The 71,233-nt window shown below is 49.8% G+C and overlaps 1 long non-coding RNA gene across 5 annotated transcripts; it reads left to right on the forward strand.

Moving 5' to 3' along the window:
• Positions 1-17,648: 17,648 nt before the first annotated feature.
• On the forward strand, positions 17,649-52,909 carry LOC146396298 (uncharacterized). 5 transcript variants are annotated; one of them, XR_014826479.1, is made up of 4 exons: positions 17,649-17,806; positions 20,833-20,953; positions 48,205-48,327; positions 49,821-52,909. It is a non-coding gene; the product is annotated as an uncharacterized LOC146396298 (long non-coding RNA). The 5 variants fall into 5 exon arrangements; XR_014826478.1 differs by lacking the exons at positions 17,649-17,806; positions 20,833-20,953 and adding an exon at positions 47,069-47,142; XR_014826477.1 differs by lacking the exons at positions 17,649-17,806; positions 20,833-20,953 and adding an exon at positions 47,341-47,385.
• The last annotated feature ends 18,324 nt before the right edge of the window (positions 52,910-71,233 follow it).

The raw sequence follows: 71,233 nt of genomic DNA on the forward strand, positions 1-71,233 counted from the left end.
TGGTCATTGATAGATGTCTCTTGATTGCCATTTGAAGCCTTGTTTTCCCGTTGAGTCTATGTTTCTCTTTTCTTCTTTCTTTTCCTTTGAGTGAATGGGTTCCGTTGATTCTCTGCTGGAGTCCTTTCCTTTTCCGATTTTTGAATGTAGTGTTGGCTTTTGGGTTGGGGTTGCCCTGTTTTGTTGTTATGTTAACCCCTTCTTTTGTCTGCTCACTTTAGCCTGACCGTTACATAAGACGAAACGCGTCATTGAAACAAGACAAAGGATCTACATTTTCTTCCATTCCTCGCCCTCATTGTATGATTTGATGTAGTTTATTTCATTTTATGTTTTTGACATCTTCATGGTTAGATCTGTATGCTGGCTTCTCTAAGTCACTGCTTTCCAATGGTTTTTTTCTTTTTTCTTTTTTTGAATTGGAGAAGCCTTAGAGTATTTCTTTCAGAATGGGTTTTGTATTGCAGTACTCTTTCAGTGTTGGTTTGTTGGAGAAATTCTTGATTTCCCCTTCGATTTGAAATGATAGTCTTGCTGGATAGGGTATTTGGAAGAGGCAGATTATTTGTTCTTTCTTTCAGTGCTTTCAATGGGTCTCGCCACCCCCTTCTGGCCTGGAGTGTTTCTGTAGAGAAAACTGCTGATAACCTTATTGGGGTTCCCTCATCATGAATGCCTTGCTTTTCTCTTGCTGCTTTTGGCCTCCTCCCTTTCTGTTTACCTTTGGCCATACTGATCAGAATAGGTCTTGCTGCGTGTCTGTTTGGGTTCAACTTGTTTGGGGCTCTCTGTCCTTCCCGTATCTTGCTATCACTCTCCTGCACTTGTTGCTTTAAAACCTCGATTGCAGGACTCCCTGTTGTGGTGCCCTGGAAACTGGCAATGGCCCCTGCCCCTCTCCCCTAGCCACAAGGACCAGACCCTCCCTTTGGCTGATGACATGAGGAGATTTCCCACCAGATGGCCCAGCCCTGAGCGCACTAACTCTAGGAAGTCCCAGCCACTCTGTTTCTAAGCCCCACTGACCCCCTGAGCAAACCGGCTGCCTCCAACAGGCCTGGGTATGGGCATCTTCTGAAAAGGCTCAACCAAGACCTTGAGAGAACACCAGACGTCCAAAGGAATGAGAAAGGAAGAGGGTCCCGGTTAGGGGTGTGCTGGTGCAGCCCAGGGCCTTGCCAGAGCTGAGGTCTGCAGGGGCTTGAGCTGGCCAGGCTCCACTCCCACACCCGCTCTCTTGGGCCCTGTTGGTACCTATGTCCCTTCTCGGCCTTGGACAGTGCCTTCTTCTGGACCTCCAGGGGTTCTCCAGGCACAGAGGCCCATCTGCTGATAGATTGAAACCTGTGATTGTCCTGAGGGTCAGTCAGGAGCTTCCTCCATCAGGACGCCCGTGCCTGCCTGCATGGCTTACACAGGCTCATCAGCCATGGGATGCCAGGCTTTGGAACTTCCCAGAAGTACAACTGAGTGACCGTGCATGGCAGAGACTCCTCTGACCTAGCTCTGTTGCTTGCAGCCTAAGTCCCCTGTCCTCCGGAGGGAGGTCCCAGGGGGTGCCCTCATCTGTGACCTCCCTTTTTCAGGGTGTCTCATGGGGATGGCCCGCTGGGGCTTAGATGTCTGACACGCCCCCTACCCCAGCATCTTCACCAATATCACCTGCTTCTCCCATGGGACCGATGAGATCCAGAAGCACATGCCTCTCCCTGAGCCCACGGTCCCTCCTCCTCACATCCAGGTCCCATCGCAGTCTCTGCAGGCTGCTGGCTCTCCTGGGCCTGGCACAGGCTTTGTGCCCCCAGAGACTGGCCCCTGCTGCTGTCCATGCTCGAGGTCCTGCAGCAGGCCTGGTGCAGACCCCCCAAGCTCCTGTGCTCCTGTCCCTGCCTCAGACTCCAGTCTCCATTTGGCAAACAGCCACCCCTCCCCCACCAGCTCCATCAGCTTTCCAGGGCCCCATCTTGGCCTTCCTCTGCCACAGTGGCCACCCCACAAACCAAGCCTGCAATCTGCAATAACAAAAGGAAAGTCTCCTCCTGCTGCTGCCTTGGGGCCCTACGGCCCCTCCTGTCGTCCGTCCTTCCTTCTTCTGTTGGGGTCCTCCATCTGACTCCCTGGACAAGGGGAGAGGACATGAGAGGGAGAGTGTCCCAGGAGGAAGGTAGGAGTGGGGATGCTGGTGGAGCCCAGCTGGGGACAGAGAGGGTGTCTTCCCTTGAGACTCCTTCCTGCCCTGGGAGTGCCCAGGCCTTCAGAGGGAATCGGTCAGCTCCAGCTGCCATCACCAATCCCATGGGCAATGGGGCTTGAATAACAAGAATGTATCAACTCACCGTTTTGGAGCCCAGCCTTCTGAGATCCCGGTATAAACCAGCTGGGTTGGCCCTGAGGCCTCTCTCCTTGGATTCCAGATGCCCATCTCTGGCCTGCGCCCTCACATCAGCTCCCTCTGTGGGACTCAGGGTCTAAATTTGCCCTTTCTATAGGGGCACCCATCCTATTGTATTCGGGGCCACCTTAGTGACCTGATTTCAGCTCTTTCTGTACAAACTCTGCTGCAGGGCTTGCGGGGCTGTTGCCCTGGAACTGAACCCGAGAAGGAACCAGGAGTGTTCAGGTTCGATCCCTGGCCTCGCTCAGGAAGGGAAGGATCCAATGTGGCCATGAGCTGTGGTGTAGGTCTCAGACCCGGTTTGGATGTGGCATTGCGGTGGCTGTGGTGTAGGCCGGCTGCCAAAGCTCCGATCGATCGATGGATCGTTCGGATGCCAAGCCCGAGAACTTCCATATGCCGCCCCAGCAGCCCCATCCAAACAAACAAGCATAGGCAATGGAAAGACAAAGAAAAGACTGCTCCACCTAAGGTCATGTTCGGAGGTCCTGGGGGAGAAGTCTTCCACATATGAACTTCGGGTAATAGAGCTGTAGCCCCTTTTGGCAGGTGTCTCCAGTGCCAGGGATGAAGGGTCTTTTGGAAAGTAAAGGAACATCAGTCCTGGGGTTGGGATGAAGGAGGATCGACTCCCCAAAGTGAGGGAGGGACGTTTCCAGAGTGCAGGGCACTCGAGCCGGATCAGAGCCCATGATCCAAGGCCATGGGGCAGTGGGTTCCAGCCCGTGGCATATAAGGCTGTTGAAGGAACGGAGTCTAGGCGACTGAGAGGGAGGCTGAGAGAGGAGCTCCAGCGCCAGGCTGTGAGATGAGGTCCAGGCCTCACAGCACTCTGCTCCTACATTGGATTCCCAGCACCCTCTTTCAGCACGCCCACGGCCCCGCTCTCCATAGCCTGAAGGGGAACAACTCACTGCCCACCTTTCTGGCCCCCACCCCCACATGAACACCTGCCTTCGGTCCAAGGGCCCCAGCCAGCCTGGCCCAAGGGGTCCACACCTCCAGCACTTGGAGCCTGATGTCTCCTTTTCGGCTTAGCTGGCTCAGGCCAACCCGAGGGAGTTCCTGGAAGCAGTGTTGTTGCAATCCTTCCTGCCCTCTGCCTGACCCAGTGTTCTCATGTAGCCAGCAGGATCCCGGGAAGCCTCACAGTGGACCCAGACTTCAGGACTCACAGTGCTATGGTGGGTGACCTATCTCTTCCTAACGTTTGCCCATTTTCTGGTGGAATAGGTCCCGCTGTTATGGTCGTGTCTTGGCAGTGCCTTATTCCCTCGAGACACCAGACTTGGGTCAGATGTGTGGTTGGCAGGTAGTTTCTCCAAACCTGTAGCTTCTTTTCAGCTAGGAAAATGTTTCCATGTGATGAGGTCCGTTTTCTGTCTGGGGTAGGGTTTTGGCTGTCATGGGGAAGAACGCTTATCTTTTCATTGTTGCTGATGTTGTTGTTGCCTATTCCAGCGGTATTGATGTACTTATCTTCAGTTTGATTGAAAGGACAGTGAGGTACCATGTTCTGCTATTTCCTGCTGTGTCACAAAGTGATTCGGTCATACATACACACACACCCCTTCTCCCTCAGATTCTATGCCCATATCGACTATCACTAACTGTGGGCTAGAGTTCCCTGGGCTCTACCACAGGTTCCTGTTGGCCGGTCATTCCATGTACTCCGTGTGCAGAAGCCAGTCCCAAACCCCCAGTCCCTCCTGCCCCGGACTTGGCTCCTTTGGTACCCATCGTGTTATCCAAGGCTGGGAGTCTGTTTCTGTTCCGTGCACACGTTCATTTGTGTCCTCTCTTTCGGTTCCACTTAGAAGTGGTATCATACGATGTTTGTCTTTCCCTGTCTACCTTCACTTAGGATGATAATTTCCAGGTCCATCCTTGCTGCTGCAGCGTTCATGATTCCATTCTCTTGTATGATTGTGTGATGTCCCCCCGTACATATGAACCTCATCTTCTTTATCCATGCCTCGGCCGATGGACATTTAGCTTGCTCCCTTGTCTTGGCTATTGGAAATGGTGCTTCAGTGGACATTGGGGTGCATGTATGTTTTGAAGGGCCTTTCTTTCCTTTTGATGAAGTCCAACTTTCTGTTCTTTCCTTCCCTTTTGGGATAATGTTTTTCTTGTCATGTGGAAGACCCCTTTGCCAAGCCCGAGGACCCAGAGGTTTGCTCCAATTGTTTTTTCTTAGGTGTGGTAAAGGTTGCATCGTTTGTATTTATACACATTTTACATTTGCACTGAATGTTCCATGATGAGTTCATTTTCCTATGGGATAAAAACCCTATCCCTATTCCATTCTACTGCCCTTGAGCTTCCGTATTAGGACATCCCAGGTTGGTGTATTGCTATGGATCTATTTCTGCATTCTCTATCTGTACACTGAACTCTGTCTGCCTCTATCCCGCCAGCAATGCCAAGCTGCCTTCCATAGAGCGTTCTCATAAGCCGAATCACCTCCCACTTTAATGTGCTTTCTCGAAATTATGTTTGATGTTCTGGCTCCTTTATCTTTTCTTTATCCATTTTAGAATAATTTCATCCATGTGGGCCAAAAAGAAAAAATCAAAAAAAACACTTCTGTTGGAATTTGGCCGTATTCTGTGTTGAGTCTTCCCATCCATGTGTATGATACGTGTCCGCATTGTTGTAGGTATTCTTTCGTTTTATCATACAGATGCTCTATCCCAAATATGTATCCCCGGATTTCCCATTGTGGCTCAGTTTGTGATGAACCTGAAAGAGTGTCCAGGAGGATGTGGGTTCATTCCCTGACCTGGCTCAGTGGGATGAGGGTCCAGTGGTGCCACCAGCGGCAGTGTGGCTTGGACCTGGTGTTGGTGGGGCTTTGCTGTAGGCTGGTAGCTGTAGCTCCAGGTTGACCCCCTTGCCTGGGACCTTCCATATGCGATGGGTGCAGCCATAGAATGACCGATGGAACCAAATGCTTCAAGGTTTTGGCAAGTCTTGTGTATTGCATGGTGTTTTTCATTTTGGTGCCATGTTCTTTTGTGGGATTTACACACATGATGAAGGTGTTTGTGTGGCCCTTGTATACTGAGACTTTGATAAAGTGACCTCCATCTCTTCCGTGTGCCTTGGAGATTCGGTGGGCCTTCCCGTGGAGGTAGCCATGCTATCCATGAGCATGGAGAATTATGTTTGTGCCTGTCTCATCTGTAGGTCTTTCTTTGTTTTTCCTGCCATGCTGCCCTGGCTCCTAGCTACAGTACTAAGTAGAAAAGGAGAAATGAGAAAGAACTTTCTGACCTGTTTTGGATGGAGGAGGAAGACGTTCATTCTTTCACCATCACGCAGGAGGCTTGGTGTAGCTTTTTGTCGAGATGTTCTTTACGGGGTTCAAGGAGTGTCCTTCTCTTCCTAGACTTCTGAGCGTTTCTTACATGAATGGGCGTGGCACATGTTCTGCAAGCGCCATTGTGACCATGTAGGTTTTCCTCTGTAATGTCTTCATGCAGCCTATAAAGTTGATGGTTGTGCATCGTAAGCCAAGCTAGTGTTCCTTGGCTAGAGTCCCTCTGAACATAGGGTATTGTCGTGAGCTTCTTTGTTCCTGCGTTTGCTGTATTTTGTGATTTGTATTTTCTCAATGCCTTGTGTGAAAATGAGGGTTGTTGATGGGCAACCTGGCATCTTTTGTATTCTATAAGCATTTCGTGCCATTTGCTTCGCTCTTAACACCGGTTTGTCTGGATTCTACCACCTGTTAGGTACTGCACGTTCCTTTGCCTACCATTCTATATATTTTCCAAGTTCTCCTGGAGAGGCCTCTTTGAGCATGGAGTCGTTCGAAGGGTGCATCTCCATGTCCACATATCTGGAGGCTTCCTTTCTTCTCATTCTCGTTGTTCTGCAATGGACAGCATATGCTTTGGACCCAGTGGAGTGAAATGCAGTGGCTCTTTGTTTCCTTATCGTAGAGGTTCTCCAAACATCCCAGGCAGGAACGGCTCCAATATGACTGTGACAGAGGAGTTCTCTGCCTATTTCCCTTACACTGTAACCATAAGGGGATTACCTGAACATGGAAATGCCAGGCTTCTGAAGATGTGTCTGACAGGGCCAGTTCACAGCCACCCCTGCCCATTGTTGTCTGGATCAGCTTACAAGTGGAGAGAGAGCCAGGGTTCAGGAGGGGGCCCAGATGCAGCGCTCTGCTGCTTTCTATGGCCGTGGTCCCATGTGGGCATTGGCTACCACCAGAAGGCTGACATGCAGGAGCCGGGTGCAGTCCCTGGCAGGGGGATCAGAACTCCCAGTGGGCAAAGCTCCAGCCTCTCTCCTACTGCCCAGGGCAATTCTGAGCTGTGGGCGCTGCCACCAGGCTCTGAAGGCCGATGACAGAGGCACCAGGAGGCACTCCCCAGCTCTGTCAGCCACAGTCCCTGGCTGTTGGCAGGGACTGTGATGGCCCAAGGAAGAAGGCCCACCTCCCAGCTGCAGGGAGGTGGTCTTGAGCAAGTCAGAACTGCCCTTTCTCGACTTCAGCAAGCAACATTTCCATCCCTGCCTGTTGCTTCCTCCCAACCCATGCGGTTGCCAGTCTTTCTTTGTCAAACCTCTTCCAAAGCACTTCGTGAAAGGAAGGGCATCCTTACCCTGACTGACTGAGAAGCACCTCTTGGAAATAAGCAAGTTTCCCCTCACCCAAGACTCTTAGCTCCTTCCAAGGACCATCCTTGCTCTCTCCTGCATGCTGCTGAGTAGCAAAATGTTGGGGATCCAGAACTCCTCCAATGAGTGGTATGCTAGCACTAGCTTCTGTGACAACAGGAAGCTCCTCCCCCCCAGGCAGAGGCAGTCAGGAGACCGTAGGTGATGGCTCTGTGCTCTGTGCCCCCTTTGAAACCCTTTGCATCCCTGCCATCTGAGGAAGGAAGGCAGTGCCTGGGAAATCACGCTGGTAACAGATGCGTCACTTGGCCTGTCTGGCAAGAGGTCACCTGTGAGCCAGAGGGCCCGAATCCCCTCTGGAACACACTGCTGCATCCCCACCACCCAAACAGGCCCTTCCAATAAGGCACGATGGCCTGGCCATTGGAATGGCTGGACATTGAAGGTATGCTGTCTGTGACTGGGACACAGGGGACTCGGTGCCTTGGTCTTGGAGACACATGGCATTGGAAAGGCAGAACCCAGGCCAGGGGCCCCACATCCTAAGTCAAATGGGTTTCTTCAGCCAATGCTTTGACTCCCCCTTGAGGGGTTTGGAGATGAGCCTTTCCCTGGTATCAGAGGGTCAGCTTCCCCTTGGTGTCTGTCATAGACAAAGAGTGTCCATCCACTGTCTCTGTCTCACACAAGCTGCACCAATCCAGCCCCTGAGATTGGGAAGCTCCTTCACCCACCCTGGGCATGGCGGCCATTTTTGTGATGCGGTGAATGTGCCATCCATTAATCCACTGTTTCCTTGTTGGATGGAGGGATGCGTGGATAGATGGAGTCTCTGATTGGCATTGGAGGGCCCCACCTGCAGCATAGGGAAGTTCCCCGACTTGGGGTCGAATCAGAGCTGGCATTGCTGTTCTACGCTACAGCCACAGCAATGCCAGATCCAAGCCACATCCGTAGCCCACACCACAGCTCAAGGCAATGCTGGATTGCTTAACCCACTGCACAAGGCCAGGGCTCAAACCCACGTACTCATGGATAGCAGTCAGATTCTTCATCTTCTGAGCCATAATGGGAACTCCCTAAAATACTATTTGGTGATGGTCCGTACATCTTTCCTTTCTGCAAATTCTATTGCATTCTTTTCTTTTCCATTTTGAGTCAGCTGCATTGGGGCCTGTGGGCTGTTCCAGGCCAGGGGTCGAGTCCAAGCTGCACCTGCTGGCCTATGGCACAGCCACAGCAATACAGGATCTGAGGCATGTCTCATACCTACACCACAGCTGACGGCAATGCCAGAACCTTAGCCCAGTAAGCCATGCCATGTCTCATCCCCGCGTCCCCATGGATCCTAATCAGTGTCCTTAGAGCCGAGCCACACGAACTCCTGCTCTTTCACGTTTTAATGGATTGAAAAGCATGAGTGAATGGCTCACTTTAAGTGTGCCTGCACTTGGCATTAATCCTAGATTTTTGGCGTTTGGGGCATTTTGCTTTTTCTTTTTTTTGTTTGCTTGCTTTTTATTTTGTAAGTGTTGGCTGCCCCTGTGGCACACAGACATTCCCAGGGACAACCCAAGATCCTTAACCCTCCTCACCCCAATCGAAAACTTATCCCTGATCACGTAAAGTCCCAGGTCTTCTTGTATCAAAAGCTCCCTGGGGGTGGAAGCCAGTGGGCTGGTGAGGTTGGGACCACTGAGCTTCACATGATGGAACCTCCCCCAAGCCAATCACAGGTCATGAGATTACAGTCACTCACTCCCTCCTTTGTTTTGTCCTCACTGGGACTAAGAGGCCGCTGCCTCCACCATTTAGCACATGGCAATAATCCCACCAAGACGATAGGATGGTCCCCCACCCACAAGGCACCGAAGCAGAAAGTCCTGTCCCTACAGCCAAGCCTTTTCCTCTCTGGACAGGCCACCCCCACGGGACACCCTGGAGGAGTGGAGGATCACCCCAGCCTGTCATGTGGCCACTTCAGAGAGGCAGAGAGAAACTCTCTAGAGGTAAGGGCTGCCTCCAGCCTCCATTCTCACGACTGGTGAGTGTCCAGAGGGCTGAACGGCACAAAAGCAGCTCTCCATCCCCAGAGTGTTCCGGGATGCAGAGCATGGAACCGATGCCCCAGAAGCCCCCTAGCCCAGCAGGCTGGAGAGACAGGGATGATGAGGCTGTCCCTGGGGCTAGTGAGAGCTGTGTACTCCCAGGAGCAGCCTGGGCATCCTTGTCTCTGTGGAGGAAAGACTTAGTCATTCACCTGTGGATCCAGACTGCATGGGATCTCACACATGCTTCGTTCCTCTCAGATCCCCTCTCTGTCCTCAGACGACCCATCTCTGAGGACACAGGCACATTCAAGACGACAGTGGACCAAGTGCATTTCACAACAGAATGATTTTATCCATATTTTACATCCCCATCGCAAAGGAGCTACTGTGCCCACCCACACACACCCAGAACCAAGTCCCCACCACCTAACCCCACCCACCCACACCCCCTCCTGGCTCTGGTCATTCTGCCCTTCCTCCCCACCCCTATGGCAGCCAGGATGGTTGCTAGGACCTGGAGGAGCCCAAGGCTTCCATGGGGGCTGCCAAGTTGGACTGGCCCTGGAAGGCTGGCCCACCGTTCCCTACTGGCTGCAGTGCCACTTCCTCCTCCTCCTTGTGACACATGGGTCACACCTACTCCTTTTGGGCTGGGAAGGGTCAACCAGCCCCAGAGCCAGGGTGTGCCTCCCAGAGCCTCGCAGGTCAGCCCTAGGCCTGGCCAGGTCCTCAGCAGCAGCCAGGCCTCCACACCGAGCCCGCTTTCTAGACTTGGCAGCTTCCAGGGGGCCTGAGCTGAGGCCCATTCTCTGGGGCACGGGGGCCTGGGAAGCTTACTGTGCCCTCTGCCCTGCAGTGCAGACAAGACCCGAGGCAGGGACAGGGCTCTGTGGCAGGCCCCAGGGCAGCAGGCTGTGGTGAAGGCCCAAGAGGAAGGCCAGGCTGGGGAGCTCCTCCTCAACCTCACTGAACCCGTGACCCAGCCCTGGGGCTCCACTAAAAGGAGAGGCCTCCCTGAGAACCTTGCTGACCCTGAGTCCTGATGGAGGGCCCGAGCGCTTGGTGCCTTGGCGAGGAAACGGCTGTGCTGTTCCAGCCTGAGGGGGCTCCTGATATCCTGGAGAGGGCACAGAGCCTTTGTGCCTGAACAGGCCCCTGTCTGTTTGGGGGTGCCTTAGATGGCCATGGAAATCCATCTGGGGTGTACAGGTTTCATCTCTGACCCCAGGCTGTGGGCCTTGCTCGTTCCTCTGGGCATCGTGTTGGGCCACAGACTCTGAAGGTCTTGAGTCCAGGTGGGGTGCCCTGTGATTGGGAGTGGCTGGCACCCTGTCGTCCTCCTCCAAGACCAGGACTTGTGTCTGCACTAGCTGGTGGGAGAGAGGTGGACAGTGAATGCTCTGCACCCTCCAGGGAGAGCCGGGGCTTATGGGCAGGGGGAGGTGAGATGGGACTCACATCCACAGACAGAGCCTGTGGCCCTCCTGCCTTCCTCCTGCGCCTTCTCCCCAGCAGGGTCCTTGCCCTGTCCCCGGCTCCCCTCCTCCCCTTCCATTCCTCCTGCCCTGCACCCACCTGGGCAGCCTCCCGGGTGCAGGGCCTCTCCGTCAGGGGAGGGAGGGACAGAGCCTTCAGGGCCTCCTGCTCTAGGGCTCTCCCCGGCCCTGGCTGACCTGGGTCGTTTCCTCCTGGATTTCCAGGGTCACCTGACTACCCCCCCCTGCCCCCAGTCTCCCTAGTGTCAGTCCCTCCCCTGGCCACCTTTTCAGGGGAGAGTCCTTCCTCCTGCTCCAGCTCCTCAGCCAGGCCCGAGAGATCCAACTCTGGTTCTGGGGAAAGCAACTCTGCCAGGAATCGGGGGTGAATGACCACCTCCACCTGGAATGGAAGGGAGAGGCTGTGAGCAGCCTTGGCAGGTGTGCCCTGGGAGGCAGGAAGGCCTGGGAGAAACGTGACTAGCAGAGGCCAATCCAGAGTTCCCCTCACAAAGGGGGAGCTTTCAAACTCCCATAGGTATTGTCTACTCTCACATAAACACACACACACACTCACAAGCAGGTGCACATGCAGACACATGGGCTCCAAAGCACAAACACATAGGCACCGAAACAGACACACAAAGGCCTACAAAGAGAGAGACACACACATGTACAACTTACACATCCTCATATACACATCCTATGCACCAAAGTACACTCAGACACACAGGAAGACACACAGATGTCAGGGTCAAGGACCAGAACTTAAATCCCATTATCCTGGGCCAAAGCCAGAACTAGGGTGCTAAGAGCATCTCTCCCTGGAATCCTGGAGTCTCAGACTCCAGGCCCAGCCCACCTTGGTGTCAAAGTCCTCCTGGGAACACAGCTTGTCCACGTAGCTGAGGAGATCCGGGTCTGGGAAGCAGCCGTCCTCGTCCTGTGGCAGCTCATATCCATCGTCTTGACATTCCATATCTGACTCCCCTGTGGCTGAGGGGCCAGGACCCACCAGTGCCTCCGGGATGTCCCCATGCTCCCTGCGAGCCTCAGGGGGAATCTCCTTGGGGGCCTTGTTCTCCAGCAGCTGCCAGGCCCTGCGTGGCCTTGGGTGGGTGTGCTGGACCCTGGGGCCGTGTTTCCTTGGAGCACAGGCTGAGGCAGAGCAGGAGGAAGGAAAGTGAGGGGACCCAGCGCCCAGAAGCTGACCCCTGAGCAGGCACAGGGGAGGGCATTGTTGTGGGGCAATGGATATGCATGTGGGAAGGGGGAGGAGCAGCCAGAGCCTCAGGTTTGGTGGGAGGCCAGATTCAAGTCAGGGACAGGTAAAAGTCAGGTGTGAGAACGTGTGGAACATCTAATGATCAAGGGTCTCCCCACCAGCACACTTGTTAGGCAGATTTCACAGGGGCCTCTTAGACAGGGAGGAGGGTGATGAGGTTCTAAATGGACCAGGTCCACACCGCAGAGGGGAAAAGGGGGACTGAGACACCCTCGGGGGCTATCCGTGTTGAAAGACCAATGCCCCCTTGAGTGGAAAGGACCCATCTGGGAACAGGGACCAGGCCTAGGCCTCTCTTACCTGTACCTTGACCTCCAGGGGGAAGGTGATTCACAGACTGAGTGCCCCTTTTGCGGGATGTGGGTTCCTGAGGAGCCAGCTTTGTTGGAGCTGGAGGAGGCATGCCCTGTGCCCGCGTTGTGCAGGACACGTTCCCCATCCTGATCTCATCCTCTGCCTCAAATTGCATGAACCTGGGGGGTGTTGAGGGACAGGCCCCAGTGAGAAAACCACCTCGGCTCTGGAGCCCACCCAGGGCAGCAGGACCGAGGGGGTGAGGAGAGGGTGTCCTTAGGTCTGTCAGGGCCCTGTGAGGTGCTGTCGCAGCAGGGAACTGCAGTGGCAGATATCCAAGATCTGGGCCTCCTCCTGCCTGACCAGCCCTGGAGCTGGAGGGCATGGCCCAGCAGAGACCCAGGTCAATCTCTGGGACCAGGCTTAGGGACACATGGTGGGCAGTGGGGGCCCCTGCTCATGTGCCCCCGGACCTTGTCTGACCCAAACAATGGAGATGGCCAGTGGCCTGGTCAGGCACGTGTCCCCACAGAGCCCTTGCCCGAACCCAGAACCTGGGGCTGGGAGTGAGAGTCTGGGAGAGCACGCATGAGACAGGGCCCAGCACAGGCTGGAGTGGGGATCCTACCATTAGAGGTGAGGCATCTCTTGCCACTGAGAGCTAGCTGCTCCTTTGGTTTTGTTTGGAAACTAGGAGGTTCACATGCAGAAATGACAGGGAGGGCCAGAGACCCATGGGCTTCCCCAGGGATGGCCAGTTGCCCATTCCAGCCATCGTTGATGAAGAGAGGCCTACCACATGCTAGGTCAGTGATGGCCAGGCACCCAGCATGAAGGGGTGCCAGGCTGCCGGGTGGAGTCCTCAGCCCTGCACAGCCCCCATGCCTTCAGGGGACCCCCTCCTGGGCTGCCGTGCTCCCCAAGGCCATCCTGAGGCCTCCCCACATCAGCATCACGGTAGGGCAGAGCTCCTGGGACAGAAGGGCTGGAAGAGCCAAGCTCTCCAGGTGGCAGAGGGGATTCTGGAGGCCAATAGGATTTGGGGATTCAGGGAACAGGAGGTGTCAGGTGCCAGCCTCCTCTTGCATCCTCTCTGATTGCTAGCACCATAGCCAGATCCTGCCCTGGGGCCTGCCCATCACCCACCACCCACCCCACCATGTCGCCCATGGCCCAGGACCCTGACTCACTTTGCTGCCATTTCATAAAAGGCCATCCTCTGAACGGTGCTCATGTGCTGCCATTCCTGCATGGCCTGCCACATGCCCTCCTCCAGCGTCATGGTGGGCTTCAGGCGAGCCAGGGTGCGAAGCACTGGGCTGTAAGCCCTCAGGGTCAGTCTCTTGGTACAGCCCAGCCCCCAACTGCCCAACCCCACCCAGCTCCAAGGCCTCCATGGGCCCCACCCCTGCCAAAACCAGGCTCAAGAGGGGGAGACGAGGGTGTCTGGAGAGCAAAGGCAAGCCTTCCTGGTGCCTGGTGCCACCACCTCCCACTCACCAGAGGATGCTTGTCCACTCCCTGGCTATAGCTGGGACACTCTGGCTGGGGGCGGGTTGCCATCTCATATAAAACGCAGCCCCATCAATGCGGGAGGGCAGGCGCCAGTCTACCAGCTAACAGGTCTGAGAAGCCCAAGGATTCTTCTGCCCAGGTCTCTGCACTAGATGGCCTAGTCCCCCTTTTCGGAGAGACCTCGGGTCTAGGAGGGATGTTCCTGCCAGGTTCACAGCTCTAGGAGGATAGACCCTTGCCCGTCTATCTATGGACAGCTCGACCACCTCCCCGTTCACACTGGACTTCTTCAGAACAACAAGGACCGGGCATGCAGAAAGTTCCGTCCTGGGCCTGAATGTCCTAAGCCTTATCTGAAGTGATACCCACTGGCTGCCAGAGGCCCAGGTCCATGTTGAAAGGAGGTAGCACCAGAGAAGCAGGTCCCATTCAAACTCTGGCTCCTCACATCCGAGCAGGACCCTCTCGGACTGCTATCCTGCACTCAATGTTATCATGGCAGTGCAGAAAGTGAGACAACTGGTCTTGCATGGTGGTGGTAGCTGAGCTAAGGCACGGACGGGATGTCATGGACTGGACGTGGGACACATCTGAGTGCAGATGTTCCTCCTCATAGCATGGACATTGCTGTCAACCCGCCTTCTCTCGAGGTGAAAGGATGCATGGAAACCTAAGCAGGGAGGCCATGCTAAGGTCCTGTATATGCGAAGGCTCCAGCTGAGCTAATGAGGGTCTGAGAGGTCACTTACATGAGAAAGCAGGAGAGAGCTTCCGCATCGGGGCTCTGGGGCAGGTGGCTGCGGGCCAGGGACTTGAAGCGCTGCCAGCGTCGGAAGTTCTGATAGACGCTCTTATGGTGAGAGGCGTCCACCTGAGGGCCCGTGTGCTGGGAGGCATGCAGGCTGCCTGCCCCAGAGGTGCCATGTGGCCACGGCCCAGAGGTCCCTGGGGGCAGGATGAAGGCCATCTGGGCAGCTGGTGGTGCCGCTTGAGGAGGAAGGCCTGGGGCCAAGCCTCCCTTGCCAGCCTGAGCTGCTGCAATAGCTGTGGCAGCCACCCCGCTGTCCCCCACAGGGCTTGCTATGCAAAGGGGTGCAGGACACAAAGCACTCCCCATGAGGGCCCTGGAAGCATTCCCATTGAGGGGGGCCTGAGGGCGCCCAAAGGCCTGAGACTGGTGGGGCAATGCTGACCTCCCTCCTGACCAGACTGGGACAGGGATGTTGCCAAGCCCTGGGGCAATGGGGCCATGGTCAGCAGGAGTCACCCGAGGTGTCATGGGGTGAGGTGGCTGCAATAGGGTGCTGCCAGGCAGGAGTAATGGGGCCATGGGCGGTGGCCGGTGCTGCTCCCAAGCTGGCTGGGGTTGGGAGCCAGGAGTGGGGGGAGGATAGGAGCGTGAGGCCCCAGGGGGCATGACCACATCCGTGCCCGGCAGTGGAAATGCTGTGGAGAGAAAGGAAAGGGGTGAATGGAAGAGGAGAATGGGTGACATGGACGGAAGCTCTCTGGGGACTCAGAGGGCACACCTCAGTGGGAGAGGGCATTTGGCCCGAGGAAGCTGTGTGTTGTGCAGATGTCGTGGAGGGATTTTCATGTTCTGACCTCAGTGAGAGAGGGCATTTGGCCCGAGGAAGCTGTGTGTTGTGCAGATGTCGTGGAGGGATGTTCATGGTCTTGACCCCCACACCCAGTTCCCTGCCCCTGTCTACCGAGAAATGCTCAGCTCAGCAGCAGGGATGGGAGAGCCTCCCTGAGGAGCTCCCTGACACCTCGTCCTCACAGGCTGTCCCCACGTCCTGGACCTGAGAGGTCATCTACTCTGAGCATGCCCCTCAGCAAGGTCACTGGCAGGTAAGGGCCTTCTCCAAGGTCCTTCCAGGCACCGTGAGGCCTTTGATGGACCTCCACTGTCTAAATCGAAGGGCCTCACATCCTCCTCAACCCTTCCTCTCGGGATGCTCAGCACACATCTGTTCTGTCATACTTTCCTGACCTCACACAACACCTCTCAAAGGCTGCGAAGATCGCTCTGCACACAGAACCCTTAGACAAACACCAAACAGCCCCACCAAGCATGCACCTGCCTCTCTGAACCACCCAGAGTGGACACTTCACAGGGGCTAAGGTGTGCCACCCCATCCCGATGGCCCTGTGTCCCTCCCGCCATGCAGTTCTGCTCCTCAGAGAGAAGTCTGAGAAGTCGGTGTGTGTCCCCTGCATTTTTGCCACTTCCCATCCAGGGTTGGCTTCCAAAGATGAGCACGGGTCCAGGGCGGCTCATGTGACAAGGGTCATGGGAGTGGAGGCTGCCTGTGGTCCTTCCCCTTCCAGCTCCCAATAATGGAAAGTGAGGAGAAACTGAGAAGCAGGCAGGAGTCAGGTGCCATTGTGAGAAAACCGCCCATTCAGGAGAAGGAGGTACATACCACGAGGCACCGAATTGACCTCCACAGATGCTCTAGGAGGTTTCAGAGTAGCAGACTAGATCATCTTCCTGCTTCTGTGCTACACTGCTTCACCCCCCCCCCTTTACAAAGGAAGCAGCCTTCCTAGGCATTCCACCTGCACCAGCCTCTCTCCACATGTAGTAGTAGTGACTTGAAATAGGAACACACTCTTCATCTCAAAGTCAGGCCTCAGCTTCTGCTGTGAGCCACCTGACACGCTGCGCCATGTCTGCAGAGATGTATTTCCACAAAAGGGAAACCAATACAGAACACCTCAGGCCCACGAGTCCTAGCTTGGATGAAGTCACCTGGTTGCCCATCCCTTGTGGAATCCAAGGCCACAGTTGCCTGACCGGAGAAGTGAGTTCTGGGCGGGATGGAGGGAAACGTTCTGGGCCATTGCAGCGAGAGTCACATCCCGCCCAGCTCAGAACAGACCCTTTCCTGAGCATGAGTCCCCAGACAACACCCACCAGCACTGAATCGTTTTCTGACTATACCCTCCCATTCCACGCCCCCATTAGCCAGAGGATGCGCCAGTTCCAATCCCTTAGAGAGGTCTGGTGAGGCGAGCTTCAGATGCCTGAGGACCACAAGGCGGGGCTAGGCTTTCCCCATGACCCACCCAGGGCCAGCCACAGGACACTGGCTACACACACGTTCCAAGTGGCTTGTCTCCCTTCTAGAAACCGCCAACCTGCCTGCTGCCATCCTGCCTCCCCAACCAGAGCAAGGCCTCTTGAACCACCTCCAAGCAGCTGTCCTCCCCAGGGCAGCTTCAGGTTTCTACAGGCTCCCCAGCTGAGATGTCCCTGGGGTGCAGTGCTGTCGCCTTCCTCTCCTTCCGTCCAACTCCATGTCCACAGTGAAGGGTCCCAACGGAAACCCAGGGATTTGAGGGAGGCCCTTTCTCTTGGAAAACAGCCCCTGTCTAAAGGCTTACTGCCTTCTGAAGCCATTCCCACAGGCATGGGCCTGGACCACCACGGGCTGGTGGCCTCAACGTGGACAGTCAAGAGCAGGACCCAGCGAGGGACCTGCCCCAACAGATGCTCAGGACGCAAGTAAAGGAGCCCAAGTTTGAATCTCAACAGTAGAATGCGGGCCTCCAGTCATTCTGCAGTGGGGGAGGGGCCGAGGGCAGGTGAGCCTGGGTGGGGGTGGGGTGCCATTCCATGCTGGCCTCTGCAGGGAGGCAAGAACCAGACGTTTCTTCCACCTTATGCAGGGGCCAGACAATTGTCGAGTGCCTCATCAGGCAATGTATGTGTTGGTTTTCAGAGTCACAGCACCAAGGTCTGTCTTGATGTTCCCTTTCCCTCTGTTATTCATCAACTTGTTTGTTGTCCTTCACCCGCCTCAGCGTCCGTCCTGGCTTCAGGCTCCCTTCCCCAGAGGCAAGACTTTCTGAACAAAATTCACCTTTTATCATCTGATAACCACTTGGGTTTTCATGGCCACCTGGAACCCAATGTTTATGGTTTGGCTTCTCTCAGCAGACCCACCATTTGTGATTGGTGTGTGTCCGTCTTTCCTAAGGAAACCGTCCTTGTGTGCCAACCAGCATCCAGCAGGACCCACCTTCCTCATGTTCCCTTGTGCTGGAAAGGCCCAGCCTATCCAAAAAGCCACTGCACAGCCCACGTGTCCAAGACCAGAGATCAGTCTATCGTGTCTCCCGTATGATGACATTGCTGGTAAGTCTTGGAGCTTTTCCCTGTTAAATGTTTGAATGTAACATTTTCAACAAATCCTCCCTTCTTGGGGATCACAGTCCACATGTGCCGAATAGCATATGGAGTGCTGAGTCCTCCTCTCCCCTCTTTCCCCTGTCCACTCAGTCCTCGTTCCCACCAGGGATCAGAGATACCTGTTTCATTCCCATCTTTTCAGAGATCTTTTGGGCAAGCAACTTTGAATGCCATCCGTTTGCCTTTGCAGGTAGTATTCCTTTGTCTCTGGTTGAAATGTACCATGTGCACAGGGAACTCCATCTTGGACTTGTGATGGAAAAGGTTGGGGGATAATGTGAGAAAGTGATTACATATGTATCCTATATAGATATATATGTATCATATATCATATATACATACATCTGTCTGTACGACAGGGTCCTTTGGCTACGCAGCAGAAGTAGACAAAACATTGTAAATCAACTGCAGTGGAAAACCTAACCTCTTGTAAGATCAAAGAGTTCCTCTTGAGAAAGAGTAAAAAAGGAAACGAGAAAATTAAATTGCGTCCCCATAGACCTGAGTATCTTTCCTTTTGTTGCCTTCCTACTGATATCGTGGCTCCTCTGTTACTGGATGCATTTTTAACATGGGAGTTCCTCCATTCTCTTGAAATTCGATGTACTGAAAGGGCAGAGTGCTCAACGCCAGGCAAAAACAATAGTAAATGTGCAGCTCCATTTGAGTTTTTCATTTCCCACACACAGTGCCTGCATTTAGCCTGACCTGTGTCCCGTGCACCATTTTGGACATATCTTTACTGCAAGTACTTTCCCTGTGTATCTGAAATTTACCTTTCCCTTGGAATCAGCATGCATCTGGCAAGACTTGCCCATAAGGGTACCATATTAGGCTACAGGGAGTGGGCAGTTCTTGAGGGGAGGAGAACTCAGAGTGGAGACCAAAAGGTGCCTATTGGTCCAACCCAAAAGAAAATAGCAAAGGGACCCCAAATCTGCAGGCTCTTAGGATGAAATGGCAATTGGAGAGCCAAGAGATACTATTGCGTCTTTGAGCTTTATGTGGTTAAGGACAGAAGTAAGGGAGGAGAAGACAAAATTTTCTCTTTCCTTATGTGAAAGAACCAAAAGTGTGTGTGGGCGGGTCTCTTGGGTTTAATTGCTTTCTCCTTTGGGGGGACACACGTGCTGCCTATGGATGTTCCTAGGCTAGGAGTTACATCAGACCTGCACGAGCAGGCCTCTGCCATAGCCAGAGCAATGTGGGATCCAAGCTGCATCTGGGACCTACAGCACAGCTCAGGGCAACCCCGGATCCTTATTCTACTGAAGGAGGCTGGCATGGAGTGTGCATCCTCACAGATCCTAGGGGGGTTTATGTCTGCTGAGCCATGATGGGAATTGCTGGCTTTTGTAGGTATGAAAACATCGACTGCCCGTGATGTGGGTGTGCCCTTTGACACAGTGCCAGCTTTTTATCCACCAATGTCCAATCTCCACGTGTCCAAACCCACTCGCTTCAACGTCCTCCCCAGCAAGCCCTGCTTGAAAGCTGGTGCATTTCCTGTCTGCATCCCATACCCTTGCTCTTGAGAATCGAGGCTTGTCCTTGCCTATGGTGCTGTCTGCATGGGAATCAACGTAGCATCCCTGACACAGCCAAACGGAAACACACCTGAGGAAACGTTCAGATTGGGAGTTAAGGTCAGCTTATCACGATGCAAGTGATAGGAATGCGTATGTCCGTCTGGTGTGGTGAGAGGCGAGGTCTCGGGAACATCATCAAGGGAGGTGAGGGGTGAAACCTCCTAGGACTGCAAGCAAATCTCTTGGGAGGCAAGAGTCCCTGTGTGCAGTAGCAGAACTACAATTCCTCCTGCTGTTAGGGTGTTGGGCAAGGAAGGAGAGGTTGAAAGCATTGTTGCAGATTGAGAAAAAGGACTTGTGTGGGTGCTTCCGAAGCTTCTTGCCCCTTGCAAAGGAACATGGACTCCAAAGAGGGTGAGAAGCTGAGGCGAGAGTATCTCCTGCAATGCCATGGTGAGCTTTGTAGGAAGAAACTCTGGATGGGGCACTGCACAACTGAGCACCATGGGAATAGGGCTCTCTATTGGAGCTTTTACACTGAAGAAACATTTCAAGGGTTTTCAAACAAGACCTTCATATGAGAAGATTGCTGAGGCACCCATTGTACCCAGGCATTCAGGAAGGCCAGGCTTCCTTGTTGCTTCCTCCCCTTCTTCAGCCACTCCGGCAATTTGTTACAAGATTCTCACGCATAGCTCAGATGTAGTATTTGTGGGGGTTTCTTGTTTGGTTGGTTTTGAATTGTTCTTCCCCCAAGACAATGGTTTTGCTACTGTACAGCATGGTGACCCAGGTACACACACATGTACACATTCTAGTCGCTCCCATGAGCATGCTCCATCACAAGTTCCCAGTGCTACACAGCAGGATCTCATTGCTAATCCACACCAAAGCCAATCCTTTGCATCCCTTCACCCCAAGCTCCCAAACCACCCCACCCCCTCCCCAGATGTCGTATTGGCATGAGTCTTCTCAGGGACACTGATACAAAAGTTGCATTGTGGAAACGAGGTGCTCCCAAATCTTCCACATTTTTTGACTGATTTTGGACTTCTGAGGGCCGCATCCATGGCATTGGGAGATTGCCAGGCTAGGGGTCCAATCAGAGCTGTGGCCCCTGGACTATGCCAGTGCCACAGCAATGCCAGATCCCAGCCGTGATGGCAACCTACACCGCAGCTCACATCAACACCCGATCCTTAACCCGCCGGGCGAGGCCAGGGGTGGAACCCGCAACTTCATGGTTCCTAGTCAGATTCGGTTCTGATGCACCATGACACGAACTCCTTCTGTTGTTCATTATCTTATACTACCTCAGAACCCTACATGCCGACATCGGAGAGGCAGAGGGTGTCAAATCAGCTGCACTGTAATTAGGGAAACCAGTCATGGAAGTGGGTGTCTCAACGTCCTTTGGACCATGACCTCTGATTGTTCCTGCAGAGAGCTTCGGGGCAGGCACTGGCGGCTGAGGAGAAACATCTTTGGAGATGGATCACTAGCATCAGGAGACAGTGAACCTTCCACTCCCACATGGAAATTGAAAGGCACCGAGAGATCCCAGGTTTGTGTCTTGTGGACGTTTCACGTCTGTGCCCTTGGGAGCTCTGGGTGTTGTCAGATAGATGTAAGGGTCTTGAGAGGTATCCTGTGGAGGAAGAAATGCTCTGATGTTGCCATGGACCAGAAAAGGGATCTGAGGGGTCAAGCTTCTTTGGCGAGCATTCCCAAGTCAGGTGGGTATGTTGAATCTGCTGCTACTTCTTTGTGGGTGGATGTCCACCGGAACTTCCACGATGTCGTGCAAAATATAGGGAGGGAGAGGAATAGTGTTCCCAAAGTACCTGCTGTCTTGTGACTGGCCAAGAGGGTCAAGTTTAGCTCACCAGCATAACCAGGACAACCAGAACCGTACAAAGGAGACACACCTGTGCACCAACCTTTATTGAACAAGCTCCATGTATTAAAGAAAGACATGAAGAACAAACATGCGTGGAGAATCGAGGCATTTGGAAATTCTCTAGGCACGGCGACAGGAGCACCATCTCTGAAGAGAGGTTCCCAGATCTCCAATTGCGTGCTAGAATGGTTCTTTAATGGATCCATCCAATTTGCTAGGGGAAAGACCCTTCTCTTTCTAGACGAGCAAATCCCAACCCAAAGAGTCCACACAGCCTAAGGTACTGTGGCCCAAAGGGCATGAATGTCCTTGGCCCACTTTGAGGATTCTGTGCTTAGGCTGGATCTCTGCAAACTCTTGTATGGGGATCCTATCTAAATGCATGGGTTTCACCGATGCAGTGTGACCGTGGGGCTCATCTCCCAAGAGATAGGGTTTAAGAAGAGATGGCCACAGAAGCTCCCAGGGAGAAGACAGGAAGACAACCCCAGAGAGCTTTGCAGCGAATGCAAATCCTCCATGACATTCCTGTCTTGGAGGGAGCTCCTGGGCCAGCTCTTCTGATGCTTCCTTCCCTCCCTCCTCTTCCCACCTGTCCCCTGCTGACTGAGCTGTTGTGCACAGAGACTCCCATCCTCCAACCGCTCCTAGTGTCTGTTGAGGAGGGTCCGCTTGGGTAGTCAGTAGCGCACGTGGGAGCAAAGAGGGTGGTTTCCCAAGGGGTGGCCTGCTTGAGGGTGGGGCCCGTCCTGGTGGCCTTTAGCATTCATTCCATGACAGCCCTGCTAAGGAATATGGGGACTCTTCAGCCATTGGGTGTGACCGCTCTGTGCTCTTGTGCACGCTGCAGACTCCTTGTGCCCTCCTCCATGTGGGTTCATGCCCGCATGGAGCTCAGGTCCGGAGCAGTGTTTCCACCACAGCTTTTAGCAGCACTGTGGATCAGGCTGCTGGGAGACTTGAGGGACTGTGGGGCCTATGGAGGCAGGGGGCTAAAGTGTGTGAGTGATTAAAATGGGTGGCATTCCAGTGTGCCTGCCGTTCCAAACCATAGGAAAGCTCGAAGGAAGAATTTCCAATTTGAAAACCCTCATGGGGTTCACAAGAAGTAGCTCAGGGCTCGGGAAAAGGAGTGAAGATGTACCATCCAGGCTGCTAGTTTCACTGGTGTCTTCCTTTTTCACATCCCAATGTCAGTCAGCACTTCTGTTCAAAGGGCATGCTTGGGTCTCTGTTGGGGGCAGCCTTGCTGAATGTAGTGCTGACCACCTAGTTGTAGTCGGATGTAAATCGTGATGGATTTGCAAGCCTAGGGGGGATTGGTACAAGGCCACCTGGTTGTCGGGAATCTGGTAATCCATCAAAGGTGAGGGTTGGTTGGGTTTTGTCTATGGATATGTGTGTAAGGGGAGATCATGCCTGTGTTTGGGTGAGCGTTTGTCTTTGGAGGGTGCTGAGATGTAACAGAGGCATAGTCCAGGAGCTGGCGTTTAGGTGTTTGTAAGTTGGTGTTCAGGGGCCTATTTTTCATGGATGTTTTCCGCCATGAAGTTGGGGATTGTGTGTCTCCTGGTGGACTTGGTAGGATTATCTGCCTAGGCCTCAGGGCGATGTTAGGGAAGTCCAGGGGCCGATCTGTGTATTTGTACCTTTGGGGCCTGTAGTGAAACTTCGTGGTTGGGACTTGACCCCAGCCAAAATTGAGAGTGGGACTGGAATCTACCTTGCCCTCAGCTTGGCACCTGAATCCAGGATCCCAGGTTCAGAGAGGATTCGAGCGCACAGACTTCTTCTTTTTGGTGGCATCTGCCCCATATGGAGTTTCCCCGTCCACGGACGGACTGCCACAGCAGCAATCGGGAACACTGCAGTGAACACTCAGAATCCTTAGCCTTCCGTGCCACAAAGGAACGCCTCGACCTGCTCAAACCCACTGTCTTTGCACTGTCAGACACCTCACCAGGTGTCAGGATTTGATGAAGCTCTGGTTCTTCTGCTTCGTGGCAGGAAGAGTTTGGCAGGAAGCGAAGCCCCAGGTAAAGAGTGAGTTTAGGAGCATAAGACCCTGGAGGGAGATACACGTAAGCTGGCCAGGGAGCAGAGCAGCCCCAAGAACCAAGAGAGCTACATTTCTAGAGTCCAAGGCCCAATGGGGAGGGGAGAAGACTGCCTTCTTCCTCATTGGAGGGTGGATATCAAGGCTTCCATCTCCAGCTCCTCCTTGTGCCCTATATGGATGGTGTGCCTTGGGCTGTCACAGTGCTTGCACAAATCGGTGTGTATTCCCAGGCGTTTGGTCGTATATCAACTGGGGTAATTCATCTCAGGTTTCCATCTACTGTCCTCTTTTACCTAGGCGTGTCCCCTCTCCCCTGTGTTTCTGTCTGGGTGAGGTGCAGAAATGCTCCTTGTCCAGGACTCTTCTCTCCTTGACCTCATGCAGCAGGACTCGATCTCCACATCTGTTGTCTTGTGCTTGAACTCTTGGGGGTTGTGTCTTGAGCGTGTCTGGCACTTGGATGCATCTGGTCTTCCTTCAAGTCGGGTAAGTCATGGCTGGGTTCCTTTTCTTGAGTGATCATCAGCTTTAGACCATTTCGAAGACCCCTTGAAAGCTTGTCTTTAACCCATCCCCCGTGGGCGGTTTCTGCTCTTTAAGGATCCTCCTCTGCCCTTCCCTTTAGGATGATTATTTGTGTGTTCATGGCCTGTCATATGGCTCTTTGCTTTTTTGTGTGTAGCACATGTTCCAGAGCCGTGCATGTGTCTTTTGATGTGTAGAGGGCGAGTCGGCCTATCTTCTGGGACAGGTGAATGCTATATAGGTCGGGGTGCCGTATTGGTATGCTTCTGGATTCTGCATGCTGGAAGAGTGCATGCCCTTGGATGGAGCCTTGGGGAGTGTGGGTTTATGGATATGCCGAGAGTGTGTTATATGCGTGTTTGGAGGAAAGGACGTAGGGTGCTAGGTTTGCACTTGTGTCGTGTACTGAGTAATTGCGGGTCTGCTTGGGTGTTTTGGAGAGTTGTGTGTAGAATGCGTTTGAGTGTGTATTCCAGGGGCATGGGCATTTGGAGGCATATTCGCTGGGGCTATGCCCTTGTAGTTTTCAGGAGGGACATGTTAGGCTTATATATGTGGGGACGTGGGGAAGTGTGTGTCTGCTGGAGAGATGAGGTTCTGTGTTTCTACAGGGGCGTGGGAGACGTGCATTTCTTGGTGTGAGAAATATGTGCTGGGGTTATGTGTTACGAGTTTGCAGATGGATGAGCTGGGTCCTAGGATCATTGGATATGTGGAAGTCATTTCCTGTGTGGTTTGCTGGCGATAGGTCCATGTGTCCTACGTGTGTCTACTCGTTTGTGTGTCTATCACCAGGTGCATGAATGACCAGGTTGTGTTCCTATGGTATGGAGGTGTTGGGAGTGTGCCACGTTGCTTCTTGGCAGAATGCCGAGGTGTTTCTACAGGTCCTAGGTACGAAGAGATGGTGTGTCCACATTGAGGGTGAGGGCTGAAATGCATATGCAGTTGACACCCACACAGGTGCAGTGTCCTGGCAGGGCGGTTGTCTTCTGGAGAGGTGGCACCATGTGTAGTGTTTGGGGCATCTGTATGTTCAAGGGTTGGGAATATTTGTCTGTGTGTGTCCATAGGTGTTTGAGACGTGTACATGTGTATTAGTACGTGTAGGCGGATTGTGGCTGTGTGTGTATTTGAGGTCCTGGGGCTTCTGTAGTATGTATTTGGAGGGATGTCAGAGGTAGGTGTGTGTGTTTGGAAACAAAGAAATCTCATAGGCGATGTGTGTGTGTTCTGGAATCCTGGCCTAGAAGTACTGTAGGGCTGTGGCCTTGCCCATGGGCTGTGCGTGAGATGACTGTGTAGGAGCTGGTGGTAGTGAGCCTGTATACGAAGTAGTCATTGTGTACCACTGGTCGGTGTTTGTGTTCAGGCCCCTGTTGGGTATGTGCATGTGAAGACCTCAGGTGGTCTAGTTTTGTTTGTGGGGAAGTGGGTGGAGTGGGGGGTTGGCCTTTTCTTGTCTTTTCAGGGCAGACCCATGGCATTTGGAAATGCCCTGGCTATGGTGGAATTGGCGCTGCAGCTGCAGCTGCCAGCCACGGCCACAGCAAGGCCAGATCCGAGCTGCATCTGGGACCTGCTCCATATCTGAAGGCAATCCTGGATCCAGGGATTGCACGTGCCTTTTCTCCTATACGGGTCAGGTTCATTCCAGTGTAGCCCCGACGGGAATGCCTGCTGGAAGTTTTTTCCTCACAACGTCATTTTCAGTTCTTGGCATCAGCCCAGTCATCTTTTCTAGGTCATCGGAGTTTAGTCTTGGCAGATTGTACTTTGCTAGGAAGGTGTCCATTTCGTCTAGGAAGTCTGTTTTCTTGGCATAGAGTTGCTTTTAGTAGTCTCTTCTGATCCTCTGTATTCTGGGATGTCCATTGGAAGCTGGTGTGCATTTTGATGGTTATTGATTTGAGTCCACTCTTTTTTCCCTGATGAGTCTGGCTAAGGGTTTATCCATATGGTGGATGTATTCAAAGAAGCAGTTGTAGCTGCATTGATCTTTCCGATGGTTTTCTTCGCTGCTCTTTCCTTTCTGCTCTGATCATTAGGATGTCTTTCCTTGTGTTTGTCTTTCTCTGGTTGCTTTGGGCATAAGGCCAGGTTGTTTGTTGGTGGTTTTCCTTGTTGGCTGAGGTAGGCTTGTATTGCTGGAAACGTCCCTCTTCGATCTGCCTTTGCTGCATCCCATAGGCTTTGGATTGTTATGTCTTTGGTGTCACTTGCTTCTTGGGATCTTCAGATTTCCTCTTTGGTTTCTCCAGCACTCCCTTGGTTGTTGAGTAGCATGTTGTCGAGTTTCCGGGCGTTGGTGTTTGTTGCCATTGTTTTCTTGGTGGTTGATTTCGAGCCTCATAGCGTTGGGTTCATACAAGCTGTGGGATAGGATTTCCATTTCCTTCCATGTACAGTGGCTTGCTTGGTGACGCAGCATGTGATCTGTCCTAGGGAATGTCAGGTGTGCCCTTGAGAGGAGTGTGTATCCTGCTTCATTGGGATGGAAAGCGCTCTACCTATGGAGGAAGTGCCCTGTGGTCCAATGCAATATTGAAGGCCTGGGTTCCCTTGTTGATTTTATGTCTGGAGGACCCGTGCGTTGATGGGAGTCGGGTGGGAAGGCCCCCTGCTCTGACTGTGTTAGTGTCCATTTCTCCTTTTACGGTTGTAGCAGTTGCCTTCTACATTGCGGGGATCCTGTATTGGGTGCATATAGGTTTCCAATTCCCATCTCCTCTCCTTGGATTGATCCTTGACCGTTACGTAATGACCTTCGTTGTGTCTTATTAATATGCTTTATTTGAAGGTCTCTTTTGTGTGATGGGGGTGTTTCTACTCCGTCTCTCTTTTAATTCCCACGCACGAGGAATATTTTCTTGCATCCTCTCACTTTCAATTTGTATATGTCCCTCAAACTGAAGGGGGTCTCTTGAAGACAGCAGGTCTACCTATCTGTCTATCCCTCTACCTATCTGGATCGAGATCGAGATGGAGATCGAGATGGAGAACGAGACGGAGCTCTCGATCTCGACCCAGAGAGAAGGAGATGCGTCTTCTTTTTGTATGCATGCAGCCAGTCGATGTCTTTCGGTTGGGGCATTTTGTGCATTTGCATTGAAGGTGCTTCTTGATCTGTATGTTCTTATGGCCATGTTATTAGCTGTGTCAGATTGGGTTTTGTTGGTCTTTTCCCGTCCTCCCTTGTTCTCTGCTCTTGTGGTTTGATGACTGCCTCTAGTGGGGTGTTTGTTGGGTGTTTTTTGATTGTTATTTCCCCGAGACAATTTTTTCCACTGCCCAGCATTGTGACCCAGTTCCCCATACATGTGTAATTCGTCTTTGTGCCATTATCATGCTCCATCATAAGTGATTCGACCTCGTCCTCAGTGCTACACAGCAGGATCTCCTTGCTAATCCCTTCCAAAAGCAGTCGTTTGCATCCAATAACCCCAAGCTCCCCATCCATCCCACTCCCTCCCCTCGCTCTAGGCAACCACAAGTCTATTCTCCAAGTGCATGAGTTCCTTTAGGTGGAAAGGTTCCTTTGGGCTGTATATGAGACTCCTCATATGAGTGATGTCGTATGGTAGTCGTCCTTCTCTTTCGGACTTCCTTCACTCAGGATGAGAGGGTCTCGTTCCACCCATGTTGCTGCAGATGGCATTAGGGTGCTCTGTTTTATGGCGCAGGAGTATTCCATTGTGTGTATATACCGCTTCCTCTTTGGCTCTTAATTTTTATTTCCCCGATACAATCTTGTTTTCTACTGTACAACGTGGTGACCCAGTTACACATACCTGTAGGCATTCTATGTTCTCACATTATCATGCTCCGTCAAACATGACTAGACAATGTACCCAGCGCTACACAGCAGGATCTCATTGCTAATCCATTCCCAAGGCCATAGTGGGCAGGCATTAACCCCAAGCTCCCCATCCACCCCACTCCCTCCCCCTCCCCTCCCCCTTGGCCACCACAAGTCTATTCTGCAAGTCCATGAGTTGCTTTTCTGTGGAAAGGTTCATTTGTGCCGTATATTAGATTCCAGATATAAGTGTGTGGTATCTTCTTCTGGAATGGATCCCTTAACCGTGAACTAGTGTCCTTCTTTGCCTTTCTTGATGGCCTTCATTTTAAAGGCGATTTTGTTGGATATGAGCAGCGCTACTCCTGATCTCCTGTCTTGTCCATTGGCATGAAATATCTTTTCACATCCCCTCCCTTTCAATCTATGCGTGTCCTTTGCCCTCGGGTGAGCTTGTCTAGGCAGCAGATTGAAGGATTTTGCTTTGGTACCCAATCTGGCCCTCTGTGTCTTTTGATGGCAGCATTCGGTCCCAGAACAATTCAGGTGGTCATTGATAGATGTTTCTTGATTGCCATTTGAAGCCTTGTTTTCCCGTTGAGTCTATGTTTCTCTTTTCTTCTTTCTTTTCCATTGAGTGAATGGGTTCCGTTGATTCTCTGCTGGAGTCCTTTCCTTTTCCGATTTTTGAATGTAGTGTTGGCCTTTGGATTGGGGCTGCCCTGCTTTGTTACTATGTTAACCCCTTCGTATGTCTGCTCACTTTAGCCTGACCGTTACATAGGACCAAACGCGTCATTGAAACAAGACAAAGGATCTACATTTCCTTCCATTCCTCGCCCTCATTGTATGATTTGATGTAGTTTATTTCATTTTATGTTTTTGACATCTTCATGGTTAGATCTGTACGCTGGCTTCTCTAAGTCACTGCTTTCCAATGGTTTTTTTCTTTTTTCTTTTTTTTTAATTGGAGGACCCTTTGAGTATTTCTTTCAGAATGGGTTTTGTATTGCAGTACTCTTTCAGTGTTGGTTTGTTGGAGAAATTCTTGATTTCCCCTTCGATTTGAAATGATAGTCTTGCTGGATAGGGTATTTGGAGGAGGCAGATTATTTGTTCTTTCTTTCAATGGGTCTCATCACCCCCTTCTGGCCTGTAGTGTTTCTGTAGAGCAAACTGCTGATAACCTTATTGGGGTTCCCTCATCATGAACGCCTTGCTTTTCTCTTGCTGCCTTTGGCCTCCTCTCTTTCTGTTTCACTTTGGCCATATTTATCAGAAGAGGTCTTGCTGCGTGCCTGTTTGGGTTCAAGTTGTTTGGGGCTCTCTGTCCTTCCCGTATCTTGCTATCACTCTCCTGTAGTTGTTGCTTTAAAACCTCGATTGCAAGACTTCCTGTTGTGGTGCCCTGGAAACTGGCAATGGCCCCTGCCCCTCTCCCCCACCCACAAGGACCAGACCCTCCCTTTGGCTGATGACATGAGGAGATTTCCCACCAGATGGCCCGGCCCTGAGCTCACTAACTCTAGGAAGTCCCAGCCACTCTGTTTCTAAACCCAACTGACCCCCTGAGCAAGACCGGCTACCTCCAACAGGCCTGGGTATGGGCATCTTCTGAAAAGGCTCAACCAAGACCTTGAGAGAACACCAGATGTCTAAAGGAATGAGAAAGGAAGAGGGTCCCGGTTAGGGGTGTGCTGGTGCAGCCCAGGGCCTTGCCAGAGCTGAGGTCTGCAGGGGCTTGAGCTGGCCAGGCTCCACTCCCACACCAGCTCTCTTGGGCCCTGTTGGTACCTATGTCCCTTCTCGGCCTTGGACAGTGCCTTCTTCTGGACCTCCAGGGGTTCTCCAGGCTCAGAGTCCCATCTGCTGATAGATTGAAACCTGTGATTGTCCTGAGGGTCAGTCAGGAGCTTCCTCCATCAGGACGCCCGTGCCTGCCTGCATGGCTTACACAGGCTCATCAGCCATGGGATGCCAGGCTTTGGAACTTCCCAGAAGTACAACTGAGTGACCGTGCATGGCAGAGACTCCTCTGACCTAGCTCTGTTGCTTGCAGCCTAAGTCCCCTGTCCTCCGGAGGGAGGTCCCAGGGGGGTGCCCTCATCTGTGACCTCCCTTTTTCAGGGTGTCTCATGGGGATGGCCCGCTGGGGCTTAGACGGCTGACACGCCCCCTACCCCAGCATCTTCACCAATATCACCTGCTTCTCCCATGGGACCGATGAGATCCAGAAGCACATGCCTCTCCCTGAGCCCACGGTCCCTCCACCTCACACCCAGGTCCCATCGCAGTCTCTGCAGGCTGCTGGCTCTCCTGGGCCTGGCACAGGCTTTGTGCCCCCAGAGACTGGCCCCTGCTGCTGTCCATGCTCGAGGTCCTGCAGCAGGCCTGGTGCAGACCCCCCGAGCTCCTGTGCTCCTGTCTCTGCCTCAGACTCCAGTCTCCATTCGGCAAACAGCCACTCCTCCCCCACCAGATCCATCAGCTTTCCAGGGCACCATCTTGGCCTCCCTGTGCAACAGTGGCCACCCCACAAACCAAGCCTGCAATCTCCAATAACCAAAGGAAATCAACTCATCGTTTGGTGCCCAGCCTTCTGAGATCCCGGTATAAACCAGCTGGGTTGGCCCTGAGGCCTCTCTCCTTGGATTCCAGATGCCCATCTCCGTCCTGCGCCCTCACATCAGCTCCCTTGTGGGACTCAGGGTCTAAATTTGCCCTTTCTTTAGGGGCACCCATCCTATTGTATTAGGGGCCACCTTAGTGACCTGATTTCAGCTCTTTCTGTACAAACTCTGCTGCAGGGCTTGCTCTGGTGTTGCCCTGGAACTGAACCCGAGAAGGAACCATGAGTGTTCAGGTTCGATCCCTGGCCTCGCTCAGGAAGGGAAGGATCCAATGTGGCCATGAGCTGTGGTGTAGGTCTCAGACCCGGCCTGGATGTGGCATTGTGGTGGCTGTGGTGTAGGCCAGCTGCCAAAGCTCCGATCGATCGATGGATCGTTCGGATGCCAAGCCTGGGAACTTCCATATGCCGCCCCAGCAGCCCCATCCAAACAAACAAACGTAGGCAATGGAAAGACAAAGAAAAGCCTGCTCCACCTAAGGTCATGTTCGGAGGTCCTGGGGGAGAAGCCTTCCACATATGAACTTCGGGTAATAGAGTTGTAGCCCCTATTGGCAGGTGTCTCCAGTGCCAGGGATGAAGGGTCTCTTGGAAAGTAAAGGAACATCAGTCCTGGGGTTGGGATGAAGGAGGATCGACTCCCCAAAGTGAGGGGGGGACGTTTCCAGAGTGCAGGGCACTCGAGCCGGATCAGAGCCCATGACCAAAGGCCGTGAGGCCGGGGGTTCCAGCCCATGTCATATAAGCCTCATGAAGGAACGGAGTCTAGGCGACAGAGAGGGAAGCTGAGAGAGGAGCTCCAGCGCCAGGCTGTGAGATGAGGTCCAGGCCTCACAGCACTCTGCTCCTACATTGGATTCCCAGCACCCTCTTTCATCATGCCCACGGCCCCGCTCTCCATAGCCTGAAGGGGAACAACTCACTGCCCACCTTTCTGGCCCCCACCCCCACATGAACACCTGCCTTCGGTCCAAGGGCCCCAGCCAGCCTGGCCCAAGGGGTCCACACCTCCAGCACTTGGAGCCTGATGTCTCCTTTTCAGCTTAGCTGGCTCAGGCCAACCCGAGGGAGTTCCTGGAAGCAGTGTTGTTGAAATCCTTCCTGCCCTCTGCCTGACCCAGTGATCTCATGTAGCCAGCAGGATCCCGGGAAGCCTCACAGTGGACCCAGACTTCAGGACTCACAGTGCTGTGGTGGGTGACCCATGTCTTCCTATCGTTTGCCCATTTTCTGGTGGAATAGGTCCCGCTGTTATGATCGTGTCTTGGCAGTGACTTATTCCCTCGAGACACCAGACTTGGGTCAGATATGTGGTTGGCAGGTAGTTTCTTCAAACCTGTAGCTTCTTTTCAGCTAGGAAAATGTTTCCATGTGATGAGGTCCGTTTTCTGTCTGGGGTAGGGTTTTGGCTGTCATGGGGAAGAACGCTTATCTTTTCATTGTTGCTGATGTTGTTGTTGCCTATTCCAGCGGTATTGATGTACTTATCTTCATTTTGATTGAAAGGACAGTGAGGTACCATGTTGTGCTATTTCCTGCTGTGTCGCAAAGTGATTCGGTCATACATACACACACACCCCTTCTCCCTCAGATTCTATGCCCATATCGACTATCACTAACTGTGGGCTAGAGTTCCCTGGGCTCTACCACAGGTTCCTGTTGGCCGGTCATTCCATGTACTCCGTGTGCAGAAGCCAGTCCCAAACCCCCAGTCCCTCCTGCTGTGGACTTGGCTCCTTTGGGACCCATCCTGTTTTCCAAGGCTGGGAGTCTGTTTCTGTTCCGTGCACATGTTCATTTGTGTCCTCTCTTTCGGTTACACTTAGAAGTGGTATCATACGATGTTTGTCTTTCCCTGTCTACCTTCACTTAGGATGAAAATTTCCAGGTCCATCCTTGCTGCTGCAGCGTTCATGATTCCATTCTCTTGTATGATTGTGTGATGTCCCCCCGTACATATGAACCTCATCTTCTTTATCCATGCCTCGGCCGATGGACATTTAGCTTGCTCCCTTGTCTTGGCTATTGGAAATGGTGCTTCAGTGGACATTGGGGTGCATGTATGTTTTGAAGGGCCTTTCTTTCCTTTTGATGAAGTCCAACTTTCTGTTCTTTCCTTCCCTTTTGGGATAATGTTTTTCTTGTCATGTGGAAGACCCCTTTGCCAAGCCCGAGGACCCAGAGGTTTGCTCCAATTGTTTTTTCTTAGGTGTGGTAAAGGTTGCATCGTTTGTATTTATACACATTTTACATTTGCACTGAATGTTCCATGATGAGTTCATTTTCCTATGGGATAGAAACCCTATCCCTATACCATTCTACTGCCCTTGAGCTTCCGTATTAGAACATCCCAGGTTGGTGTATTGCTATGGATCTATTTCTGCATTCTCTATCTGTACACTGAACTCTGTCTGCCTCTTTCCCTCCAGCAATGCCAAGCTGCCCTCCATAGATCGTTCTCATAAGCCGAATCACCTCCCACATTAATGTACTTTCTCGAAATTATGTTTGATGTTCTGGCTCCTTTATCTTTTCTTTATCCATTTTAGAATAATTTCATCCATGTGGGCCAAAAAAAAAAATAAAAAAAAACTTCTCTTGGAATTTGGCCATATTCTGTGTTGAGTCTTCCCATCCATGTGTATGATACGTGTCCGCATTGTTGTAGGTCTTCTTTCGTTTTATCATACAGATGCTCTATCCCAAATATGTATCCCCGGATTTCCCATTGTGGCTCAGTTTGTGACAAACCTGAAAGAGTGTCCAGGAGGATGTGGGTTCAATCCCTGACCTGGCTCAGTGGGATGAGGGTCCAGTGGTGCCACCAGCGGCAGTGTGGCTTGGACCTGGTGTTGGTGGGGCTTTGCTGTAGGCTGGTAGCTGTAGCTCCAGGTTGACCCCCTTGCCTGGACCTTGCATATGCCGTGGCTGCAGCCATAGAATGACCGATGGAACCAAATGCTTCAAGGTTTTGGCAAGTCTTGTGTATTGCATGGTGTTTTTCATTTTGGTGCCATGTTCTTTTGTGGGATTTACACACATGATGAAGGTGTTTGTGTCGACCTTGTATACTGAGACTTTGATAAAGTGACCTCCATCTCTTCCGTGTGCCTTGGAGATTCGGTGGGCCTTCCCGTGGAGGTAGCCATGCTATCCATGAGCATGGAGAATTATGTTTGTGCCTGTCTCATCTGTAGGACTTTCTTTGTTTTTCCTGCCATGCTGCCCTGGATCGTAGCTACAGTACTAAGTAGAAAAGGAGAAATGAGAAAGAACTTTCTGACCTGTTTTGGATGGAGGAGGAAGACGTTCATTCTTTCACCATCACGCAGGAGGCTTGGTGTAGCTTTTTGTCAAGATGTTCTTACGGGGTTCAAGGAGTGTCCTTCTCTTCCTAGACTTCTGAGCGTTTCTTACATGAATGGGCGTGGCACATGTTCTGCAAGCGCCATTGTGACCATGTAGGATTTCCTCTGTAATGTCTTCATGCAGCCTATAACATTGATGGTTGTGCATAGTAAGCCAAGCTAGTGTTCCTTGGCTAGAGTCCCTCTGAACATAAGGTATTGTCATGAGCTTCTTTGTTCCTGCGTTTGCTGTATTTTGCGATTTGTATTTTCTCAATGTCTTGTGTGAAAACGTAGGTTGTTGATGGGCAACCTGGCATCTTCTGTATTCTGTAAGCATTTCGTGCCATTTGTTTCGCTCTTAACACCAGTTTGTCTGGATCCTACTACCTGTTAGGTACTGCACGTTCCTTTGCCTACCGTTCTATATATTTTCCAAGTTCTCCTGGAGAGTCCTCTTTGAGCATGGAGTCGTTCGAAGGGTGCATCTCCATGTTCACATATCTGGAGGCTTCCTTTCTTCTCATTCTCGTTGTTCTGCAATGGACAGCATATGCTTTGGACCCAGTGGAGTGAAATGCAGTGGCTCTTTGTTTCCTTATCGTAGAGGTTCTCCAAACATCCCAGGCAGGAACGGCTCCAATATGACTGTGACAGAGGAGTTCTCTGCCTATTTCCCTTACACTGTAACCATAAGGGGATTACCTGAACATGGAAATGCCAGGCTTCTGAAGATGTGTCTGACAGGGCCAGTTCACAGCCACCCCTGCCCATTGTTGTCTGGATCAGCTTACAAGTGGAGAGAGAGCCAGGGTCCAGGAGGGGGCCCAGATGCAGCGCTCTGCTGCTTTCTATGGCCGTGGTCCCATGTGGGCATTGGCTACCACCAGAAGGCTGACATGCAGGAGCCGGGTGCAGTCCCTGGCAGGGGGATCAGCACTCCCAGTGGGCAAAGCTCCAGCCTCTCTCCTACTGCCCAGGGCAATTCTGAGCTGTGGGCGCTGCCACCAGGCTCTGAAGGCCGATGACAGAGGCACCAGGAGGCACTCCCCAGCTCTGTCAGCCACAGTCCCTGGCTGTTGGCAGGGACTGTGATGGCCCAAGGAAGAAGGCCCACCTCCCAGCTGCAGGGAGGTGGTCTTGAGCAAGTCAGAACTGCCCTTTCTCGACTTCAGCAAGCAACATTTCCATCCCTGCCTGTTGCTTCCTCCCAACCCATGCGGTTGCCAGTCTTTCTTTGTCAAACCTCTTCCAAAGCACTTCGTGAAAGGAAGGGCATCCTTACCCTGACTGACTGAGAAGCACCTCTTGGAAATAAGCAAGTTTCCCCTCACCCAAGACTCTTAGCTCCTTCCAAGGACCATCCTTGCTCTCTCCTGCATGCTGCTGAGTAGCAAAATGTTGGGGACCCAGAACTCCTCCAATGAGTGGTATGCTAGCACTAGCTTCTGTGACAACAGGAAGCTCCTCCCCCCCAGGCAGAGGCAGTCAGGAGACCGTAGGTGATGGCTCTGTGCTCTGTGCCCCCTTTCAAGCCCTTTGCATCCCTGCCATCTGAGGAAGGAAGGCAGTGCCTGGGAAATCACCCTGGTAACAGATGCGTCACTTGGCCTGTCTGGCAAGAGGTCACCTGTGAGCCAGAGGGCCCGAATCCCCTCTGGAACACACTGCTGCATCCCCACCACCCAAACAGGCCCTTCCAATAAGGCACGATGGCCTGGCCGTTGGAATGGCTGGACACTGAAGGTGTGCTGTCTGTGACTGGGACACAAGGGACTCGGTGCCTTGGTCTTGGAGACACATGGCATTGGAAAGGCAGAACCCAGGCCAGGGGCCCCACATCCTAAGTCAAATGGGTTTCCTCAGCCAATGGTTTGATTCCGCCTTGAGGGGTTTGGAGATGAGCCTTTCCCTGGTATCAGAGGGTCAGCTTCCCCTTGGTGTCTGTCATAGACAAAGAGTGTCCAGCCACTGTCTCTGTCTCACACAAGCTGCACCAATCCAGCCCCTGAGATTGGGAAGCTCCTTCACCCACCCTGGGCATGGCGGCCATTTTTGTGATGCAGTGAATGTGCCATCCATTAATCCACTGTTTCCTTGTTGGATGGAGTGATGCATGGATAGATGGAGTCTCTGATTGGCATTGGAGGGCCCCACCTGCAGCATAGGGAAGTTCCCCGACTCGGGGTCGAATCAGAGCTGGCATTGCTGTTCTACGCTACAGCCACAGCAATGCCAGATCCAAGCCACATCCGTAGCCCACACCACAGCTCAAGGCAATGCTGGATTGCTTAACCCACTGCACAAGGCCAGGGCTCAAACCCACGTACTCATGGATAGCAGTCAGATTCTTCATCTTCTGAGCCATAATGGGAACTCCCTAAAATACTATTTGGTGATGGTCCGTACATCTTTCCTTTCTGCAAATTCTATTGCATTCTTTTCTTTTCCATTTTGAGTCAGCTGCATTGGGGCCTGTGGGCTGTTCCAGGCCAGGGGTCGAGTCCAAGCTGCACCTGCTGGCCTATGGCACAGCCACAGCAATACAGGATCTGAGGCATGTCTCATACCTACACCACAGCTGACGGCAATGCCAGAACCTTAGCCCAGTAAGCCATGCCATGTCTCATCCCCGCGTCCCCATGGATCCTAATCAGTGTCCTTAGAGCCGAGCCACACGAACTCCTGCTCTTTCACGTTTTAATGGATTGAAAAGCATGAGTGAATGGCTCACTTTAAGTGTGCCTGCACTTGGCATTAATCCTAGATTTTTGGCGTTTGGGGCATTTTGCTTTTTCTTTTTTTTGTTTGCTTGCTTTTTATTTTGTAAGTGTTGGCTGCCCCTGTGGCACACAGACGTTCCCAGGGACAACCCAAGATCCTTAACCCTCCTCACCCCAATCGAAAACTTATCCCTGATCACGTAAAGTCCCAGGTCTTCTTGTATCAAAAGCTCCCTGGGGCAGATGCCAGTGGGCTGGTGAGGTTGGGACCACTGAGCTTCACATGATGGAACCTCCCCCCAAGCCAATCACAGGTCATGAGATTACAGTCACTCCCTCCCTCCTTTGTTTTGTCCTCACCGGGACTGAGAGGCCGCTGCCTCCACCATTTAGCACATGGCAATAATCCCACCAAGACGATAGGATGGTCCCCCACCCACAAGGCACTGAAGCAGAAAGTCCTGTCCCTACAGCCAAGCCTTTCCCTCTCTGGACTGGCCGCCCTCACGGGACACCCTGGAGGAGTGGAGAATCACCTCAGCCTGTCATCTCGCCACTTCAGAGAGGCAGAGAGAAACTCTCTAGAGGTAAGGGCTGCCTCCAGCCTCCATTCTCACGACTGGTGAGTGTCCAGAGGGCTGAATGGCACAAAAGCAGCTCTCCATCCCCAGAGTGTTCCGGGATGCAGAGCATGGAACTGATGCCCCAGAAGCCCCCTAGCCCAGCAGGCTGGAGAGACAGGGATGATGAGGCTGTCCCTGGGGCTAGTGAGAGCTGTGTACTCCCAGGAGCAGCCTGGGCATCCTTGTCTCTGTGGAGGAAAGACTTAGTCCTTCACCTGTGGATCCAGACTGCCTGGGATCTCACACATGCTTCGTTCCTCTCAGATCCCCTCTCTGTCCTCAGACGACCCATCTCTGAGGACACAGGCACATGCAAGACGACAGTGGACCAAGTGCATTTCACAACAGAAGGATTTTATCCATGTTTTACATCCCCCATCGCAAAGGAGCTACTGTGCCCACCCACACACACCCAGACCCAAGTCCCCACCACCTAACCCCACCCACCCACACCCCCTCCTGGCTCTGGTCATTCTGTCCTTCCTCCCCACCCCTATGGCAGCCAGGATGGTTGCTAGGACCTGGAGGAGCCCAAGGCTTCCATTGGGACTGCCCAGTTGGACTGGCCCTGGAAGGCTGGCCCACCGTTCCCTACTGGCTGCAGTGCCACTTCCTCCTCCTCCGTGTAGCACATGGGTCACACCTACTCCTTTTGGGCTGGGTAGGTTCAACCAGCCCCAGAGCCATGGTGTGCCTCCCAGAGCCTTGCAGGTCAGCCCTAGGCCTGGCCAGGTCCTCAGCAGCAGCCAGGCCTCCACATCGAGCCCGCTTTCTAGACTTGGCAGCTTCCACGGGGCCTGAGCTGAGGCCCATTCTCTGGGGCACGGGGGCCTGTGAAGCTTTCTGGGCCCTCTGCCCTGCAGTGCAGACAAGACCCGAGGCAGGGACAGGGCTCTGTGGCAGCCCCCAGGGCAGCAGGCTGTGGTGAAGGCCCAAGAGGAAGGCCAGGCTGGGGAGCTCCTCCTCATCCTCACTGAACCCGTGACCCAGCCCTGGGGCTTCACTAAGGGGAGAGGCCTCCCTGAGAACCTTGCTGGCCCTGAGTCCTGATGGAGGGCCCGAGCGCTTGATGCCCTGGCAAGGAAATGGCTGTGCAGTTCCAGCCTGAGGGGGTTCCTGATATCCTGGAGAGGGCACAGAGCCTTTGTGCCTGAACAGGCCCCTGTCTGTTTGGTGGTGCCTTAGATGGCCATTCTCAGATGAAGGAAAACCGAGTGAATTTTTTGCCAGTGGATCTAATCTAAAAATTCCTAAAGGATCTTCTTGAGATAGAAGGGGAATGATTATAGGAAGAAACATGGAATATCAGGAGTGAAAAAGAGGAATATCCAGTGTTGATATTTGATGAGGATAACATTATTCTCCACTGAGGTTTTTCCTTCTTTTTCTTTTTTCTTTTCTCTTTTTGCCTTTTCTAGGGCTGCTTCCCGTGGTGTATGGAGATACAGGTCAAATGAGAGCTCTAGCCACTGGCATATGCCAGAGCCACAGCAATGCCAGAGCTGAGCCACATCTGCAACCTACGCCACAGCTCACAGCAATGCCAGATCCTTAAGCCACATGAGCAAGGCCAGGGATCGAACCCACAACCTCATGGTTCCTAGTCATATTCGTTAACCATTGCGCCACAACGGGAACTCCTCCACTGAGGTTTTAAAAATGATGTTTGATGTTTCAAAACAAAAAACTACTGTGGCATTTGAAGTGGTTCTCAATGTATTTGCAAACAATATTTAAAAGAGAAAGTCAGAAACTACTAACAAAAAATGCGGTGTGCATGGGCCAACTGAAAGAGCTTCCAATGGCCAAAGTGAAGCAATTTGACCAAGAAAATAAGTAATATAGTAGTAGTTTATAACCCAAAGTATAAAATAAATGGCTATGAATCCCTATTAATCAATAAATGCCTAAATTAATCATTCAGTCAATCAATAAGGGATAATAAAAATATATTGTACAGAAGAATTCCAAATACTTATGTAGGTACTCTGTTCTCAGGACGTGCAGCACAATTTCCTGCTTTTAACTGTAGACTGATTATCATGTCTTATTGTTAAAAAGGACAATATAGAAAGGAAATAAAAAGACAGTGGAAAAATCTAACAGGAGTCAAGGTCAACAACACAAGTGCTAAGTCCTTCCTAGAGTATGTGTATCATTGATATGTGAAGAGAATGGCACTTTACCTCTGTGATCTTCTCCCCAAAGTCCATAAACTGCATCTAATCATGAAGAAACATCAGGCATATTCCAAGTGGGGGACATTCTACAAACTAAGTGACCAGCATCCTCAAAACTGTCAAGGTCATCAAAAACAAGGTGTCTGAGAAATTGTCACAGCCCAAGAGGGGCCTAAGGAGACATGACAACTAAATGTAACCTGGTATCATAGATGGAATACTAGAACAGAAAAAACACATGAGGTGAAAACTAAGGAAGTTTCAATAAAGAGTATGGATTTTAAAGTATGGACTTCAGGAATTCCATACTTTAAATTGGCTCAGTGTGTTAAGAACCCGACAGGGTCCATGAAGATGTGGGATCTATCCCTGGCCTTGCTCAGTGGATTAAGGATCAAAATGTAGCATCACTGCAAGCTGCCGCATGGGTTGCCATTGTGGCTGGGATCCAGCATTGCTGTTGCTGTGGCTGTGGCATAGGCTGGCAGCTGCAGCTCCGATTCAACCCCTAGCCTGGGAACTTCCTAGAGGCCCTAAAACATATATATTTTAAACAGAAAGTATGTATATATATTTGTTTGTTGTTTTTTCTTTTTTCCAGGGCCATACTCGCAGCATATGGAGGTTCTCAGGCTAGGCGTCAAATTGGAACTATACCTGCCAGCTCACACCACAGCCACAGCAATGCAGGATCAAAGCCACATCTGAGACCTACAACACAGCTCATGGCAACGCTGGATCCTTAACCCACTGGACAAGCTCAAGGCTCAAACCTGTGTCCTCATGGATGTTGGTCAGAGGACATTGAGCTATGATGGGAACACCTTTTTTCCTTTTTTTTTTTTTTTTTTTTTTTGAGAGAGAGAGAGGGAGAATATGAACATGAATGCATACCAAGGGAAAAAGAGTAAGAATGAGAATCTAACAGGATATAAACCTGGGTTTCAGGGAGTTCCCATTGTGGCACAGCAGAACCAAATCCAGCTAGTATCCATGAGGATTCGGGTTCTATCCCTGGCCTTGCTCACTGGGTGGGGGATCCAGTGTTGCCGAGAGCTTTGGTGTATGTCAAAGATATGGCTCAGATCTTGCATCGCTGAATAGTGTCTGAATAGACAGACTGAGTGAGATATTGAAGAGGCAAGAATGCTGAAGAAGCTTTGAAGTATGCTTGTGGCAATGACCTAGGCTCATAGCAATGATCTTGGCTTTTAGGGAAGCAAAAGCTAGCACACTGGACCCTGAGGCCCAGTGATGCACCACCATGGCATCTGATTTTATTTGCAATGTCTTGGGCACTCAGTATGCAGGAGCCTTTTAGGACTGACTGAGCCACTGGAAACAGAAATCAAGGAGGAAGTCACAGTACTCGGTACTAGGAAGGGGAGGTGCCTTCCACCTTCCTCGGTCCTGTAGTATTGCTACTTCTCCTCTGCAGAGAAAACATAGCCTGAAGTGTGACAAGTTCTAGCAGGTGTGAGAAGGCTCCCCGCCTTCTTTAGCCCTCTGTGATTTGGAACTGCTCATTCTAGCCTTCACATGGAGTGTATGGTCTCTATCAGGTTTTAGGATTTCATTATAGTTTCTTGCCTTATTCTCAAATTATTTCTCTTTCCTTTATAATTATTTAAAAGTCCACCAGTTGGCTTCTCTAACCATTACAATTTGAGAGATGAGACCCTGTCTTCTCCCATAGGACTCAGCCTTACACTATCTCAGGGACCCGAGAGGCCAGGCCTCCTTCTCTATGCCTGGTTCACATCCTTCTGGTTGAATTCAAGCAGTGAGAGGACACATTTTCCTTTTGAAAAACAAAGTTGGCTGTGGACACACTCTGCAAGTGTACGTTTTCAACTTAGAGCTCTGTGCTCTTTGTTAAAAGCCCCCTTTGGGTTAATTATAAAGTGCCTAAATTATATTTGATTATTTCAGGAGAAAAATATGCACTAGGACAGTGTGTCTGTGCCTGCAAATCCACTGACTGACATTCCATTCTCTACATTCCACTTTTTCTCAAGAAATGTCCTAACTACATGTGTCATTCAAACAAACCAGTTGTGAGAGGCATTGGGAGAAAGCATGGAGCCCTTTCTAGGTTTCTGGGCTAAAATGTACTTTAAAATAGCCCCTCCACTCCTATAACTATCTCTTCCACCCCTGTGCATGTATGAGACCTTCCCTTATGAGATTCCATACTCATGAAAATATGGATAGGATGAAACCAACATGGGAGTACTGTCCTGCATTGTGGCTCTCCCACGTGGTTTGTGGAAGGAGAAACTGGCCTTTCATGGTTGCTGCATCTCATCCACTTTTCCCAGAATGGCTCCTGCTGCCTGAGTTGGTGACGGTAGGACTGGGCATCTTCCATCCCACCCTCTCCCTCAGGTCCTTTGTGGAACTGCTGCAAATCCACCCAAGATGGCATGTCTTCCCTTGGCATCTGTTCTGCAGCTGGGACAATCTCCATGGCATAACACAAAGGGCGATGTGGTTCATGTTGGAAAGCTCTTGAAGTTGAAAACTGCTTTAACAGGCCAAATCCTGGAAACTTGTTTATGAAATGTCCTCATAACTCTTCACGAAGCTGCACTGGGTACATCAACCCTCTATGGCTTGGAGGCAACTGTGAGATGTGAGGACACTCAGGAGGAAATGTCCATTTGTTTTCCAAGTTAGTTTAGCACAAGATCACTGTCACCCATGCAATGGAACATGTTGCTATGGGAACTGCAAAGATGATAATGCGGCTTCAAAAGGTTGACAATTGGAAAAGCCTCTTTTTTTATGTCATGCCCATGGGATGCACATTTTGCTTAGATCATTACTGTTTAAAGTTTGTCCATATAAATTATTTGGGAGCAAATAATTTGTGACTCTTAAAATATTTAGAATATTGAAATTTGGGGAAAAGTATTACCATCTAGGTGCATTAAAATCGCTTGTGTGCTGGAACTCTCACAGGCCTGATGGAGTCAGAGTTGTTATCAGGAAGATATAAAATCTCCCTGCAAAGCCATGTGGAATGGCCCATCTCATTCATGTCTTATCCTGGATTCAGGCCACTGATGAATGGTTAATGCACAGAGTCTTGGTGCATTTCTTTTTTCACTTTCGTCTCCTGAAATTTCCTGCTTTCACAATATAGGTTATAGAACCATGACAGTCTCTTCATGAAACCATGACTGGAGCCACATGCCATATGCCCCCACGCATGTTTGCATCATTACATGGACATGGATGAGTGCATATCTATGTATGAGTGCATGGGTATATACATACCTATTCAGTCCTCATTGTCATGTGGTTGGGGTCTGTAGTCACCACAAACATGGAATCAGTGAACACTGAACCACTGCGCCCATGGGAAATTCAGGGTTAGGTTCCTGCCAGCCTCTGGTCACACTTTTTTGTCTCTTGATAAATACAAAAGCTTATTTTATGTGTGTTTCTGTTTAAAGACACCTTGTTTAATATACACTGTTGTTTCATTGGCACTGAACTCACAGCCAATTGCACTGTAATCCTATGTGTAAACAAAATGTATCTAACCAATGTATTTCCCCCCCATAAAGTCCTAGACAACACTTCAGCACCAAACATGGGGGCCATTTGAAAGAGTTAAATCACACACACACACACCACAAAAATGTGGGGAAATGTGGCACTAAATAGACCAGAGAAGGGGCATTTGCTTACAGTATGAGTGGAAACAAGAAGGCAGAGTTTCACTTTGTTCAGCCTTAGCTGGAAATGCATTTGTAGGTAGATGAATTTTTCTCTTCTCTGTGTGTGTCCACATATGAGCAAAAGCACCCCAAGCCCTGACTTGGGGTGACAAATACATTTTTAGTGAATAGGTGAATTCTCTGATATGGAATCTGTGACTAATGAGAACCAACTGTATGTGTATATATATAAAATCAATAACATCTTCCCACCAGATGGAAGATCCAGTGCTGAACCATGTGGAAGCCAGGGCAGACCTCTGCCAGCCAGAACATACAGTACACTTCCTGTCCCTTGAGCACTTCCTTCTTCTGAGCACTCCGGGAATGAGCTCCCTACTCCCTGGCTCCTCAAGCCCTGGCTTTTATCCTCCTCACAAGGCACCTACAGTGTGTGTTGGAGTGATGCTTTCTTCAGGTGTATGACCTGTTATCCTTTTAGGCTGTGCAGATGTGGAGGGTGAGCCAGGGCCCCATGTTCAGGGCAGTTATCCACAGCTGGTGGGTGAGCCACGTGTGAGAAGATCTGCAATATGGAAATGCTTGCGTCAGGAGACTGGAGGTGGGCAAGGCTCATCTGGAAGATATTATTGGCCTGTCTCCCTTCCATGGCTTTCTTTTTGTCTGGGTTACTGGCTGCCCCAGCCATCATGCAGATGACAAAGGAATGAATTAGCAGTCTAGAGACTGTGCCAGGTCTTGCCTGTACAACCAGGGAGGAGTTGCTCTTCACGTCCTCATCTATAGAACAAGGTCATTTGTTTAGGGAAATCCTATGGTTCTAAAGTCCTTTTTGAAAAAAAAAAGAATTAATAGTGTAATTCTGAGAAACTCGGATGGAATTGTGTAACAAGGTACTTGCATGCCATTTCAGAAACCCTGTTTTTGTCTGTTCCCCCCCCCCCTTAGGGCTGCATCCGTGGCATATGGAGGTTCCCAGGCTAGGTGTTGCATCAGAGCTGTAGCCACCAGCCTACACCTCAGCCACAGCAATGAGGGATGCAAGCCACATCTGCAGCCTACACCACAGCTCACAGCAATGCTGGAACCTTAACCCATGGAGGGAGGTCAGGAACCCAACTTGTGTCCTCAGCGATGCTAGTCAGATTCACTTCCACTGAGCCACGTTGGGAACTCAAGGAGCCCTGTTCTTTATGAAAGTATTCAGGAGATAATGCAATATGTGCTTTATATCTTCTCCACTTCAAAGCTGACTCATTTGCATAAAAACTTTTTGGATGGTTTTTATGAATGATTTGGGTTTTCAGAGTTAAAAGAATTTTTGAGTTGTGATAGCATCACAACCCCTAAAAATTGTTTAATAGCATCAAGATTAGGTAGGCCGTTTTGTTTGGGATTTTAGTAACTGAGAAAGTATAGGTTGTTAGCAGCACTCTGGAGCATGTACTACCCGTAGCACACGCTGTTAGTCACTAAAATTATACTGGTTCTAGACACAACAGGATTCCCATTTTTCAGTTGATGAAACCAAGGTTCAGAATGGCTAGGATGTCGGATACACTCTTCAAATCCAAGTATCCAGGTCCCATAACCTACATTCCTTTTCTTTGGCTTTGCAAAGTATAACACTCTAAATGTACATTAGATTTTATCGGCCAAATGTGGAAATTATGTTTTGCAATTTTTAGCTCCAGTGTAGTTATAAGATCTAGTATATGGGAATAAAGACATTGAGGAAGTAGACTTATTTTACTAGGAACCAACACCTCATCCCTTTTGCAGAACAAAATTAGACTTTAAAAAAAACCCAAGATGTTATTAAAAGAAACTTTCAAATATAGTTTTATATAATTCTGGTAGTATTGCTTTTAAGCTGGTAGATGCTATATATGTTAGTTGCCTTGTGCATCTACCAAGCGAAAAGCACTGTACTTAGCAAAATTGTCAGCAATTTATTTAGATGCCCTTTGACTCTCTGGTGAGCAATGAAAACATTCCCATCTACTCCTCAGGGAGAGTCTGAATGTAAACACATCATTCCTTCTGTTCAGCTCCTGGGCACCCTCTCTACCTTTCTGAGTCTTCTGTCCAAGTTGGTTACCTTGTCACCAACATCCCACTCATGAAAGGGTCAGCACTTCCCTGAGGACTGCTCACCATTGGTCACTTTTCTCTCCTCTCCCAATCAGGACTGTCTTGTCACATCACATCACATCACCTTTCACTCACCAAGTGTTTATGGAGCATTCAGCTCACGCCAGACACTATTCGAGGTACTGGGAACACAGCAAAGAGGACAGGAGAGTAAAATCCCTGCTTGGGGCTTACATTCTAGTGGAGAAAAGAGAAAACAAACAAGAGACGGGGACCGAGTGTTGCTGGTGGACCTGGCAGTGTGCTCCAGAGAGGGACCAGGAGGAGGAAAGGACACCTGAGTGGATGAGACTGAAGCTGGGGACCAGTGAGGGAGGGGTGGGAACAGTGTGGTTGTGGGGGACAGAGGACAAGGTGGAAGAGGCCTGGAGGGAGCAGGTGCAGGGAGGGACTGCAGGTGGCAGGTATATGGAGGGACTGTGAGCGGCCAGAGGCCCCAGGATGGTGGCCTAGGTGGGACCTGGCCAGCAGTGGGGAGCAGAGGGTAACCACTGTGGGTAGAGCTGGGGATGGGCCAAGGGAGCTGGACACGGTAGCTTCCAGCAGTAGGCACAGAGACCAGGTGGAGGCTGTGTTCCTGACACTTTCCAGTTGGGCCGCATCAAGGGTCCAACTGCCCGTGTGGCTCCTGCCCAGGGAAGGAAAGGAAAGCATTCTCCATCATCCGAAGACAGGGGGCTGTGAGCTCCAAGCACGCACTCTGCAGCCAGGCGGGCCTGGGAGCTTCACAGGGTCTCCTCAGTCCATGGGGGGGGTTGAGGTGCCAAGGCAGGCGCTGGGGCTCGGCGGGGGGCCGCAGAGCCTCTGCAGGCGGCGTGGGGTGGCGGGGGGAAGAGCCTCGGAAGGCCACACGGGGGAAGACGGGGCCTTAGCAGGCCCTGTGCGGGGGGTGGGGGGGGAATCCCCCCTCGGTGGCCTGCTGAGAGGCAGGGCCTCGGCAGGCCATGACCTGGGGGGGCGGGGCCTCGGCAGGCAGCGCGCGGGGAGGCGGGACTTCGGCAGGCCGCGCGCTGACAGCGGGGGCCTCGGCAGGCCGCGTGCCACGGAGGCGGGGCCTCGGCAGGCCGCGTGCCAGGGAGGCGGGGCCTTGGTAGGCTATGTGACTGGGGGGCGCGGCTTCTGCGGGCTGAGCGGGGGAGGCGGGGCCTCCGCAGGCCGTTTCCTGGGGGGGGCGGTGCTTCGACGAGCAGCGCGCGGACAGGGGGTCCGCGGCAGGCCGCGTGTCAGGGAGGCGGAGAGGGTCCAGAAGGAGGAAAGGACACCTGAGTGGATGAGACCAAAGCTGGGGACCAGTGAGGGAGGGGTGGGAACAGTGTGGTTGTGGGGGACAGAGGACAACATGGAAGAAGCCTGGAGGGAGCAGGTGCAGGGAGGGACTGTGAGCGGCCAGAGGCCCCGGGATGGTGGCCTAGGTGGGACCCGGCCAGCAGCGGGGAGCAGAGGGTAACCACTGCAGGTAGAGCTGGGGATGGGCCAAGGGAGCTGGACACGGTGGCTTCCAGCAGTAGGCATAGAGACCAGGTGGAAGTTGTGTTCCTGACACTTTCCAGCTGGGCCGCATCAAGGGGCCACCTGCCCTCGTGGCTCCGGCCCAGCGAAGGAAAGGAAAGCATTCTCCATCACCCGAAGACGGGGCTGTGAGCTCCAAGCACACACTCTGCAGTCAGGCGGGCCTGGGAGCTTCACAGTGTCTCCTCAGTTCATGGGCGGGGGGCGGGGGGCGGGGGGGGGTGGTGGTGGCGAGGTGACAAGGCAGGCGCGCTGGGGCTCGGCGGTGGGGCGCATAGCCACTGCAGGCGGCGTGGGGTGGCGGCGGTGGGGGGGGGGCAGACTCGGCAGGAAGACGGGGCCTTAGCAGGCCCTGTAGGGTGCGAAGGGGACCCCCCTCAGTAGGCCTTGCGGGGAGGCAGGGCCTCTTCAGTCCAGGTGCCAGGGGGGCGGGGCCTCGGCAGGCTGTGTGACTGGGGGGCGTGGCTTCTTCAGGCCGACCTGGGGAAGGCGGGGCTTCAGCAGGCCGCGTGCTGAGGAGGCGGGGCCTCGGCAGGCTGTGTGACTGAGGGGCGCGGCTTCTGCGGGACTTGCGCGGACAGGGCGGGGGGGGGCCCCTCTGCAGGCCACGTGCCAGGTGGGCAAGGCTTCTGCAGGCCGCGGGCGGGGAGGCGGGGTTTCGGCAGGCCCTGCGCCGGGGGGGCGGGGCCTCCGCAGGCTATGTGACTGGGGGGCGCGGCTTCTGGGGGCCGCGCGGGGAGGCGGGGCCTAGACAGGCCTTGTGCTGGGGGGACGGGGCCTGGGCAAGCCATGCGCGGGGAGGCGGGGTCTCGGCGGGCCGTGTGCCTGGGGGGCGGGGCCTCAGCAGGCCAAGTGCCAGGTGGGCAAGGTTTCTGCAGGCCCCGCGCGGGGAGGCGGGGCCTCGGCAAGCCATGTGCCAGGGAGGCAGGGCCTTGGCAGGCCGCGTGCCAGGGAGGAGAAGCCTCGGCAGGCCCTGTGCCGTGGGGGCGGGGCCTCGGCAGGCCGCGCGCGGGGAGGTGGTGCTTCGACAGGCCGCGCGCGGGGGGAGCGGGGCCTCGGTAGGCTATACGACTGGGGGGCGCGGCTTCTGCAGGCCGAGCCAGGGAGGCGGGGCCTCGGCAGGCCTTTTCCTGGGGGGACGGGGCCTAGGCAGGCCGCGCGCGGGGAGGCGGGGCCAGGGCAGGCCTTTTCCTGGGGGGATGTGGCCTCGGCAGGCCGCGTGCCAGGGAGGCGGGACCTCGGCAGGCGTTTCCTGGGGGGCGGGGCCTCGCAGGCCGCGCGCTGACAGGGGGTCCTCGGCCGGCCTTGTGCCAGGTTGGCGCGGCTACTGCAGGCCGAGCGCGGGGGGGGGGGCCCTCGGCTGTCAATGTGCCCGGGGGGCGTGGCCTCGGCTGGCCGCGCGCGGGGAGGCGGGGCCTCGGCAGGCCATGTGCCAGGTTTCGGGGCCTCTGCAGGCCCTCTGCCGGGGGGCTTGGCCTCAGCAGGCTATGTGACTGGGGGGCGAGGGTTCTGCAGGCCGAGCGCGGGGGGGCGGGGCCTCGGCTGGCAATGTGCCCGGGGGGCGGGGCCTCGGCAGGCCGCGGGAGGCGGGGACACACGGCTCACACCCAATCCCAGGCACAGCCTAGTTCACAGTCCGCTGCCATCTTGAATCGCGGTGTTGCTCTTATTTCCTCAGGAACCGTTTTTTAACGGCTGGCGCAGCTGCTTCCCTAACTGGGGTCTGCAGTGCAGGCGTGGTGTCTCTGCACTGCGCCCTGCAAGCAACTGAAACCTGGCCAAGCACAAAGGAAAAGAAAAGGTAGACTTTGCTTTATTTCCCAGACTGTACTTTTATGAGCAGGGAATTGTTAATGGGCTTTGTAGGTGACAGTTGAACTGCTGAGGAGAAGAAGGAGGCCTGGGGGGGGCAGAGGAGTCCAGGGCGCCAGAAGAGCCAGTGGGGAGCAGGTGGTGGTGCTGAGGGAGTGAGGGGGCGGTGGGGAAGACGGAGATGAGATGTGAGGGTGGTGGTGAGATGGGAGGATGGTGATGAGGTGGAAGGTTGGCGATGAGATGGGAGGGTGGTGGTGAGATGGGGAAGACGGAGATGAGATGAGAGGGTGGTGGTGAGATGGGGAGGATGGTGATGAGGTGGGAGGTTGGTGATGAGATGGAGGGTGGTGGTGAAGTGGGAGGTTGGTGATGAGATGGGGGGGTGGTGGTGAGGTGGAAGGATGCCAGTGATGAAGTGGGGAGGACAGCGATGAGGTGGGGTTACGGAGATGAGGTGGGAGGATGGTGGAGTTGAGCTGAGAGAGAGGGTGGTTAGGAGATCTGCGGTGAGGTGGGAGGATGGGGGTGAAGGAGGAGGGTGGCGATGGGATGGTGACAGCTGTGATGAAGTGGGAGGTCGGTAATGAGGTGGGAATAAGGCGGGGTGGGTGGTGATGAGGTGAGAGGACAGCTAGAGGAAGTGGAGAAGGGGCTGACTGCAGGGCCAGCAGTGAGAGGGCTGTCACACAGCACAGGAATCTTGACAGGCATCCAGCTTGAGAGGAAAGCCTTCAGGAAGGAGCGGTGTTGGGTGTCATTCAGATGGGCCCAGTTATGGTAGATTGAGGATGTTATCAGCACTACTAAATATCAAATAGACAACCTATCAGCATCTTGTACGAACCTGTAATGGAAACGAATCTGGAAAAGACTAGATATACACATGCAGGGGTATAATGGAATCACTTTTCTGCACACCTGACACACAACATTGGAAATCCACTCTACTTCAATAAAAAAGTTATTCAGGAGGGGACAGGAGCAGAGTAATAATTAGATTATTGTGGTGACAGTCGCCAACTTCCAGCCCCCTTTGGTGCTGGGCTCCTCCTTCGTGCTCTCACAGGTGCGAATGCCTCTGACCCTCTGCCCAGACGTGACTCTTGCTAGAATGTCCATGTTAGAGGGGCTGTGACTCTTTAAAAGGAATTTTTCCCTGGTGGGGTCCCCAGCGTCCCAGGCCTGGCTTGCCAAGAGTGGTCATGAGGGGCCAACTCTCACAAAAGCCCTGGGACTGAGAAGGCCTGCATCAGCTTCCACTTGGAGCCATGGAGGTGGCCAGTTACAAATGCCTTTTTAATGTTGCTCCCAACACTCTGTAACATATCAGGCCATTGCTTCAGGTAACTTCATCGTGAGGCCACTTTCCATTTTATTTCATATTTTCCTGAAAGGATATTGTCCTTGTCAAGCAGACAGGAGCTGACGAGGTGAGGGATCGTAACAATGTGTTATAACTTTGTAAAATTTCTCACCCAGCTCCCTCCCATCATCAACTCAAGACCTAAGATACCGGAAGAGCATCTCTTCTCTCCTCCTTTTTCTTCCTCTGGCTGGTCCTGACCAGAGGGCCCTAGTGAGAGCGGCTCCTGATAATGTCAGGATCTTCTTCGGAACCTGCAGCATAATTCATTTTCCCCGGAATGGATGTGGAGCCTCCCCGTGCTTCCAAATTGGGCTGCACCAACTCTGAGACTTCTGTGTTCCATTTTCTCAATGCTCCAATGAATTGTCAAGACAAAGCTTTGTGTCAAGATAGAGAAGCATCTTTTCCCAGGCCTGCATTTCTGGCTGGGAAACAGGAGCCCAAATCCTAAATGTGTCTATTTGGTCAGCTTACAGTCCAAACAGCGATTTTGGAAATGCAGAGTTTGCAGAGCCTGATGCCTCTCCTGCAGTTTAAATCTGCACGGTTGTCACCAGTTACAGACTATGGCAGATGGCTTGCAGTGTGTAGAGGAGGACAATGGACAAGGAGTCAAAGAGAGAAAAGAGCAGTGCATGTCCTGGTTAAGCTCCTCCAAGTTGCCATTAAAAGTGCATAATTTCACCAGACTCTAGCCTCAAACATCCATGGTCAATTAAAAGCTGTCTCCGGTCAATGGGTTGTGACACAGAGTTTCTATGTTCTAGGGACACCTTCTACCCTTTAGACAGACTGCCTTTCGCCCTGAAAAATGGCATCCAAAGCCCCACTGTCAGCTAACAAGTGTGTAACTTGCATTGGTGGCACCTTCAGGTTTCATGGCATTTCCTGTCTCTTCACCATGTATAGGCTGTGCGTTAAAACTTCCGAAATCCCCTTTTCTATTCTCAAGGGTTCCCACACCCCAGATGATGATGGAATCCGCAATTATAATAAGCAACTTCCAAACAAAATTAAGGGCCCTGCTTTCCTTACAACCATTGCTCTTTTCCCTATACTTCTTCAAACTGGCCCAAGACATTTTAAGGCTGCTGTCTTTGGCTTCTGTGCAGAAAAGAGTGCCTCCTGGTTTCTTCATCTGCTGAAGATGGACCTAGTCCCTTCTCATTTCTTAACCTAAGCTGTGAACCTTTTGCTAATGATGATTTGTAGTCTGAGCTCTCTGGGGTTCAGAGAGAGCTCTGCAGGTGCCTGTCAAATGCTCGACCTGAGAAAGACCAAGCCAAGCTAAATCAAGCACCATGGCTTGACTCAGCTTTCCAAGTTCTGCAGCAGAACAGCAACCGCCCACCCCCACCAGGAACAGAACCTCCCATCAACAGCTTCCTCGCTCCCCCTGGGTTTCTCCCAGTAATTTTTTGAAGATTGCCCGGGGCTGCCAGCCTCATCTGCCTTTTCACTTGGCTCGTTCCTCCTCTCCCAGCTATTTGCTAAAATACAGGGCTTCCTTCCCCTCTTGTTAGAACAAAACTTGCTAGGAAGTTGACCCTAGTCTTCTGAGGCTTCCTTGTGTTGTCCCAAAGCCTGTCAGGTAATTTGTAAGTCTGTTAGTTTAAGTGGCAGAGCTAAAGGCTTTTCTCTAACCAACTGACTGGTTTCCCCTCTGCCTCTGAGCAAGCTTCATTCTAGAGTCAGAGATGTCCAGGCACAGCCTTCTGAGTACACTCTCCTCTTGACTTTGAAATCTTCACTGGGCTTTGCCTGCATCTATGCTGGACGATGAGCCTCGGCAACACACGAGGACTTCCATGCCTCACTGGTCAGCACCACTGTGCTGCTGGGCTGGAGCCTCCATCCTCCATTCCTATATCCATGCCTACTTTTCAGGCTCACTGGTGAAGAAATAGGATGAGGAAGCAGGAAAGGATCAGAGGCAAGGAGCATGGTCTCACTGACAGTCCATAAGCCTGAATATCTGAGTTTCAGCTCCTTTTATGCAGGTTTCACAGCTGAGAAACTGAGCCCACCCAATCCTCATTCTGTCTTCACACCACAAGGCTGGCATGGGCAGAGTGCCATCAGGAGAGAACACAGCTCCCACCATGGAGAACCCCTCTAAACTTGCTTGCACCAAAGTCTAGTTCCAACAGCATGTGGCCCGTGGAAAATGCAGCTGCGGTCAGTAACTGAGGTTCTCAGACAGCCTTGCCCTTGCATCCTAGCTCCTGGCACATGCTCCTTCCTGATTCGCCTACCATGAAGCACGTGACCCCTCTGATGAAACACATATGTGATGACTGACATCCTGGGTTTCTGCCCATGGCAAGTAGGCCCCTGCAGTCACTGGACCACAGTTCTCCCCCACCGAAGGACCCTGCAGGCCATGGAGCACCATGGCTTACAGCAGGGTTTTGGCCCCCATCACCAATGTCATCCCACTAAGTATGTGCCAAGAAGACTCTTGTTAAGCCTAGAACCTAATTTGATATGTGGAAGATCCATCTTCACATGAGACCTCAGACTGGTGACAGTTTGGTTTACAGAGAGAGGGTCACAGTCCCAGAGGAGAGATCTACCCAGCAAGGGTGCTCAATGAGGAAGACAGAGCTTTATCCCCTTATTCCTGCAGCATCCACCCTTGACCTTCATGGTTCACTTTGGTCTCAGGCTTTCTCCCAGTGTTGAAGTGAGGGTGTGGGTGTTGTCCTGTACCTCTCCTAGGTCTTAAGAGTACAGCCAACACTCAGCCTCCTCCTACACTCTGGCCCCTCAATCAGCCCTGGACACCTAATGTGGATATGACAGACATGCAGCTGCTGCGACAGCCCCTGATGAGTGCCAAGACCAGCCTTCCCAGTGAGTCCACTCAGGACCTGAGGCATTGCTCAGCTGGCTTGCTGCCACCAGCAGCACTGAGTCAGGTGGTGGTCCTTCCTCACCCAGCAGAGCCAGGCTCTCCTGGACTGTTAACATGGAATTTGGAGGGAATCTTGTGCCTCAAAGAGCATCACTCTTCTGGGGAGAGAAGAGGAATGCATGTGACAATATTAAAGCCAAGGCTGTGTGGTGAAAGTTTAATAGAACAAATATATGGCTGGCTGGCTGAGGAATAATAAAATCACTCTGATGATGAGGACTTTACTGCACTGGTTTCCAGACCCTTGTTTGCTAAATAAATATATTTACTTGGACTCCAAGCTACTGGGTGACCTTGGTCCAATGACTCCACTTCTTCCAGCCATTGTTTCTTCATTGTAAACTGAGAGGATGGGGCTCTGTGAGTGATTCTTGGAGTATCCTCGTACTGGGGGAGGAAGTCTCATATTTTTGGAGCATAAATACTCTCTACCAGTTACTGGGCATGTTTTCAGGGGGTGCAGAGTTGACCCTAGTCTTGTTGCTCTTGTGCTGGTGGCAGGAAGCCATTGTTGCTGCCTTCCAGGACATTGTTGTCCGATGGGGAATGTGTGATGGGGTCTTTCTAAATCCCCTGACCAACCCCTCCCCCTGGTCAAATAAATTCCAAAACTCTTTTAAGAAACCTCTGAAGGACTGACATGAAAGTATTTGTACTGTAGATGTCCCCCAGATGATTCACTTATTGGTTGATGAATTTTATAATGTGTGATTAGATTTAGTCTAAGATCATAAGTCCTTTCTTATGAAATGTACATGCAGCTAGCACCCATGTCTGCATTATTCTCTGGGACTTGAGTAAGAATCTTGTTTGAAAGTCACTGCTATCAGGAAGCAAAGTGTTTGGGGTGTGTGCAGCCTGAGCGTGGCCAAGAGTTGAGTCCCTCTGGTTCATGCAGCTCTACCAGATAACCTGCTGTCACATAACCTACTGCGATGTTTCATCCATGTAGAGTATGTTAGCAGCTGTCCGGTGGGGCCTAGAGCAGCTCACTGCAGAAAGGAGTGTGGAGAGAGGGGTGGCTGAAGTGGGTATGGGGTCCAGAACAGGGCTCTGTGAGGGGAACCCAGGAAAGGTGTCTGTGTCAAGACTGATCACCCCACAGCACCATTGGAATGATTGAGGGAGGGAGAGTGTGATATGAAAAATAGCAAACCCAAGGAGTTCCTGTTGTGGCACAGTGGAAACAAATCTGACTGGTATCCACGAGGATGCAGGGTTGATCCCTGGCCTCACTAAATGGGTCAGAGATCCGGCATTGCCGTGAGCTCTGGTATAGGTCATAGACATGGCTTGGATACCTCATTGCTGTGACTGTGGCTGTGGCTGTGACCAGCAGCCACAGCTCTGATTAGACCCATAGCCTGGGAACTCCCCTATGCTGCAGGTGTGGCCCTAAGAAGCAAAAGGCAGAAAAATAGCAAACTCGGGATATGCAATACACACATATATATTTTAGATTTCGTACATGTATAGCCATGGCACTGACAGTTGATAAAATGGGTTCATTGATAAAACCGTAGGTATTGGCAAGATTCTTATGTTTCTTAAAGAGAGATTAATACATATAAAAGATTAGAACTGTTAAGGAATGAATGGCTTAGGGATAACAATTAATTGTCTAGTTGTGAAAACAACCTCTCTGCCTAGATTCTGCAGGCAGGAGTACAGTGAAATGTCAGGTTTTCTGGGTTTTTTTTGGCTGTACCTGCAGCATAGAGAAAGAGGCTAGGGACTGAATCCCACCTAAGCTGGAACTGTGGAAATGCCACATGCTTAACCTGCTGCACCCCCGTGGGAACTCCACAAGATGTCATTTCTTACAAATTTTCTAAAATTTAATCTTTACCTGTTTCAAACGACTCACCTCTATTGGTTGAAATTAGTAAGTTTTGTTACAAAATTGAATAGCAAGAGGAAACTGGCTACATACACGTTCCAAGTGGCTTGTCTCCCTTCTAGAAACCGCCAACCTGCCTGCTGCCATCCTGCCTCCCCAACCAGAGCAAGGCCTCTTGAACCACCTCCAAGCAGCTGTCCTCCCCAGGGCAGCCTCAGGTTTCTACAGGCTCCCCAGCTGAGATGTCCCTGGGGTGCAGTGCTGTCGCCTTCCTCTCCTTCCGTCCAACTCCATGTCCACAGTGAAGGGTCCCAACGGAAACCCAGGGATTTGAGGGAGGCCCTTTCTCTTGGAAAACAGCCCCTGTCTAGAGGCTTACCGCCTTCTGAAGCCATTCCCACAGGCATGGGCCTGGACCACCATGGGCTGGTGGCCTCAACGTGGACAGTCAAGAGCAGGACCCAGCGAGGGACCTGCCCCAACAGACGCTCAGGACGCAAGTAAAGGAGCCCAAGTTTGAATCTCAACAGTAGAATGCGGGCCTGCAGTCATTCTGCAGTGGGGGAGGGGCCGAGGGCAGGTGAGCCTGGGTGGGGGTGGGGTGCCATTCCATGCTGGCCTCTGCAGGGAGGCAAGAACCAGACGTTTCTTCCACCTTATGCAGGGGCCAGACAATTGTCCAGTGCCTCGTCAGGCAATGTATGTGGTGGTTTTCAGAGTCACAGCAGCAAGGTTTGTCTTGATGTTCCCTTTCCCTTTGTTAGTCATCAACTTGTTTGTTGTCCTTCAACCCCCTCAGCTTCCGTCCTGGCTCCAGGCTCCCTTCCCCAGAGGCCAGACTTTCTGAACAAAATTCACCTTTTATCATCTGATAACCACGTGCGTTTTCATGGCCACCTGGAACCCAATGTTTATGGTTTGGCTTCTCTCAGCAGACCCACCATTTGTGATTTGTGTGTGTCCGTCTTTCCTAAGGAAGCCGTCTTGTGTGCCAACCAGCATCCAGCAGGACCCACCTTCCTCATGTTCCTTTGTGCTGGAAAGCCCCAGTCTATCCAAAAAGCCGCTGCACAGCCCACGTGTCCAAGACCAGAGATCAGTCTGACGTGTTTCCCATATTATGACATTGCTGGTAAGTATTGTATGTTTTACCTTTTTAATGATCGAATGTAATATTTTCAACAAATCCTCCCTTCTCAGGGATCACAATCCACTTGTGTGAGATAGAATTTGCAGTGTTGAGTCCTCCTCCCCCCTCTTTCCCCTGTCCACTCAGTCCTCGTTCCCACTGGTAATCAGAGATACTTGTTTCATTCACATCTTTTCAGAGATCTTTTGGGCAAGGAACATTGAATGCAATCCATTTGCCTTTTCAAAAATTATTTCTTTGTCTCTGAAAATTAAAATGTGCACAGGGATGTAAAATGTTGGAGGATAATGTGAGAAAGCAATTATATATGTATAATATATATGTATATATACGTGTGTGTGTGTCTGTATGACAGGGTCCTTTTGCTGTACAGTTGAAATAGACAAAGCATTGTAAATCAACTGCAATGGAAAACTTAACAATTATAAGGTAAGAGTTCATCTTGGAAAAAAGTAAAAAGGAAAAATAGAAAATTAAATCTTGTCTCCGTATATCTGAGTATTATTTTTGTCACCTTCATACTGCCATTGTGGCTCCTCTGTTACTGGACTAACCTTTATTATGGGAGTTTCTACATTCTCTTGAAATTCAAGGAACTGAAAGAACAGAGTGTGCAAATCCAGGCAATATCAAAAGTAAATATCCAGCTCCATTTAAATTTTTCATTTCCTATACACAGTGCCTGCCTTTAGCCTTAACTCTGTCCTATGCAACATTTTGGACATATCTTTACTGAAAGTTCTTTCCCTATTTATCTGAAATTTACCTTTCCCTCAGCATCAGCATTTATCTGGCAAGACTAGCCAAAAAGGGTAACATATTAGGCGCTTAGTAGTGAGCAGTTCTAGAGAGGATGAGAACTTGGACTAGAAACTGAAGTGTGCATTTTGGTCCAACCCAAAATAAAATGGCAAAGGGACCCCAAATCTGCAGGATGAAATGTCAATGGAAGAGGCAGGATATAGGATTGAGTGTTTGTGCTTCGTGGGGTTAAGGACAGAAATAAGGGACAAGAAGACAAGTTAATGTACTAAATATCCCAGAGATCTGGGTTTTTTTTTTTTGGTCTTTTATTTATTTTCCTTTTTAGGGCCAGACCTGCAACATATGTGAGTTCCAGAATAGGAGTCAAATCGGACCTACGGCTGCAGGCCTATGGACACCCACAGCAATATGGGATGCAAGCTGTGTCTGTGACCTACAACATAGCTCAAGGCAACACCAGATCCTTCTTTCACTGATGGAGGCCAGGGATCAAACCCACATCCTCGTGGATACTTGCCAGGTTCGTTTCTGCTGAGCCACATTGGAAACTCCTTGTATTTCTAGGATTTAAAAAATCAACTACCCGTGAAATGCATGTGCACCTTGAGAGAGTGCCAGTATTTTATGCACCAATGTCCACTCTCCTTTTGGACAAAGCCAATCCCACCTAAGACCTGGCCTGCAAGCCCTGCTTATAAGCTTGTGAATTTCCTGTCTGCATCCCATAACCTTCCACTTTAGAATCTAGGCTCATCATTACCTATGGTCCCATCTGCATCCCTTAGAAAACAAAACAGAGACACAAATGAGAAACAGTTCTCTGACTCTTATTTTCATGTTGAGAATTAATGTCACCTTACACTCTCCTAATGATATGAATGAGTAGTCATGTTTTGTGTGGTGAGAAGAGAGGACAATTAGGAAACTTGCCAAGGGAGATAAGGGGTGGAAACCTAATAGGACTGCAACCAAATCTCTTGGGAGGTGAAATTCATTCTCTGCTGTAGCACCACTACAATTCCTACTGATGTTAGGGTGTCGGGGAAGGCAAGAGAGGTTTATAAGGAGTGTCCCACAGTGAGAAAAAGACTTGGGAAGATGCTTCAGAAGCTTCTTACCCCTTGCAAAGAAAAATGGACTCAAAAGAGAGTGAGAAGCTGAGGTGAGAGGATTTCAAGCAATATCATGGTGAGCTTTCTATCAAGTACCTCTTGATGAGGGATTGAAAAAATAAACAATTTGGAAATATTTCTCTGTATTTGAGCTCTTATAATGAAAATTTTAAATGTTTTTCAACCAATAACTTCATATAAGAGGATTGGTGAGGCAAGCATTGTACCCAGGCTCTCAAGAAGGGCAGGCTCCTTGTTGTCTCCTCCCCTTGTTCAGGCATTCAACCAATTATTTACAAGATCCTCACTCATAGCTCTGATATAGTATTTGAATGCATCTTCTCAGGGACCCTGATAGAAAATCACATTGTGGAAAAGTGACATTCCCAATCTGCAATCAATTTTTGTTTACTACCTCCAAACCCTACATCCTAGAGGCAGAGATAATCAAATTAGCTGAAATGTAATTAGGGAAAACCAGTCATGGATGTGGGTGTCTCAATGTCTTTTGGACCCTTATCTGATTATTCCTGCAGAGAGCTTCAGGGCAGGCACTGAGAGCTGAGGAGAAACATCTCTGGAAATGGATCACAAGCATCAGAAGACAGGTAATCTCCCACTTGCTGATGGAAATTTAAAGGCACTGAGAGATTCCAGGTTTGTGTCTTGTGGAGGTTTCAAGTCTGTGCCCTTGGGAGCTCTTGGTGTTGTTAGATGTAAGGGCTCATGAGAGGTATCCTGTTGATGAAGAAATGCTCCAACGTTGCAGCTAACCGGAGAACAGTCCTGATGGTTCACATTTCTTTGCAAAGTATGACAATGTCAGGTCAGTAAGTTGAATCTGCTCCTATTTATTTGTTGGTTGATTGCCAACGGAAATTCTGTGATGTAGTCAAAGAAGTAGGGAGGGAGAGTACAATTGTTCCCAAAATACCTGCTGTGGTATAATTGGCCAAGATTGTCAAGTTTACTTCACACGGATAACCAAAACCTTACAAAGGAAACACCTATGAATCAACCTTTATTGAAAAACTTCCATGCATTAACTAACTACACCGAGAGCAAAACATTTGAGTAGAACAAATGCATTTGGAAAAGCTCTAGGCATGGAAACAGGAGAAATTTCTCTCAGAGTGTTTTCCATGTCTACAATTCATTGCTAGAAATTCTTTTTAATGGAACCCTAAGGCTTGCTAGGTAAAAGGACCTAATATTTCTAGAAAAAACAGTAAGCAAAACTAAGGAACTGCAGCCCAAAGGGCATGAATACCCTTGGCCCAAATTGAGGATACCGTGCTTAGGCTGGAGCTCTCCGAACTCTTTCATGGGGATCATATCTAAATGGACAGTTTTCAAGTTTGCAATTTGAATGTGGGAGATCATCTCACAAGAGAGAGGTTGAAGAGGAGAAGGTCAGAAAGTTCTCAATGAGAAGACATATCAAAAAACTCCCCAGAGGATGCCAATTCTCCATTATATTCCTCTCTTGCAAGAATACCTGGGCTAGGTATTCACACATCCCACGCCAGCAAGCATGCACATGTCCACTAGTGGCTAGGGCTGTCAGGTGCAGGGACTACCCTCCACCAACCGCTCCTAGCATCTGTTGAGGCGGGTCTGCTTGGGAAGCCAGTAGTGCATGCATGAGGGCAGAGGGTGGTTTCCCAACGGGTGGCCCGCCTGGGGGTGGGGCCAGTCATGGCGGCCTTTCTGCTTAATTCTGTGAAGGCCCTGGTAAGGCATATGGGGACTTTTCACGTGTTGGGTGTGAGCCCTCAGCACTCTTTTTCACTCTGTAGGATATCTGGGCCCTCCTCTGTGTGGGTTCATGCCAGCATGGAGTTAAGGTCCGGAGCAGTGTTTCCACCACAGTTTATTGGCAGCACTGTGGGTCGGGCTGCATGAAGACTTGAGTGATTGCAGGGCCTCCAGAGGCAGGTGCATAAAGTTTGTGGGCCATTCAAATGTGTGCCATTCCAGCATGCAGTTCTCAAGAGTAGGAAAGCTAGACAGAAACATTTCCAACTGGAAAACCCTCATGCACTTCCCAGGAAGTAGCGCAGGTCACTGGAAAATCAGTGAAGAGCCAAGGTACATGATCATAGTTTCATTGCTGTCTCCTTCAGAACATAAAAATTACTGTCAATGCTCATATTCAAAAGGCATGCTTGGGTCCATGGTGGGGACAACTTTCCTGAATGTAGTGCTCACCATCTCTTTGTAGTCTGATGTAAATCATGAATGATGCACAAGCCTAGATGGGGTTCATACATATTTGATAGGTTGTTGGGAGTCTGGTGGGTGGTCAGATATCTGGGTTGGTTAGGTCTATGGATATGTGTGTATAAGGGGAGTTCATGCCTGTGTTTTGGTGAACGTTTTTAAGGGTGAGTGTTATATTTGAAGTGTTTTGAGATGTAACAGAGGCACACTCAAGGAGTTGGTGTTTAGGTGTTTGTAAGTTGTGTTCAGGGGAATATTTGGCACATGGTGTTTTCACCCATGAGTTTTGGGATTGTGTGTCTAAAGGTGGACTTGGATTATCTGCCTATGCATAAGGGCCATGTTTGGTCATTAGGGAGGTCTGTTTGTTTGGGTGTACAATCCATTTATGTTGTATATGTGGGGAATGTAGTGAAACTCCGTGGCTGGGACTTCAACCCAGCCAAAATTGAGAGTGGGACTTGAATCAACCTGCACGGTAGTTTGGCACTTGAACCCAGGATCCCAGGTTAGGAGTGGACTGGAACACAATGATTATTTTTTCTCCTTTTTTTGATATTATCTGCCACATGTGGAGGTTCCCAGGCCCAGGACTGAATGCCACAGCAGCGATCTGGATGGCTGCAGTGACAAAGTTGGATCCTTAACCTTCTGTGCCACAAAAGAATGACTCCAACTCCTCAAAACCACTGTCTTTTAAGGAAAAACCTCTCTCCCAGTGTCAGGACTCATGAAGCTCAGGCTTTTCTGACTCATTGCAGAATGAATTCAGCTTGAGACAAAGCAGTAGGCAATGAGCGAGCTTTTTTAGCATAAGACACTTGTGAGAGAGAGAGAAATAGGCTGGCAAGGGAGCAGAGCAGCCCCAAGAACCACGAGAGCTCCATTTTTATAATCCAAGGAAAAGAGGAGAAGGGAGAAGTCTGCCTTCTTCCTCATTTGGGGGCAGATGTCAAGGCTTACATCTTTTGTCCCTCACTTTGCCCCTACATGGCTTAACCAGGTCAGTCAACAATGCTATTGAAGTCCTGTGTGTATTACCAGGAGTGTGGTAACATGTACAATATGGCAATTCATCTCAGGTTTTAAGCTAATGTCCCCATTTACCTAGTTTTGTCCCCTGTCATCTATATTTCTGTCTTGGGTATGTGAAAAAATGCTGCTTTTCAAGGACTACTAACTCCATGACTTCATGCAACAGGATTTACTCTTCCTATGTGTTGTCCTATGTTTTAAGTATGGGGGTTTGTGGCTTCAGCATGTCTGACACATACAGGCCCCTGGTCTTCCTTCAAGTTAGTGTAGATCATAGCTGGGTTCCATTCCTTGAGTGCTCCTCAGCTTACACCAGTTCCCCAAACTCTGTTAAACCTTGTCTTTCACCCCCAGTGGGACTTTTCATGTATTTTAAGTATCCGAATCTATCCTTATCTTTAGGATGATTATTTGTGTATTTGTAGCATGTTGTATGCTTCTTGGCTTTTCTGTGTAGCAGTTTTTCAGGAGCTGTGTGTGTGTCTTTTGATGTATTTAGGGCAAGTCTGAAACTTTTATGAGACTGGTGAATATTCCATAGGTGGCTGTCCTGTGTTTCTGTGCTTCTGTATTTGCATGAAGGCTGGGTGGGGGGGGAGTGTGATTTTATGTATATGCAGAGCATGTATTATATGTGTATTTGGAACTAAATGCATAGGGGTTATACGTTGCCATATTTGTAATGTCCTGGGTAATTGTGGGTATATTTGGGGCTTGTGGAGAGGAGTTGTGTGTATGAGTTTGTGTGTGTATTCAAGGGGCATGGTCATTTGGTAGAATATTTGCTGGGGCTATGCACTTGTATTTTTCAGTAGGGACATTTTAGGCCTAAATATTTGGGGAAGTGCACATGTGTGTTTCTTTGTTATTTATTATTTATTTATTCATTTATTTTTTTTCCCGCTGTACAGCATGGTGACCAAGTTACGCATACATGTACGCACAGGTTTTCATCACATTGTTGTGTGGCAATGTAAGTATCTAGACAGAATTCTTAATGCCACACAGCAGGATCTCATTGTACATCCATTCCAAGATCAATAGTTTGCACCTGTTAACCCCAAGCTCCCAATCCCTCCCACTCCCTCCCTCTCTCCCTGGGCAGCCACAAGTCCATTCTCCAAGTCTATTATTTTCTCTTCTGTGGAAATGTTCATTTGTGCTTTATATTACATTCTAGTTATAAGTGATGTCCTATGGTCTTTGTTTTTCTCTTTCTGACTTATTTCCCTGAGGATGAGCGTCTCTAGTTCCATTCATGGTGACACAAATGGCCTCATGTCCTTTTTTATGGTTGAGTAGGATTCCATTGTGTATGTATACCACATCTTCCCAATCCAATCATCTGTTGATGGACATTTGGGTTGGTTCCTATGTCTTGGCTATTGTGAATAGAGCTGTAATGCCCATGCAGGTGCATGTGTCTTTTTCAAGGAAAGTTTTGTCCGGATGTATGCTCAAGAGTGGGATTGCGGGGTTATAGGGTAGTTCTAGGTATAGATGTCTAAGGTACCTCCATGTGGTTCTCCATAGTGGCTGTACCAGCTTACATTCCCACCAACAGGGCAGGATGGTTCCCTTTTCTCCACACCCCCTCCAGCACTTGTGGTTTGTGGACTTATGAATGATGGCCATTGTGACTGGTGTGAGGTGGTATCTCATGGTCGTTTTGGTTTGCACTTCTCTAATAATCAGGGATGTTGAGCATTGCTTCAGGTGCTTGTTAGCCATCTGTGTATGTTCCTTGGTGCAATGTCTCTTCAGGTCTTTTGCCCATTTGTCCATTGGGTGGTTGGCTTTTCTGCTGTTGAGTTGCATATGTTGCTTGTATATCCTAGAGATGAAGCCCTTGTCCATGGCATTGTTTGAAACTATTTTCTCCCATTGTGAAAGTTGTCTTTGTGTTTTCTTGCTGGTTTCCTTTGCTGTGCAAAAGCTTGTGAGTTTGACTAGGTCCCATTGGTTTATTTTTGCTCTTCTTTATGTTGCCTTGGGAGAAGGACCTGTGAACATATTCATGAGGTGGATGTCAGAGAATGCTTTGCCTATGTGCTCTTCCAGGAGTTCGTATGTGTGTTTCTAATGGAGAGATGAGGTTCTGTGTTTATTCAGGGGAGTTGGAGACTGGCATTGATGTGTAGGAGAAATATGGGCTATGGTTATGTGTTAGAAGATGCAGGTGTGTGAGCTGGCTCCTCTTATCATTTGATAGATGGAAGTCATTTCATATGTGGTTTTCTGGAGATATGTCCATGGGTCTTACTTGCATATCCATGTTTGTAGGTCTATCACCAGGTGCATGACTGCCCAAGTCTTGTTCGCATGGCTTGGAGTTGTTAGGAGTGTGCAAAGTATGTTCCTTTGGAGAATGCTAAGGTGTTATGTGTTTGTTGCTAATGTGTTTGTTAATAGGTACTAAGAGATGGTCTGTCTGTGTCTATCCAGGGGAGGGCAAAAACATACATACATTTGACACACATACACTTAGAGTGCCCTTTGGTGTCTATGTTGGGGGAGGAGGAGGGTGGTTGTATTTTGAAGAGGTGGCATCACGCCTGGTGTTTGGGGCATCTGTATGTCCAAGGGTTGGGAATATCTGGATGTGTGTGTCCATAGGTGTTTGACATTTGTATATGTATCTTAGTCAGTGTAGGCTACTTGTGGCTGTGTGTGTATTTGAGTTCCTGGAGCTTATGTGGTATGTATTCTGAGAGGTGTGAGAAGTCTGTGTGTTTGGAAACCAAGAAACGGTGTAGGCTGTGTGTGTGTTCAGGAGTCCTGGATTGGCTGTGTTTTAGAGCTATGGCATGGCATACGGGCTATGCATGTGACAACTGAGGACTTGCTGGTTTTCGTGAGCCTGTACATGTAGGTATTCAACATGGACAACTGGTTGGTAGGTAGGTTGCACCTGTTTTATTCAGGCCCATGTTTTGGATGTGTATAGAGTTGGAGTGTTACCAGCTAGAGTTCTTGGCCTTCCTTAATCAAGAGCAGTTGATAAGATGCTGGAGGAGAAACTCAGTGAAGGCTTTATTCAGGACACCTGCTTCAGCATAGAGGCACTGAAGCAATCACCAGGTTCCCTCGTTCACCTTCTCACTGAGTAGCGGTGAGCTAGTTCCTTCTATGGGGTGAGGAGAGGGGCATGTCCAGGGATTGGGCCGGGGGGTGGCTGAGGGGGCTTGCCCACCCCACCCCTTTAGTGTGGTGCATGTAGGGGGCATGCATAGTCCTCTGCTTTTGCTCTCTGTTCTTCAGAAGTGGCAGTTGTATTTTTCTCATGATTTGTCCGCAATGTGCAAGCAGAGTTCTTTCTCATTGTTTATACTTTTGCTGTATTTTGTTCCCCAGGAGATGTTTGTCCAGGTGCATTCCCTGCAGCCACTGCAGCCACCGCAGCCAAGGGTGCCAGGTCCCAACCTGTCTCAGTAGGAGAGGCAGTGGAAAATTCCAGGTGAGTAGGAATTTGTCTGTAAAACTTTAGAAGTTGTGTCTATTGAGATATGTAAACTTAGGCGGTCAGTTTGTATGGTGATTCACACTGAGGATTAAAAGGTACATGTGTGCTCAGAAGACACACACACACACACACACATACGTATGTGTGATGTCCTTTGCTTACATCCCCTGGTGGGTGTTGAGGGTCCTCCTCAGAGTGTAAGTGGATTGTGTGCACATGCATATATGAAAGGGCACTGGAACTGGTTCAGACTAGCTTGGGATAATCGGCTCTGTGTTCGGTTACCTCAGCTTTGTAATTTGAGTTTGCTCATGTTTGGAATATTCATACCATGCAGATATCACATCTGAAATGTCACCTGAGTTTCTTGAAGAGCTTCAAAAATGCATTTAGAGCATATCACTCGTCTGTGTGTTGTGACTTAATTATGTGCCAAGCCAGAATATTCAGGCATCATTGGTGTGTGTGTATATCACATTATATTTGAATTGTGAGTGGGGCATCCTGGTCGGTGTGCCATTTTATGTGTGCCTTGGCCCTTCATTCTGAATCACAGCATTGCTCCTCTCAGGTTGATTCAATCTTTAGGGTCAAGAATTCCTCCCTCCCAATGCTGGTGAATTCCAGTGGAAATCATGTGGATGGATTTAGGGTATCTGTACCTTAGGCAGGGACACACCTTCAGCATTTGTATGGTCCTAGAATCTGGGGCCCTAGAAGGGTGAGGCTGATTGCAGATCACTCTCTAGCACAGAAGCTTCTCAGGTGTGTGGTTGGCCGACAAGCAGCAGTCAGGAAGTCGTGGGGATTCATGGATAAGAGGTAAGGTGGGCAAGTGTTCTCCCAGGAAAACCCCCTGAGAATCAGTTGGGCAAGCACAGGTATTCCTGGCTCTTCTGTGGCACAGCTGGTAGGCAAGGACACCGTGCACATGGGGTCCAGATGGTTCAAGTCTCTAGAGCCATGTGTCCCTGTGCCCAGTTGCCCCAGTGTGGTGGGAACTACTGTTGGTCAGGCTGGTAAGCTGTATGAGCAATTCTCCACCACCATATCTCTGTGGAAACCTAAGTCCTCAGGGATAGGCAGGACCTCTAGGGTCAGTGAGCTGACAAGGACAAAGGTGGGGAGGCCTTGTCTCTAAGGGAGGCTTGGGGAGTGAGGCCTGGAGAGCCTGGGGAGTCCTTCTCTGAGGAGATATGGCTCTGATATTCGCAAACCTTTAGACATGGTCCCTGTTCTTTTCTGAAGGTTCAGGATGCTTCTAACAATGGCGAGTTCATCTCAGGTCCTTGGTTCTCAGATGACCTGACCCTAGTTTTCTTTATTCCACATCCAGCCATCAACCCAACAGGGAGCCATATGCTCACCATGTCCACCAGCTGACCCTACAGCCTCCTGCTTCCCTTCCCAAAATAGACCCCTCTATTTTGACTCAGCCCCTGGATTCCATACAGTGAAGTGTTAGTGACCTCTAGGATGATATTCAAGAGCCTCAACCTGAACGGGCTTGCAAAATAGTAACTTTTTATAAGCCATTCCTAACATCTTCCCTGCTCACACTGATAGGTGGACAATTCCATCATAGTCACAAAGAAGGGTGAATCTGTGGCAGCCTTTGGAGCCTGTGGAATCTCGTTTTGTAGCATTTGGGGTTCCATACATTTAAAAGGTCACTCAGCCTGCTTCAGCTTCCCTTTTAGCAGATTGATAAATAAAAGACAGAAAATAATGGTCTCCGGAGGAGACAGTTTGGGGGGTGGGGGGAATGCTTGGGCTTTTGATGGAAATCCTGTGAAATTGGATTATTATGGTCATTGTGCAATTACAGATGAGTAATAAATAATAATAGTAAAATAAAATAAAATAAAATAAAATAAAATAAAATAAAATAAAATAAATCATGGACGGTAATGTACAGCATGGTGACTGCAGTTAATACCACGTTGTGTGTTGGAGAGTAGCTGAGAGAATGGATCTTAAGAGTCCTTGGATGCCCTAGTGGAGAGTGGGTTAAGGATCCAGTGGTATCATTGCTGTGGCTCAGGTCACTGCTGTGGCGCAGGTTCAATACCTGGCTCAGAAACTTCTGCATGTCACAGGCACAGCCAAAAGGAAAAAAAAAGTTCTTATCACAGAAAGAAAATGTGTAACTCTTTGTGGTAATGGCTATTAACTAGGTTTACTGTGATCATTTTACACTGACAGTTTTAGCCACTACTCTTCCTATTTGGATGGCTTTTATTTCTTTTGTTTGTGTGTTTGCTGTGGATAGAACTTCTAGTAATATGTTGAATAACATTGGTGCTGAGAGTGGGCATCTGTGTCTTGCTCCATATTTTCATGGGAAGGCTTTCAGCTTTTCTCCATTGAGTATTATATTTTCTGCGGGTTTGTCATAAATGGCTTTATTTATGTTAAGGATTGTTCCCCCTTAGACCCACTTTATTAAGAGTTTTGATCATGAATATATGTTGGACTTTGTCAAATGCTTTTTCTGCATCTTTTGAGATGATCATGTGGTTTCTGACTTTTTTGTTAATGTGGTGCATGGCATTGTTTGATTTGAGTGTGTTGAACCATCCTTGTGAACCTGGGGTGAATCCCACCTGGTAACGGAAAGTTTTTCAAAGTCATTTTCTGTTCTACACAGAAGTTGTATCCATATTTTTTTAGATCCCACATATAAGTGATAGCATATGATATTGGTGTCTCACTGTCTTACTAACTTCACTTAGCATGATACTGTCTATATCCATCCATGTTGCTGCAAGTGCCATTAGTTCTTTCGTTTTAATGGCTAATATCCCATGGTGTTTATGTACCACCTCTTTATCCATTCTTCTGTTGATGGACATTTAGGTTGCTTCCAGATCTTGGCTATTGTAAAGTGCTTCAGTGGACACTTGGGTGCCTAGGTCTTTTCAAGTCATGGATTTCTCTGGATAGATGCCCAGGAGTGGGATTTCTGGATCATATGATAATTCTGTTTTTAGTTTTTTTGAGACATGATCATAGTGTTTTCCACAGTGGCTGTATCAATTTTCATTCCCACCAACACTGTTAAGAGGGTCCCCATTTCTCCACATCCTCTACAGCACTTATTTATTGCAGACTTTTTGATGATGGCCATCCTGGTGGGTATGAGGGAGTACCTCATTGTATCTTTATTTGTATTTTTTTTAATAAGTAGTGATGTTAAACATCTTTTCTTGTGCTTTATGACCATCTGTCTGTCTCCTTTGGAGAATTGTCTAAGTCTTCGGCCCATTTTTTTGGAGGTGATTATAAATTTTGGAGATGAATCCCTTGTCAGTTGCTTCATTTGCAAATATTTTCTCCCATTCCATGGGTTGTCTTTTTTTTTGTTGTTTAGGGTCTCCTTTCCTGTGCAAAACCTTCTAGGTTTATGTATGTATGTATGTATGTATTCATTTGTTTGTTTTTTTTATTATTTTTAATTCATTGATTTTAGATTATAATGTTTTTTTCCATTATAGCTGTTTTTCAGGATTCTGTCAATTTTTTACTCTATGGCAAGGTGGCCCAGTCTCACTTACATATATATCTTTTTTCTCACATTATTCTCCATCATAAGTGTCTAGACATAGTTCCCAGGGCTATATTGAATTTTATTACATTTATAGTTGTTCAGCAAACATAACAACCTGATTTTACGGCATTTCCATCCCAAACACCCAGCCCACCCCACCTACTCCCCAACTTGTCTCCTTTGGAAACCATTAGTTTTCCAAAGTCTGTTAGTCTATTTCTGCTCTGCAAAGATGTTCATTGTATCCCTTTTTTAGATTCCACCTATAAGTGATATCATATGATGTTTGTCTTTCACTAACTTCACTTAGGACAATAATTTCTAGGTCCATCCATGCTGCTGTAAATGGCATTATTTCATTCTTTATGATTTATTTTATTTTATTTTTTTGCATTTTAGGGACAAACCTAGGGCATATGGAAGTTTCCATTTAGGGATTGAATCCCAGCTGCAGCTGCTGGTCTACACCACAGTCCCAGCAACATGGCATCAGCCACATCTATGACCTACACCACATTTGACAGCAATGCCAGCTCCCTGACTCATGGAAGAAGGCTTGGGTTCAAACCTGCATCCACATGGATACCAGCCAGATTCATGACCACTGGGCCACTGTGGGAACTCCCATCATTCATTTGTATGATTGGGTAATATTCCATTGTGTATATGGACCACATCTTCTTTATCTCCTCCACTGCCGATGGACATTTAGGTTGTTTGCATGGCTTGGGTATTGTACCTAGTACTGCAATGAACATTGGAGTACAGGTATCTTTTCAAGTCATGTTTTCTCTGGAGAGATGCCCAGGAGTAGGATTGCTGGATCAAGGGTAATTCTATTTTTAGTGTTCTGAGGAATCTCCACACTCTTTTCCATAGTATTGCACCAATTTGCATTCCCACCAAAAGTATGATAAGGGTTCCATTTTCTCCACCCCTCTTCAGCATTTCCAGTTTGTAAACTTTTTAATGATGGCCATGCTGGGTGGTGTAAAGTAGTTCCTCCTAGTAGTTTTGATTTGCATTTCTCTAATAATTAGTGCTGTTGAACATCTTTTCATGTGTTTTTTGGCCATCTGTTATGTCTTCTTTGGAGAATTGTCGGTTTAGGTCTTCTGCCCATTTGTTGATGTGGTTATTTTCTTGTTTGTAATTGAGCTGCAGGGGTAGCTATAAATTTTGGAGATGAGCCCCTTGTCAGTCTCTTCATTTGCAAATATGTTCTCCCATTCTTTGGGTTGTCTTTTTGTCCTGTTTAGGGTTTCCTTTGCTGTGCAGAAAGTTTTAAATTTAATTAAGTCCCATTGATTTTTTTTGTTCTTATAGTTATTACTCTAGGAGGTGGATCTGAGAAGATATTGCTTTGGTTTATATCAGAGAGTGTTTGGCCTATTTTTTCCTTCAAGAGTTTTATGTTATCTGGTCTTCTATTTAGGTCTTTCATCCATTTTGCATTTATTGTTGTGTGTGGTGTTAGGAAGTGTTCTGATTTCATTCTTTTCCATGTGGCTGTCCAGGTTTCATGGCATCATTTATTGAAGGTACAGTCTTTTCTCTATTGTATGTTCTCGCTTCTATTGCCATAGATTAGTTGACTGTAGGCGTGTGGGTTTAATTCTGGGCTTTCTATCCTGTTCCACTGATGTACATTTCTGTCTTTGTGCCAGTACCATATGGATTTGATGCTTAGTAGAATAATCTGAAGTCAGGGAACTTGATTCTTCCAGCTCTGTTTTGCTTTCTCAGGATGTCTGGCTATTCTGAGCCTTTCATGCTTTCAAACAAACTTTTAGATATTTTCTTCTAGTTCTACAAAAACTGTCCTTGGTAGTTTGATAGGGATTGCATTGAATCTGCAGATTGCCTTGGGTAGTACAGTAATTTTGATAATATTGATTCTTCCAATCCAAAAAGATGGTATTTCCATCTGTTTGTGTGACCTTTGATGTCTTTCATCAGTGTCTTATAGTCTTCAGAGTACAGGTCTCTTGTCTCTTTAGGTAGGTTTATTCCTATGAATTTCATTCTCATTGATGTGATGGTTGATGGGATTGTTTCCTGAATTTCTCTTTCTGATCGTTCATTCTTAGTATATAGAAATGCCATGAATTTCTGTGTATTAATTTTGTATTCTGTGACTTTTCCAAATTCATCAATGAATGCTAACAGTTTTCAGGTAGCATCTTTAGGATTTTCTAGGTATAGTATCATGCCTCCGCAAATAGAGTTGTACCTCTTCCTTTCCAATTTGGATTCCTTTTATTTCACTTTCTTCTCTGATTGCCATGCCCAAGACTTCCAAAACTATGTTGAATATTAGTGGTGAGAGCAGACATCCTTCACCACAGAGGGAATTCTTTCAGCTTTTTACCATGTTCAATGATGTTAGCTGTGTGTTTGTCATATATGCCCTTTAGAATGTTGAGGTAGGTTCCTTCCGTACCCATGTCTGAAGGAATTTTATGGGTGTTGTATTTTGTGAAAGTCTTTCTCTGCACCTATGGAGAGGGTGATATGGTTTTTATTCCTCAGTTTGTTAATGTGGTGTATCATACTGTTTGATTTGTGGATATTGAAGAATCCTTGCATTGCTGGGACAGATCCCACTTGATCATAATGTACAAACCTTTCAATGTACTGTTGGATTTGGTTTGCTAGTATTTTGGTGAGGATTTTTGCATCTAGATTCATTGGAGATATTGGCCAGTAGTTTTCTTTTTTTGTGGCATCTTTGTCTCGTTTTGATATCAGGGTGATGGTGGACTTCTAGAATGAGTTTGGAAGCGTTCATTCCTCTGAAAGTTTTTGGAATAGTTTCAGAGGAATAGATGTTATCTCTTCTCTAAATGTTTGAATCGAATTCCCTGTGAAGCCATCTGGTCCTAGACTTTTATTTTTTGGAATTTTTAAAATCACAGTTTCAATTTCTGTGCTTGTGATTGGTCCATTCATCTTTTCTAGTTCATCTTGGTTTAGTCTTAGAAGATAGTAGTTTTCTAAGAATTTGTCCATTTCTTCTAGGATTTCCCTTTTATTGGTATAGATTTATTGGTATGTAGTAGTCTCGTAGGATCCTCTGTATTTCTGTGATGTCCTTTGTAACTTCTCCTTTTTCATCTCTAATTTTATGGATTTGAGTCCTCTTTTTTTTTTTGATAAGTCTGACTAAGGGTTTTTCAATTTTGTTGATCTTTTCAAAGAACCAGTTTTTATTTTTATTGCTCTTTTCTATGGTTTTCTTCATTTCTATTTCATTCATTTCTGCTCTGATCTTTATTATTTCTTTCCTTCTTATATCTTTAGGTCTTGTCTGTTACACTCTCTCAGGCTGCTTTAGATGTGAAGTTAGGTTGTTTATTTGAGCTTTCTCTTGTTTCCTGAGGTATGCTTGTATTGCTATAAACTTCCCTCTTAGAACTGCTTTTGCTATAGTTTTCCTCTTTGATCTCTTCGATGATCCATTGGTTGTTT

Source organism: Sus scrofa, chromosome 14, assembly GCF_054392235.1.
Source record: "Sus scrofa isolate SSC_HxYL_T2T_F1_AM1 chromosome 14, Sscrofa_HxYL_maternal_Yorkshire_Landrace_v2.0, whole genome shotgun sequence".
NCBI classification, from domain to species: Eukaryota; Metazoa; Chordata; class Mammalia; order Artiodactyla; family Suidae; genus Sus; species Sus scrofa.